The sequence below is a fragment of the Equus caballus genome, chromosome 17, assembly GCF_041296265.1.
Source record: "Equus caballus isolate H_3958 breed thoroughbred chromosome 17, TB-T2T, whole genome shotgun sequence".
Classification (NCBI taxonomy): Eukaryota; Metazoa; Chordata; class Mammalia; order Perissodactyla; family Equidae; genus Equus; species Equus caballus.
This window is the reverse complement of record NC_091700.1, coordinates 50,055,214-50,127,302: the sequence shown is the minus strand read 5'-3', so window position 1 is coordinate 50,127,302 and position 72,089 is coordinate 50,055,214. Positions and strand designations below refer to the sequence as shown.

General features: G+C 41.4%; 1 long non-coding RNA gene and 1 pseudogene across 1 annotated transcript; both read right to left on the bottom strand.

Annotated features, from left to right (window-relative positions):
* Nucleotides 1-18,978: 18,978 nt before the first annotated feature.
* LOC102150568 (uncharacterized) lies at nucleotides 18,979-47,350 on the bottom strand. Its single transcript, XR_011427976.1, has 5 exons — nucleotides 47,220-47,350; nucleotides 46,503-46,570; nucleotides 46,274-46,405; nucleotides 43,418-43,512; nucleotides 18,979-20,353 (listed from the first exon to the last, which is right to left on the bottom strand). It is a non-coding gene; the product is annotated as an uncharacterized lncRNA (long non-coding RNA).
* Nucleotides 47,351-47,692: 342 nt separating this feature from the next.
* LOC138915100 (protocadherin-8-like) lies at nucleotides 47,693-49,365 on the bottom strand (annotated as a pseudogene).
* Between the last annotated feature and the right edge of the window lie 22,724 nt (nucleotides 49,366-72,089).

The window sequence follows — 72,089 nt, the reverse complement described above, 5'->3', positions numbered from 1 at the left end:
ATTGAGAAGCGAACAAGGCAGACAGAGTCCCCTCCCTCCTACAGCTCACATTCCAGGTGGGATGGACAGACAGCAAGCACATAAGCAGGCACAAATCAATACAATCATTCCCAGTCCTCATAAAGCTCTTTGCCCAGAGCCTTGCTGCACAGCTTCTGGACGCCCTCCAATGCTGAGCTCCAAAAATCCGTGATCACAGCACAAAACCCTGATTGTTAAGAAGGCGACACACCCACACAGCAGGCCCGTCTGCCGTGTTTGTGCTGCACCTTCCCACCAAGCACTTGAAACGTGTTCAACAATCATTGCCATTCCACTGCAAGTGCATTTCTCTTTTATTTTAATCCTGTTATAGAATTTTTTGATGGCAACCTGCTGTTAGAGTACATCTAACTATGTTACAGCTCCCCAGGCCCTAAGCATGAAAGAACCTCTTCAGAACACATGCTAGGACGGGTCTACCTTGTTAGCATGGAAATGAAAATAAAAAGCAGTGCTGCTCTGGGGCAAGGAGGACGGGTGTTCTAATACCAATGCTGAGGAGGCGATGTCTCCTTGTTCTCTCCTTCATGCTTCAGGTGGTAGTGGCTTGATGGGGAGGATTTTTTTCTGTATTCTGCCTGGTGCCTGGCACTTGGTGTTCAAGCAGTGATGACTAGTAACATAACTTGCAACCTTGCAGCTAAAGGTCATCTCTGGTGCTCTTATGTTCAAGTAGCTTTTCGGTGCAAGGGAATCCATGGTCAGGATAACCTACAGCTTCACTCCCGAACTTTGGTGATATTTCATCAAGGAAATGGAAATATATATCATTTAAATATGCAAGTGAACATCTCCCTCCACCTGCAATTATGCAAATGGAGAGCAGCCCTGGCGTGGCACAGATAACAGCTTCCTAGAGAATACTGAATTTGTATTCCTTAAAGAAAGTTACATTTATGGGTTGCTACAAGAATTTGTATTTTAATTAATTATTTCAGTCTAGAAATAACAACACACAGGTAACACTTTATTGGCAGTAAAAAATAGAAAATATCCAAGGCACCTCAGCTTTCTGGGCCTCATGTATGCCCAGGAGAATATATAATGGATGCTGTAAATAAAATAATTAAGTCCACTTGAGGAAAAGATGGATAGACACATTTACTCTCGGTGGTGGTGATGGTGGAGGAGGTGACAAGCATTAGCCATCCTTCACGTGCTCTGAAAGCTCAGTTCCTGGGAAAACTGTCTATAATAATCAGGTTCTCATGTAAGAACGATGGCTTTTTAGGATCTTTTGGGCCCATGGTCCAATCTTAGGTCACAACGTATGTTCCAGAGTCAATATAAAGAGTTAGAATTATTAATATCTTCCCAACACTGTTTATGGATTCTTTTTATAGTAACAACAAAAGTTGCACGAAGGAGATAAGAGCAGATTCTTTTAAAGAGCGTTTGGCCAAATCATTTCCATATAAATGTGGGGTAGAGGGGGTGTATGTATATATGTATGTAAACCACAAGATTCCTCACTGATATGGGAGAGTGACATATAAATCATCCCCTTAAAGAACAGTCTGGAAAACCATCCTGAGTGAATCCCTCAACTCAGGGGTTATAGGTAAAATATTTAACAGCCAGACAAGCATGAGGCAATCAGAACGGGCCTGGCTTTATCAATGCATTTGTCATGAACGTAGGTCCTGCGCCAGCCGCCTCAAAGCTCTCCCACAGATGGGAGCATCTATTTATTTAATAACAAGCTCTATACTAAGTGCATTCTACGGATGTCAGGGAGCCTGGGTTAAATATTAATGATTCATAGAATAAAAAGATGTGGCCCCTGCCCTCAAGGGGCTCAGGGAACACACAAAACCATAACAGAAAGCATAAATGCTCTAAGAGGGGTATGCACAAAGAGTTGCAGGAGTTGAGAGGAAACAGCTGGAGGAAACAGGGAATGCTTCACAGAAGAGGTTGTATTTTAAATGAGGCTTGAAGAGTAGGGGGATTTACACATCGTTATGGACTGAATGTTTGTGTCCCCCCCCAAATTCATATGTTGAAGCTCTAACCCCCATTGTGATAGTATTCGGAGATGGGGCCTTTGGGAGGAAACTAAGGTTTGATGACGTCATGAGGGTGGGGCTGCCATGATGAGATTAGTGCTCTTACAAGAAAAGGAAGAGACCAGAGCTCCCTCTTTCCACCATGGGAGGACACAGCAGGAAGGCAATCATCTGCAAGGCAGGAAGAGGGCCCTCCCCAGGGAACTGTATCTGCTGGCATCTTGTTCTTGAACTTCTCGGCCTCTGGAACTGCAAGAAATAAACGCCTGTTGTTTAAGCCACCCAGTCTACGGCATTTTATTATAGGAGCCCGAGCTGACTATAACAGACATGGACAGTCAGCAGAATGAGCATCCCAGAGGAAGGAACACGAGTGCCTACACAGAGATGGGGAAGCATGGAGCACATTCAGGGAGCTGTTCAGCTTGCCTGCATCACAGGATTCATGAAGCCTGGTAATAAGAGACACAACTGAGAAGGTAGATTGGGGTCAGATCATGACAAGCCATGAATGTCAGAGTAAGGCATTTAGACCTGGTTCTGTAGCACTTAGAGCACAGTCAAAAATTATTTCAGCAGGAGAGTAACATGATCAGAGCTTCATCATCAATCAACTCAACAATATTTTAACCTCAACAGGTAATGGTGGCAGCAAGCTGGCCCCAGAATGCCAAGCTCAGCTGCATAAGGTCAGGCAGCGGGTTGCACGTGCCTCTTGCACCTGAGCCTGGAGGAATAACTGCTTATTCAGGCTGTCAGTCACCAAGTCGCTCAGAGCACCCTCTGTGCGGGGACGATGAACACTTCTCCTCCTTAGTACTTAGCAGCAGGATTTTGCCCTGCCCCACAGCTGTCATCCGGGGCCAGGACAAAGAAAAGGCTTAAGAGGATCTGAGAGAGGAGTCTGTAGGCGCTCCCATTTTTACTGTATATTTCCGTGAACTTGGCTGATGTTGCCAGTCAATGTTGATTTTTCTGCATGAAATAGAAAAGCAGAACTCTGTTGATTTTATGTTTTATGGCTGATCGATGTGGGTCAGAGCGAGGGCTTTGAGACATGCTGAGGGGGAGGAACTGCCATGCTTTCGACGGCCTCATTTGTGTTGTGTCTTCTTCTAGGAGAGAGGGAGGTCAAGGTGAATCCCTCTTTCAGATTCCGACGGCTCAGGCAACGTCCCCCCTGGGCTGAAAAGGCAATAGTGGGGGCGTTTCCAGCCAGGCCAAGCAAGAAGAGGTGACATCTAAGGGCTTTGAAGAAATGCTGCTCTTTTGGCAAAGGGACCCCAAACTGCACCTGCGTTTCTGCAGGCTCTTCACTTGCTTTTTATATCCTTGCAGGCTGTCTCTGGAATTGCTGAAAGGTGGAAAATCTGTGCGCTCCTTAGGCGTTTGGAAAGATAGCAAGGGCAGGGAAGGCAGTGGGAGAGCTCAGGAGACCCAGCTCTCCAGGAACCAGGTATGTGCTATTCCAGCTCTAACCGTGGGGCCTTCAGTCAAGCCTCATAATCTTCATTTCTGTAATGCCACCTAGGTGCCAATTGCTAAACACCCTCTGTATGAAATGCTCTACTTATATATGATTGCATTTCATCCTCGCAATAACCTCTAAGGAAGTGATCACTGTCCTAATCTTACAGAAAAAAATCCAGGCTCTGACAGGTTAGGTAGCTGGCCCAAGGTCACATAGAAACGAGCAAGAGAGCAGACTTGAACCCCAATCCCACGCTCTCAGTATGGCCAGACTGTCTCCTCTACCTTACTCTTCTCACCTGTGTTATGGGATAACTATCTTAAAAATCAAAACCAACATGAGCAATATATATGCAGACAGGCCTTGTAAACCATGGAGGGCGGGCAATATAAAACACCACTGCCATCGAGTCCACTTTGCCTCTCTTTTTTAGAGACACATAAGATTTAGATGTGAATGTGTTTTCAAAAGCCAAAAATGAGGTACCGACTGAAGTGTTACCATCAAGAACGTTTCCAAGCGTCAGTGAGTTCATTGTTACATTATACGCAGGAGTCAGAGAAGTAGAGAACCAGGAGGGCTACCCTGGGACCCAGAGGAAACATTGACTAGGTAAGAGGGTTAAATGGCCTCTTAGCAAAAGCAAGAGGAGAGAGACACACGCGGAGATACGTCTGCTCCATTCGACAGAGCAGGAGACGGACATTGTCCCTAACCCAGCATTGCCCTTCTCTCTTCCACTGATTTAAGCTTTTTTCCATTGTTCTGCCCCCACACGGTTTGCATGTAAAAGTGGCGTAGTGTGGACATCATTAAAAGTATAGTGACTAGAGGCTGAAATGAGACGCTGATCATCCTATTAAGCAACAGATTTCATAAACAAATGCAATTCATTCTGCCTGCAGCCTGCCATTGCTGTCGGAGGAGCACCGCTGAAAATAACGTTATCTGCCAGGGTTCTGCTTCAAGTTTCAGATGCTGCAGAGCCCCACTAAGTCACAAAGAATGAGATCTGCGAATGGCTTGCAGCAGCCACACAGTCGTTAATGAGCCCCCGCCCCGCACATCACCCTCCACCGTGCCCCCAGAAAGCCTCTGAGTGTCCCAGTTGCTGTTAAACTGCCATGGCTACAAAGCCACCGGTGCAGCCAACCGGAGCAATGGCCTCCCGAGAAATGACAGATTTAAAGGAAGAAATACTGTGCACTTGCTTGAGGCGAGTTATTTTAATATAATGCCGAGATGACAGCTCTCCACATTTAATCATCAGACTCCTGATTTTTTGCCACGACATTAGAATTTCTCACAATTTGGGAAAATGTTTCTTTTCCACTCATGCCTGACAGTCACATGTTTGCAAGAAATATCTGTAAACTTCTCCAATTATTTTTAATAAAATGTAAATGATTGTCTACGTAGGCCCTCTCTTTCCCAACAGTCCGGCCCACAACCAAGGGCAGCAGTTGCCCATACCTTCCAGGCAAGACCCCTGCGGCTTTGTAGTTTTCCTCGTGGTACTAACTTGCCGCTAGGAAGGCCTGCCTCTCTCCTTGTCACCTGCATTACGACCATTTCTTTTTTAACGGTGTCTGTGATCAGCAGCTGTCAGATAGACTCTGCGTTTGATTATCTATGCCTAAGTAGGCTAACGCAGCCTGGCTGGCTCCCAGTCATAAGCTCAGCCACATCTCAAGGTTTGGCAGCCATTAAAATGGACATTTGCATAAGTCTCCAGTTTGCTAATTCACACAAGGTCCCCTAAGGTAGGTCTGTACTATTCTCACACCCGTTTCTTTTTAACAGATGAGAAGCTGAAGTAGAGACATGTTATATCTTAATTAAAGATACACAGCATGATGGGACTACAGCCAGGACCCACACCCAGTGTACAAGCAACTCTGTTCATTTCTTCTTTCAGAAAAGTTTCAATGAACGTCTAACCGTCTGCGGGCCCTGAGGATGCAAAATTAAATAAGATATGGGTCCTTCTCTAAAAGAGTTAACAAGGTAATATAGAGCAGATAGACAGGTGAATAAGTAATTTGAGCACAACATGAAAGGCAACACAATCCAGGTAAGCTCAAAGTGCCATGGCAACATTTCCACAACTGAGTCTGCCTATGGGGTTGGGGAAGGACTCACAGAGATGACAACTGAGCTGGGCCCTTCGGGATGGTCAGGTAGTGAAGGGAGGAGAGCCTCTGCCTATTGACAGATAGAACCACACAAGCAAAGGCAGGAGACGTGAAAGAATGTGGAGTGTTTCAAGAACAGGGCATCTTTGGGGAGGAAGGAGTACACGCCCCTGAATGGAGGCAGCAACTGGAAATTCAGCTGGAAAGGAAGGTGGCAGTCAGAGATGGTTGACTTGAGTGGTTTTCTAACTACTGAGGGTCTAATGCCTGTCTCAAAGCAGGCTGGAATAAGTTCTTGTATGTCAGCGGTCCTCCTTCCTCTGCACCCGAGAAAGGGCAACTCAGTGTGTACGACCTCTTGGGGAGCACCACCCCACTGGATGAAGCTGTTACTACCCTGGGTGATAAACCCACCAGGGGCCACCCAGAGGACAAAGCAGCCCCAGAGACTACGGAACCACTTCTGCACCTGAGTAAACAGGAGAGAACTTTGCTTTCCTCAGAGGAGCCTACAGAAACTCAGCCTGTTCCTGGACTCCTGTCAAATAATCCTCACCTGCCCACTCACGCTCCACCCACCGTCACTCACAGTCTTCTCTACTCGGATTTGCCTAGCTGCACCTTATTAACTGGTGTGTGGGTCTGAGGGAGAAAATGAGGCCATCATTAATACCCCTTCCCTGTCACCTGCAAGAGAAGTGCTGACAGGTATTGCCTTGGAAGAGGGATGAATCCCAGCCAGGGAATCAGTGCCGGGAGCCGCCAGCTCCCCTGATCTCATTTTCACCTATCTCTGAAGTGCGAAGCTGAGACTTGAGAAGTGGTCCTCTTGATAATAACATGAGGCATTTTGCAGATCTAGGTTAGTTTCTGGATCATATTCTGGGTAAATAATTAGTGCTTCCTTCCAGCGATCTGGGCTCCAAAGCTTCACTCACCAGAGACAAACGAGGACACTGGAGTCCACCGAGGCTGTCCCTAGAGATGAGTAGCGTTCCCTGCTCCATCACCTGCTGTGTTTGACACTGGGCACCTTGCCCAGCACCACCAGCAGTGCTAAGTAATTCGTGTACACGGTCCTCTCTGAACACCTGGGCAGGCCATTGCTTTGTAAATGCAAGGTATTTTTCCTGAGAAGGCAGGCGCCTGCTTCTCAGGAACTGTGAGCTCCAGCTCTGCAGCTGCTGGCACCTGTGCTGTCTGTGCGACTTCTCTCCCTTCTCTTTCAATGTGCTCAATTGAGATACAAATGAAGCTGAAAGAGCCCAGACTCTTTTACATGCTATACACTTCAAAGGGAACAGAAAATCTCTAGAGGTGACTCTATTTATTCTACCACAGCTCAGGATAACCACCAACATGCCACCTCACCACAGGTTCCAAATGAAAAATTTTGAGGGCTATTGAACACACTGCAAGTTTTCAGAGCAGATCTGTGGAAAGTTACTTAGCACAGTTGTCTCCATAACTGTGATACATTAGAGAAGTGAGCGGTGTTCAGCGGCCCTTGGCCTCGCACTAGCCTGGGCGGTGGGACAGCCAGGGCTTAGGATCCTGCACCACAGTCCATTAACGCCAGCAGGGAGACACTGCCTGACAACTGACAATGGTGTCCAGAGCAGGGCTGTGCAGCTTAATCTTATTTGGTTTAATGGATTTATTTCCCGAATCAGGGGGTCATGAATAGAGAGAGGATAAAACTGGTGCCACCATGATGGCTTTGAACTGGCCCCATGTGCCTATCCAGTGAGCCATCTTCCTCTCACATCCACACGCCCTGAGTGCCGGACTGCAGGCTGTGTGCCTCCTCTTGGGTCCTTCTTAGTCTGGTAGCAACTAGAGTGTTTCCCTCTACCACCTGCACTGTCCCCTACCCCATGCCCCGACTCTGTGCCCTGGCCTCATGATCCAATTCATCAGCAAAGCTCCCAGGCATCCTAGGGATTTCAGACATCCTCACGCACACATTTTTTCTTTAGTTCTTCAATCAGTTATGCAGGTGTGAATGCCCTCGTGCTCCCTAATGTACTCAGAGAAGGTCAAGGCATTGAATAACAATAACAATCAAAACTTACCATAGATCCCATGCTAATTATGTGCCAGGCAGACAACAAGTACATAACTTGCAATTGTTTTTTAATCTTTATAACATCCCTGTGAGAGAGCTATGATTATTATCCCCATTCTGCAGATAAGCCAATGAGGCCAGAATGTCTATTAAGTAGACATTATTAACTGCAGGGCTATGTGTGTTATTGTAACAAGACAATAATAATGGTGCTTCTGGAGCAGAAGAAAGATCTCAAATTTCAGAATCAGACAGACCTAGATTAAAATCCCAATTCCACTACTTACTAGCTTGGCAATTTTATACCATTTTCCTAATGTATCAGAACCTCAAGATAATTGCACCTAGGATCAATTTTTGTAAGAATTGCATATGAAAAAAATATATGACAGGCTGAGCACAAAGTAGGCCCTCAGCATTCACATCGGGCCCCTCCTTTCTCTGTCCCTGTCTCAGTTCCACATCTCATGAACCATGATATTTTCTGTTGAATTGTTTGTGATAACTCAGTGTCACCTTATGGTTATCTTATGTCTCATTACGAAAATGCATAAATGAAAGCAGTGGGGCCTCCTTTGTCTCTACTCAGAAAGGGCATAAAAAAGGGAATGTATCAACAAAATGCCTAGAATGATTATTGTGCATAAAAAATATTTACAGAGGAGAGACTTAATTAACCACAACATTACAGTGGAATCGGTCACCTAGAATTTCTTCTCTCTTGACCTAAAGAGTTATGAAATAAGAACAACAAAACAAACAGTCCTAAAACAGAATGAGCTCCCATCCCATCACTGGGTATATTCAAGCAAAGGCTGGAAAATCGACTATAAGAGATGTTGTAAAGGGGATTAATGCTTAGGCCAAAGGTTTGATGAGATTAGTGATGTATAAGCTTTTTAGCAGCAGAACATAAATAAAAGTAGAGCTGCTGAGGGGAAGAGAGGTGGGAAGCCCTGATCCCTCCATGAAGGCCCTGAGGAATCCCTGTGAAGTCTTTATTTTTTTTTTTAAGGAAGATTAGCCCTGAGCTAACTACTGCCAGTCCTCCTCTTTTTGCTGAGGAAGCCTGGCCCTGAGCTAACATCGTGCCCATCTTCCTCTACTTTATACGTGGGACGCCTACCACAGCATGGTGTGCCAAGCGGTGCCATGTCCACACCCAGGATCCGAACCAGTGAACCCTGGGCCACCAAGAAGCAGAACATGCGAACTTAACCACTGTGCCACCGGGCCAGCCCCTCCCTGTGAAGTCTTAGGACTCAAGAATTAAGCCAATAAGAAAAGTCAGCACTTGCTTAATATCTTGCAGTTTACAAGGTCTTCCTGTGCATGCACATTATCTTGCAGAGTATGTTTCAGTTTGAGTTCAGACTAATATACACTGTGCCCTATGGGAATATACACTTGGTAGCTCAAATAAGTGACTAACAAATGATTAAATTGTAACCAGAGTGATATTATGAGGCGAAGGGAGAGACATGCTTGGGGGACTGGGAGCAGGAGTTAAGGATGGGATTAAAAGAAATATTAGCACACTATAACTTCTGCCTAGGAGGAGGGGTATGTTTCTAGGAACTACTCTTTGAGTCACAGAAAATACAACCTTTAAATTCTCTACCAGTTCTGAGGCCCAAATTAGGAAAATATCCCAGAAAAAAAAAGCAGAGCATAGAAGCCATTTTTTGGCAATAAGCATCCACAACTAGAACTCTGCAGTGTGTACCCTGTAGGAAAGTGACATCCTAAGGCCAAGCATTACTGACAAACCGGTGCAATAATAAAGCTGAATAGCAAAGTGGCAAGAGTTACAGCAATGTAGTTCATGGAAACTCATACTTGAAGTGAAAATTTTGTGCAACTACCAAGAGGTAAACCGAGATTTTTCTGCAATTTGTAAGTTAGCCCTTCATATATAAGGAACCTCTCATTCCTCTAAAAACAGGCCTAGGATCATGAACTGCATTGATCAAAGTTCTTAACTGCAATGACATAATCCAATAAGTATAAACAAAAGTAAATTTCGTATCTTATAGACATATGATTCACAGAATCATTGGAGGGCTGAAGAAACAGATAAACAGATGATTCTAGGCTGAGCTTTCAAGGATTATTCTCAAAAATCACAGCCCAGAACTGTGCTGCCAAGGAAGCTGCTGCCACAGTAACTCACTCCTGAACCATGACGGCTTCTCCATGATCCATGACAGCAAAATGGATCAGTTCTCAATGGCGGCATCATGCATGTGCATCTGATTAGTGGACTTGCAGCATGGGCAATGCCCTAGCTGCAAGGGAGTCTGGAAAATGTGACTGTTCATCTTCCATCCTCTTCAGGACAAGAAGGCACTTTTGGATGGAGATTGGAGCAAGTGTAGAGCAAGCCAATCCACAGTACCTTCCACTGAACCAATATGAAAAATAAAACAGGGTCTGGGCAGGATGGAAAAGATTACAATTCCCCTGGCCTCTTTTGGCTGAGTTCCACTTGTTAGGTGGTAAAAAGGGATTGGTACTCACCCAAAGCCATAGTGTATGAATTACAATCCAGTTTCTTATATTATGTGTGTTTGCCCAAATGTTGATCATAAGCTGTAAATATTTTGCTCTAGAATGTAGGTTTATCAATTCTCATCTGGTCCTTTTGTGGCCATTGTGAGATCCTGAACTGAAAGAGCCCTTCCAGATGGAGCCAGCATGGTGAGTTTGAAAACACAAGGGCTTTGGAATCAGAAAACCCAAAGTCTGAGTTCTAGCATCAGCAATTATATAACCTAAGGACAGTTTGTTACTAACTCTATAGAAAATTCTATTTCCTCTTCTGTAAAAGTGAAGATGTTGGTACCCACCTTCAAAGTCATTGTGATAATTGAGTGAGATGTGATCAATAGTTTCTTTTTTTTTTTTTTCTGCTTTATCTCCCCAAACCCCCCCGTCCATAGTTGTATATCTTAGTTGCAGGTCCTTCTAGTTGTGGGATGTGGGATGCTACCTCAACGTGGCCTGACGAGCGGTGCCATGTCCACGCCCAGGATCCGAACCCTGGGCCACTGCAGCAGAGCATGCAAACTTAACCACTCGGCCACAAAGCCGGCCCCCAATAGGTTGTAAAACAGTCTGGCACAGAGTAGGTTCTTAATAAGTGTTTGGTGTTTTCCCCCATCCTTATTTTTATTAACCAAATAATTTTGAACTAACAGTTGTACAAAAGTTCTGTAGCTACAAATAAACCAACCTGGTAAGTGCCTTTCATCATGAAATGATACCTGAATTAAGCCTCTTCCTGGTTGATTGTGTCTCTGACTGAAAAACAGTCCCTTATGTGAAAGACAAAAGGGAGAGGAAGCCGGGCAGAGCAGGGCAAGCTTTCAGTCAATGATGCTGATCTGACCCCCGAGAAAGGAAAGAAGAGAAGCAGCTGGATTGGGCAGGGAGGGCCTCAGATCATGGTGCAGTCCTGACAGTCCCACAGGAACTCCAAAACAAGGACTTCCTGGTAGAGGGACATTTCCTGGTAGAGGTGACAGGCATTCAGCAGTTAGGCCCTGGTATTCCCACCATACTCAGTCCTTGGCTGGCGGCTGCCCAGGAAGAGTTGGCCTCTCTTTTCCAAGCTGAGGAGGACCCTGATGACGCTAACAATGGAAGCCAGTCAGCTAACTGCACCCCTTGCAGCAGAAAGGCAAGTTCTTTCTTGGAGGGAGATCCAAGTGGCCCATCTCCATGAATGCCACAACTGAAAAGTAATTGAAAACTAATTATTCAAACACCACCATAGACAAACACTATCATATTCAAATATTTATCACATAAGAACCGGAGGTTTACTATCATTAGAAGTTGTTGATTTCTTCATTCAATGTATATTGTAAAGAGTGTTTACTCTGAGCCAGGCTCTATTCTGGGCACTGGGGTTACAACAGGGATTGGGAATAAGATCCTTGTTCTTGTGAAGCTTACATTTTTGTGAGTAAAAGGCAGAAACACAAACAAACAATGCTATGTACTCACAGTGACTCTGTGAATACTTTAAATTAGATAACTTTACATTGGGTGGTAAAGGAATGCCTCCTGGAGGAGGTGATAGTTGAATAATGAAAGGATGCCAACTACTCAAAGTTCTCCAGGAAGCTTATGCCAGCAGAGTTAACAGCTGGTGTGTGGAGCAGGAAGATCCAGCTACCAATCCCCAGTGAGGTTTCCCACTGCATGGAGGACAACAAAGATCATAACGATGCCAACCACCAGAAGCAGGGGCCCACAGACCTCAGCCCACTGCATCTTCTACAGGTTCTGAGTCACCAAGGAAGACTCAATATACAAGGCACTGGTTAGAACAACACTGTACTCACAGAAAGGAGAAGAGATGCAGTAAACTCAGCATCTGTAGTGTGTGTTGGTCTCCCTTGGCCAGAGGGTCCCTCCCAATGGTTTACATAGGATGATGTATGCACCCCTTTCCTGCTGCAGGCAAAGACCCAGTTCCCTTCCCATGGGGAGGAGGACTGGTCAGGTACCATATGATATGCATGCTTAAGCAATACAAGAAAGTTCACGATGGACCCACAATAGTGAGAAGATTTCTCCTAATAAGGAAGAAGAATCTGGAGCCAAATGACAACTCAGCACCCAGCATCCATATAGGGGAATGTTCCAGACCCAGGTCAATCCTGGAGAGGAGTGGCAGGTCACATGGTGGCAGATGTTAATAAGGTGAAAATAAGCATAGACAGAGGACTCTAAAGATTCCTGGATCCAAGTAGGGAGCAAGATTGAAATCTTTAAAAATAAGGATAGCATCTAGATTTTTGGCTTCTGTAACTAAGAAGATGGTGGTTTCATTATTGAGATGGGCACAACTAACAGGGTCAGTGGAGAGGGAATGAAGAATTCTATTGTGGAAATATAATAGATCAGATATCTATTAGATATTCAAAAGCATAAATGATATAAGATGTGGGAAGAGTAAGGAAAGAAATGGGTAAGAAATGGAAACTTGTTCTGACCTGATTTCTTCTTTCCTCTTTTCCTCTCTCCTTCCCTCTCTCTCTCTTTCTTTCTTTCTTTCAACCATATTTAGAAGAAGGATCTTTGGGTGGAGGATGAAACTAAGACTCCACACACCAAGTGCATCGGTGCTACAGCCAGAACTATTCCTATAGACACAGGCACTAACAGGAGACGAGCTGGATACTTAGTTGAAGACTTGACATTGCTGAGTCCTCCTACAGCGATTCCACTCTTCAGAGGTTCAGAGGGAGAACACATTGATCCCAGGGCTGCTAAACCTTAGGCACCACGTATTGTGGCAGTCACTCATCCTATGACGCCATGAGGCAAAGTTGGTAGCAGGTTCAAATATCAGCCACAACTTTGTTCTTCACAGAAAAGTGTAGTAAGTCCAGCTCAGAAGACTCAACAGCCATATCCCTTCCCACTGCTACCCATGTGTAATCAAGAAACGTGCCAAGGACTGTCTGCCCAACCCTTGAGATTATGATGCAGAGGTTCATTCACACACGTCCCTTTGACAGGCAACCCTGAACTCATCACTTGGAACATGGAAACCTGCCTGTGAATTGGCCAAGGGATATGTCTCTCTGACTAAGACAAAATCTGTCATTTTAGGTCTTTGGAGAGAGAGAGAGATTTGGAGCAGCGCAGTCTTCCCCACCTCCCCCTTCTCTTTATGCTCATGTTCATGATGTGAGCCCACATGAATAAAGAGCCCATAATAGACGCCACTGATGAATGAGATCACTGCTTCTAAGGCTCCAAGAAGCTCTGAATTAAATATACGGGAGAAAAATACTGTACTTAATCCACTCTAAGAGAATGATTTGACCAGCCCATTGAAATACATAAACCCCACTAACATGAAAGTCACGAAAACCCATCTTGGTTGTCTGTGGTCCCCTTGAAGTTATTTATAAAACCAAATCAATCCAACTGATGACCAGGCTGCTCCTTTCAACAGTAATATCTCAAGTTTCTTTTCCGCCCTTTTGCAAAACGTGAGTCTCTTAAACTCCTGTGTGCTCAGGTTATCCATGACAGAGGATTATTAATTCTGATCCCTTTACAGTTTGGAACTTCAATGAAATCTTCCCATTTGTCACCTCTTTAACCCAGCACAGATTTGACGCCTCTCGGATTAATTTTGGTGATGAATCCGATTTCAAAGAACATTCATCCAAAGTTGAACCCATGCACCTGCTAATGTATTTCAGTACTTTTACTAATAGCTTTAGAGAGCTTTTTAATTTATATTTCACTGTATATTAAGATATCCTCTTTCATCATATCTGCCTCTTCGGGAGAACATTTTTCATATTTCAGATTAGGACACCAAACACTAGAACTAAATGGATGAGATCATTTTAAATATTATACAGATACCCAAGCAGGTCAGGTATTTTAATATTTTCTCATCACTAATTTATTTCTGTACTTGTTGAATGTGGTTTCTCATATGTCCTTTTAAGTATCTTCTTAATTTTAATGACGTTTTAGAAAATTATTTGAGTATGTTTCTGTGTGTAGAAGTTTTTATGTAATAGGAAAAGGCCATGGGGGTAATGAAGTAGAAACTACTCTGGTTTGGAAATTTGAGCACAATAAGGACACATAATGCTGCTATCAGTGTGTTCACCGACCTTGGGCAAATCACTTAACCTCTGCGTAAAATGGTCAACGCCCGTCTCATCACCATCTACCCAACTCTCCCAAGACAAACCTCAGAGTCATCATCTGTTCTGTGCTCTCCCACATCTACCACATTTCATCTGTCTCCAGTTTCTCCTGTCCCCATTGTTTTTCAGTTCTGTCCCCTTCACTTCATGCCTACGGTCCCTTTCCTGGCTCAAGCCCCTATCATCCTTTATCCTGATGACTGCCACAGCTTCCTACTTGGTCTTCCTGCCACAACTCTCTTCTCCTAAAGCCCACAGCTTCCTCTAAGGCTCAGATATGATCATACCATTCACCTGCCAACAAACCCACTCTTAACAGCCTCCTTCCCTAGAGGAGGGTCGGTTTAATTCAATAGTTGTTTCTTGAACATCTCTCAAATGCCAGGAGCTCCTCAGCTAGACAATGAAAGACCTTCAAAAACTACTGGCTGGACCAAAGTTGAGAATCAGATGCACAGGCACAGGGCAGACACCCTCTGATGAAGTATCTGTTTTCATTAATTTATATGTATTCAGGTATATTTGTTTAATTGACAAAAGAGGATGAAAACAGTGCATTTATAACGATGCCTATATAAGAGTGGAAAAAATACAGTTCTCAGAGAAGAGAATAGGATGGCAAATGTCTCCCCTTTGGGCCCAGGGGATGACTTTGAGTCCTAATGAGATATAAGGTTAGGATATAAGCTGAAGCATGTTCAGGGGAGTCTGTAAGCTTCTGGTCCTGAGAAATATAGCCTCATAGACTCTCTCTCTCTCTCTCTCTGTCTCTCTCTCTCATTCTCTCCCCCCCGCCCCAAACACACACACGCACACAAACACAGGTTTACATGAAATGGAATAGAAGAGAGAGAGTCTAGACAGCCTGGTCTATCCTGACTACCCCATTCCCATTCCCAGATCAGAGGACAGATCTGGCACCTGAGAGTTGAGGGTGGCCACCAGCCAAGGTGCCCTGGCTAGGCAGAGAATGTTCTGGTGGAGGACACAGTCAGCAGTGGCAGGCTCAAGAAACCTAGGTGAAAAGAATGGAAGCAATTGATCCTGAGTGCAAACGAGACAGTGCCTTGCCGGGGGAGGAGGAGGAATGCCCAGAAATACCTAGGAGAGACTCTGGGCATGGGATACCCTGAAGAATTAGATAGCAGTGAAAAGTCATCAGAATCAAGATGGTAGTGCTAACAGGACCCCACTGTACTCACCAGCAGGTAAGGTCTAGGACATCCCCATGGCAGGCTCATCTCCCTCCACACTCCGTCCCCGTCTCTTGTGGATAACCTGCGTCCCAGATACCTGGAGCCCTGTGCTCACATGCTTCTGGGTTTTCTTTCTAGAGTACCTTTCCCTTCCTTCTCTGGGTGGTGAAATCCCACTCATCCTACAAGGTTTCCCTCATTTGTCAGCTCCTCCATTAAGCCCTTCTACCCCACATCATTGCTCCTCCCAAAGGCCCTCCAGGCAGAATCACTTACTCTCTTTACTGCGCCCCCTATCACTTGGGACATACATTGCACTTTCCAATTATATTCCTGGTCACTGTTTATGTGGCTATTCTCCCCCTAGGTTGCAAGGCAGAGGCCAGGCTTTTTCAGTTTCATATGAACAAAGGGCAACCTGGGCCTGCCACACACTGTCTCGAGTTCTCCACACTTTCTGATCCCACAGCCCTGGGTCAGATGGCCCATGCTCTCTGAAGGCTTACACTCACTAGAACACTAACCACACTTGCCCACCTCCTCCACATAACTGTCCTCAGTGCCTACACAGTGGTTGTCACATGACAAGCACTCTATGACTATTGAATGAAGGAATTCATTGAATGAATAATGATAGAACAAATAAGAAATGAAAAACAAGAATATTTGCCATATTTCTTTTTGGTATGAGTTTCTGTAAACATTCATAAATGACCAGTAAAGTTTCAAAGAAAGAAAGCTGATTTGTTAAAAATAAATCACTCTCATTCGTTCTTTCCTTTTTTTTTCTTTTTTGAGGAAGATTAGCCCTGGGCTAACTGCTGCCAATCCTCCTCTTTTTGCTGAGGAAGCCTAGCCCTGATCTAACATCCGTGCCCATCCTCCTCTACTTTATACGTGGAATGCCTGCCACAGCATGGCGTGCCAAGCAGTGCCATGTCCGTACCCAGGATCTGAACCAGCGAACCCCGGGCTGCCGAAACGGAACGTGCAAACTTAACCACTGTGCCACCAGGCCGGCCCCATCATTCCTTCTTAAACAGAAATTGAATGCCAGCTGTGTGGCTTTGTCTGTGTGATCTTAACACAAGTCGCTTTCCCTTCTGAGGCTCAGCTTCCGTATCTGTAAAGTGAGGAGACTCGATCATTGGCTAGAGCTTACTGAGCATTCACTCTGTACAAGGCACTGTGCTACCCACTCTAATTACGCCATCTCCTTCAATCCCCAATAACCCCATTAAGTCAATACTATATTTCATATTCAAGAATTTAAATAATCTGATCAAGGTCACACAGCCAGTAAAGCTCTGGGAACTGGAGCCTAGGTGTGCCTGGTGCCAAAGCCTAAACGTTCAAATTCCACCCCCACCTCCTTTAAGATGCCTTCCACTTCCAAGTTTCATAAATTCTATCATGTTAAGAACTATCTATGGCCTTGAACATCATGTGCCACATCAGTTGTGAGTCCCTTTTCTCACTCCACAGTGCTATAAGTTTGTGAAGGAAAGGTATCATATTGCATTATGTTTGTAAAATAACATGCAGTTTACTCCTTTGTAACGCTAAGGTCACATCTGGAACAGTAATGGTCCCAGCCTTATCTTGAACATGCATTTTGGAACTAACTGTGCATACCCAAAATGGCTACTTAAAAAGGGAATAGGTGGAAGCAACCCAAGTGTCCATCGACAGGTGAGTGGATAAATAAAGGTGGTCCAAACATATAACGGAATATTACTTAGCTTTAAAAAGGAAGGAAATTCTGGCACATGCTACAGTGTGGATGAACCTTGAGGACATTATGCTAAGTGAAACAAACCAGTCACAAAAAGACAAAGAATGTATGATTCCAACTCCATGAGCTACCTAGAGTAGTCAAATCCATAGAGACAGAAAGTAGAAGGGTGGTTGCCAGGGGCTGGCGGGAGGGAAAGTGGAGACTAGTTGTTTAATGGGTACAGAGTTTCAGATTTACAAGAGGCAAAGAGTTCTGGAGATGGATGCTGTTAATGGTTACACAATAATGCCAATGTACTTAACACTACTGAGCTGTACACTTACAAATGGTTAAGATGGTAAATGGGTACTTTACCGCAATTACAAATATTTTTAAAAATCAAATATACTAATTACTCAAGAAAAGAGGGAAGGGGAATGAAAACCACCTCCAAATTTCCAATCATTGTCATCTATCTAGCAGATAATTTGGCTATTACTTGACAGAGCCTTGGGGGCCTGGATGAGCAGCTGGTGAGTTTTGACGGGGATAGACCTTCACAGAATGAGTCTGGGCGGGTTGGGGCGCAGCAGGAAGGCCTCAGGAAGGAAGGACACAATTTCCTGAGTATTTTTTTTTCTCAATTCAGAATTAATCAGTTACTTTGGTACCATGTACATGCAATCTAAAAATAGTTAATTGGTTCAAGAAGTAGGTTTTCTTTCTACTTTTCTATTTTTCTCAGTAAATAACTAAATGTGTGATCCCAAGCAAGCCACTTAACCTCTCTGGATCTCCATTTCTTTATGTAAAATAGGAGAGGATAGGACCCGATGGCATCTAATTTTCCTCCCATCCATAAAATCCTGATTCTATGCCCACTTACCCAGTTCCCACTCCCCTCCCGCCACCTAACCAGCCTCACCACCACACAAAATATAATTTAACTTATCTTTCTTCCTTTCAAATTTTCAAATTTTCCTCAAGCAAATTATCCCATTAAATGGAAAATATTTTTCTACATCATGAGGGGTGTATTTTTTTTTTTTGGCCTAAGACGCATTCTTTTCATTAATCCAGCCACATACTTTGTTTCATTTTAAATGATAAAGGAAAACACTAAATTATCTCCTTGCTCAGATTCCTCTTCCTCAAAAGTCACCAACTGTTTCATTACCCTGGAGCGTTCCTTTAAGAAAAACACGAGCAGTGTGATAAGATGAAATGTTTTCTTTCTAAATTCTCTTGTAACTTGAAAGGAAATAAATTGTACTAAGAAAGCCTTTCACTTGTGGCAGTTTCTGTTTTAAACATCTTGCCACAGAAAAGCATAAAATAAAATTTTTAAGACAAAGAAAAACGTAGTCTGTTCCATGATAATATGATCTAGTAGGAGACAGACTATAGGAATAGGAGAACCGAGTTCTATCTTCTTACTTTCTTACTTTTTCTCTGTCAAATAATCTGTCGGGAGTCAGCCGCCCTGCACAGTTGCAGCCATGTCTCATTCATGGCTGGCCCCTTTTCTGGTTGATTGAGCAGCCTGTTCGGATTGATCAGGAAGCTGTTCTGATTGATTGGTACCCATGCCATACAGTCGTTAAATGTTTCATTACTGCCCCTGCCTGTAACACAACAGTAGAAATCCTATGGTTGCTGACTTGTTTATTTGGAATAAGTATGATACACGATGAGTAAAGGAAATGAAGAAAAGAAGGAAAAAGGAAGGGAGGCACAAGGGGAATTACTGCAGGCATACTTGGCTATCTTACACTCACCACGTACAGATTCCATGAACTAGATTTGGAAATTAACATGCTTTGTAAGCTACTATGCATAGGATTCTATCCCTTAGACAAATAAACTGAATTAAACAATACCCTGTTCTCATTCTGTTTACACTACAGTTTATTGTATTTGAAATAGCACAGCCTGGTTATCAAAAAACCTGAACAGAGTGCTAGGGACAGCATAAACTTTCCTTCTATCAGTGAACTGAAGTGTTTGTCCCTGGTATTTAAATACCATTTTCTAGGGCAACAGTGACTCTTTTGTCTTGGAAGAAGTAATTTATTACCTGGAAATCCAGGTTTATTCACCTCCTGTGGATGAATAGTTTGCACATGGGAAGTAGTGTAGGTCGTTCATCAAAGGATTTGACCAATGTTACCCTCGTTTTGTTTAAAAGATTTTTCATGATTATGTTAACATCAATTTTGACACGTTGGTTAACCTGTATGAAAGAGTCCCCTGTAACTGCTAAGCTTCTGTGGACTTCTCCAACTTCCAAATCGAAAAAATTATCATTATTTCTTAATTTACACGCTACCTTATTCCCAAATAGATTTTCAAAAGATTATAAAAATAAAATATAGTGAGCGAGCAAATGAGAAAGGCCATATGTGAAGCCATTCCCACCCACAAAGAAAAAATGTATCTAATAAAATCCCATATATTTGTTAGAGCAGAAATTAAAAGAAAGAACATAATCAGTTACATAGCTCATTTTGTCTGTTTGATAAAAACGCATTAGCTGATTCAAAGTAGTACTTTTCTTGGAACTGAGGCTAGAGAGAAATTCTTCTTTGGATTTTTTAAAAGATAGCACTGTGTAAGTGAACCATGTTCTCAAAAAGTATCCTCATGAAAGACTTGGACTTCTTGGACTATGATAATCAACCTTCCTACTAAGGACAATCATAAAATAGATAAAATACAAAAACATCTGTTTGTAGGCATCAAAAGCAAGTGAGGCAACCACAACAAAATCTTGGACAAAAGAGAAGTATAAGAAAGTAAGCCAGGGGCCGGCCCAGTGGCGCAGTGGTTAAGTCTGCTTCAGCGGCCCAGGGTTCACCGGTTCAGATCCCAGATGCGGATACGGCACCACTTGACAAGCCATGCTGTGGCAGGCGTCCCACATATAAAGTAGAGGAAGATGGGCACGAATGTTAGCTCACGGCCAGTCTTCCTCAGCAAAAAGAGGAGGATTGGTGGCAGATGTTAGCTCAGGGCTAATCTTCCTAAAAAAAAAGAAGAAAGAAAGTAAGCCAATATTTTAACACATTCCCTCTAAAATATTTGCTGATTTCTAAATTTCCGGTGATGAGAAGCCAAGCATACAGCAGTATTTCAATCAGGCCCAAATGTAGGTAAGGCTTGGCAAGTGCAAATCCTCACATGCAACCCCTTGTGTACAGCTCCTCTCAGCCTGAAGACCTGTGAACTAAAGACACAAATTATCTGCCCCACACACACTCAACATAAACCAGTAGTACCAGAGTATTACAACTGTGATAGACACTGTCATTCAAAAATGGGAGCCAGAGGGTCACAGCAGGGGACATAAGAGGACAAGAGTCACATAACAGTCACTAGTCCAAAGCAATTCTGAAATCCATTTAGGCAAATGTTGCCAGTTCCTTGATTAGAGCTCAGTTTGGGGAGTTGTTTTCTAAGACTCTTGGTTCCACCCTCTGAAATTTTGTCTCCTCCCTCTTGGTTATCGATTCCAAACTTTCTTTTCCACAAGAAATGGTCCATATTTACAGCTAAGTAGGTGACTCAGCTTGCTTCCTGCTGAGGGACCCGGAGGATTAGAGACCCCGAGGCACTTGTCATTTTGAACTACCTCCATCCCTTTTAGTCCAAGCTTATGATGTTTCTGTCAATATAATTCTCTTAAAGATCTTTGGTCTTCCTATGAATAGTAGTGGGATTCACTCCACTAGGCAAAAGCTCCACTCGGTAATCTTTTTGATACAGGCCTCAGTCTGCCTTGTGTCAAAACTCAGGGTGCTGAGGAACGACACCCTTGAGATTCTAAGAAAAATTTTGTCTAATTCTAATAGTCCATGAGGCACACCCTTAAATCTTTTTGAAATCTTAATGTGTCTTACAGTTGCACCCCTTAGATAATCTTTATCCTGTGATTAGGTCTTATATTGAGAGTCTTTGTAACATGTAGAGGCTGGGAATAAGATACAGTTTTACTTTTACACTTAGTAAGCCCTGGTTCCTTTATATTTTCTCTAATTTCTGCTTGAAACTGGAAAAGTTTCTCCTTAGCATCTCTCTCCCCCTTTCTCTCTCTTGTGTAATACTCTATCACATATGGCTGAAAATAACCAATTGGCACTTTCGATATTTTTTCTGGAAATCTCCTTACACAGTTTCACTATTTCATTAAGTACATTTTCTATTGGCCATCTTATATTGGGCATCAGTTATCCTAAATTTTCTGCCACTGCATAACATGGGTTGCCTTTCCTCCAGCCTCTAATAACAGCCTCTTCACTGTCCTTCCTGTTCCATCAACTGTTCCTCTGAGGATCTTCCAGCTTTCTCCTGGTCCCAAAGCTGATGCCACATGTTTTAAGGTTTTGTTTCAACCATATCCTGCTTCTAGGTATTAGCATTTGTTCCATTTATCTATTACTGTGAAACTGACCACTCTATAACTTAATGTCTTAAAATAATTTATTCTTAGTTCTCATAGTTCTGTGGCTTGACCAACTTCAACTACACAGCTCTTGCTTGGGGTGCCTCACAGCTGCAGTCAGGTAGTGGCAGGACTGTAGTCATCTGAAAGCTTGACTGGGCTAGATTTCCAAATGATTTATTCACTCTTATATCTGGCATCTCAGATATTCATATTTCCTCTCTCTCTCTCTCTCTACCTCCCTCCTTTCTCTCTCTGTCTCTCTCTCTCTGTCTCCCACCCTTTCTCTGTCTCCTGAAACTTATCTTCCAAAATGTTCCAAGGCCACTCCATGTGGCTTGATTCTCTTATAACACTGAGGTCTCAGACTAGATGCACTGCTGAACAGTGAGATTCTCAGAGGGAGCATCCCAAGAATGAGCATTCCACGAAGCCAGGTAGCCAGCAAGACTTATGCCTGAGCCTCAGAAGTCACACAGTGTCAAAGCTGATGTATTCTATTGGTCAAAGTGAGTCATGGGGCTGTCCCGGATTAAAGGGGAGGGACAATTTAAGGGCAAAAGTACTAGGAGGGATGATTCATTAAAGGGACATCGTTGGAGACTAACATAGTAAAACCACTGAAAGACAAAGACAAAGAGTAAACTCTGAAAAGCAGTCAAATAAAATGTGACGCTTTACCTTCAAAGGAACAATAGGACTAATGTTGACTTTTCAAAAATAAAATGATGGCATCCAGAAGATAATGCAATAACATTTTTAAGTGCTGAAAGAAAATAACTGCCCACCTGGAATTATACATCTACCAGAAATATCTTACCAAAATGAAAAATATAAAAAGGTATATTTTACAATAGCATCAAAGAATGTCAAATTCCTAGAATTAAACTAAAGAAATATGTGCAAGACTTCTACACTGAATAAACACTTTTTTAAAGACCTACAGATTCAGTGCAATCAAAATCAAAATTCAAGCCAATACATTTACAAAATTCACTGATTCTTCTTATGGAAATGAAAAGAGTAAAAGTAAACAGAGTAATCTAGAAGACAAAGCTGGTGTCTTATTCTGCCATATATCAACACCTATTCCAGAATCAGGATGGTAAGGATGCAAGAATAGACAAACTGACCTATGGAACACAACAGAAATGTCAGAAACAGACCCACACATACATGGTCACCTGATTAATAATAATAGCAAAGCTGCAATTCAGTAGAGAAAGATTTATCTTTGCAATAAATGCTGCTGGGTCCATTGGATACCCAGGTGGAAAAAAATGTGACTTGAGCCCTGTTATGGGCTGAATGCTTCCCCTAAAAACTCATATGTTGAAGCCCTAACCCCCGATGTAATTGTATTTGGAAGTAGTGCTGTTAAGGAGGCAATTAAAGTTAAATAAGATCATAGGGTGGGGCCCTCATCCAACAGAACTAGTGTCCTTATGATACCAACCCTGATATCAGTTTCCCTACATTAAACCCAGCATATATGAAGTTAAAACCAAAACACTCATTCCCTGCTTATTCCCTGGCTTCCTGGCTTCAGAATCCACTATCCTCCATGGAGACAGACACCACCAAAGACAAGCACCTGGATTCATTATCTCCTCCTCACAAAGAGATACAGCTGGTAGGAAAGCTGCTAACCAGCAAGGTCACGGTCTCCCTCCTCTCTGCAAGTAGTCTCAAGGCCAAAGACAGGCTGGTGGGAAAGCTCTAACCAGCAAGGCCATATGCTCCCCCTCCCCTACCTAAAACCCCAAATAAAAACCCTTCCTTTTAGCTTTTCGGGGAGTTTGGGATTTCAGCGTTAGCTGCCCTCTCTCCTTACTCAGCACTGTGCAACAGTAAAATTCCTACTTTCTTCCACTGTACCCAGTGTCAGACACTGGCTTGCTGCGCAATGGGTGAATGAATTCACTTTCAGTGTGATACCACTTAGAAGAAGAGGAAGAGACATCAAGAGTGCACATGCACAAAGAAAAGGCCATGTGAGGACACCACAAGAAGGTGGCCAACTGCAAATCAAAGAGAAAAACCTCAGAAGTAAGCAACCTGCTGGCACCTTGACTTTGGACTTCCAGCCTCCAGAACTGTGAGAAAATAAATTTCTGTTATTTAAGCTATGCAGTCTGATATTTTGTTAGGGCAGCCCTAGTAAACTAATACAGATTTTGGTGCTGTGAAGTGGGGTGCTACTGCAACAAATACCTAAGTATGTGGAAGGGGCTTTGGAACTGGGTAACAGGCAGAGGCTGGAAGAGTTTCGAGGCACATGTTAGAAAAAGCCTAGAGACTGCTGGTAGGAATGTGGAGGTTAAAGGTGATTTTGGTGAGGCCTCAGACAGAAATGAGGAACATCATATTAAACCATGAAGAAAAGGCAGTCCTTGTTATAGGGTGGCAAAGAACTTGGATGAATTGTGTTCTAGTGTTTTGTGGAAGGTGGAACTTTCGAGCATGTAATTAGATATTTAGCTGAGGTGATTTCTAAGCAAAACGTGGAAGGTGTGACCTGATTTCTCTTTATCGCTTATGGTAAAACATGAGAGGAGAGAGATAAATTAAAGGAATTGTTAAGCAAAATGGAACCAGAAATTAAAGATTTGGAAAATTCTCAGCCTATCCATAGTGCAAAAAATGAGAAAGCATGCTCTGAAGAGACCACCAAGGGTGTGGTTGGACAATCACCCTATAAAGAGATGATCCATGGATCTAAGCAACCATCTCAGTAGAAGGGAGGAACAGAGTTGGGATTATACTAGGAGAAACACTGCCGGCTTGGACCAAAGGAGACAGATGCTGGACAAAACGAGGGAAGGCTTTTGGACTTCTGGGATTCTACAGAAGGGAGAGTAGAGCTATTTGGCTGCGAACATGCATTATTCTTCAAGAAAAGGGATGAATGATCCTGAAGGTGGTTTAGAGATGGACAGGACTGCCACTGCCACCACAGGCGCAGAGGACACAGGCCCAGGGGACAAGGCTGTCTTCTCTTTGGCTTCAGAGGCCTAGGCTGCTGCTGCCGAGTGCCTCAGAGAACAGGCTGCCACCCAGAGCCTCAGAGGTGGGACCACCAGCCAAAGCCTTAGGGGCAGAGCTGCTGCCTAGGGCTGTGGAAGGGACCCTGCTGCCCCAGTGGGCCCGGAGAGCAGAGCATCAAGCAAAGAGGATTGTACCTGAGCCTTAAGATCTAATGGAATTTGCCATCCTAGGTTTAGGACTTGCTGGGGACCTGTCATCTCTTTCTTCTTCCATTTTCTCCCTTTTGGAATGGGAATGTCTATCCTATGCCTGTCCCACCATTGTACTTTGGAAGCACAAAACTTGTTTGGTTTCATAAGTTCACAGCTATGAAGGAGTTTTGCTTCTGTATCACACTTCCAGTCTCATCCATGTCTCATTTAGAGGATATTTAGACGAGACTTTGGACTTGGAGTTGATGCTCGAATGGGTTAGGGCTTTTGAAGCTGTTAGGGTGGAGTAAATATATTTTGCATGTGAGAAAGACATGGATTTTATGCTAAAATATTCATAGCTGCACTATATATAATCCACCAAAATTGGCAACTAGCCAAATGCCTATTAATAATAAAATTGATAAATGAACATTGGTATATCCACACAACAGAATACTACACAGGTTAACATCCACTCTCTATAACTATGCGACAATGTGAATGAGTCTCACAAATATGACTGGGTAAAAGAAGTCAATCACGAAAGAGCATATAACATGTGATTCCACACACTCAAAATGCAAAAACAGTCACATGGAATCTGTGATGTTAGGAGTCAGGAGAAGGGACACCCTTTGATGGGAATAGTGACTGGAGAGGAGCATGAGGGGCTCCTGAAAGGCTGGCCATGTTCTGTTTCTTGAACTGGGTACTGGTTAGCCAGGTGTATGTAGCTTGTAAAAATTCATTGAGCTGCATACCTATTATCTGTGTACTTTTCTGTACATATATTATACTTTGATAAAGTTTTTTTAAATGAAGAAGAAATAAAGATGTTTTCAGATAAATTAAACACAGAAAATTCATTGCCTGAAGGTCCAGAGTAAAAGAAACATTACTGTGAGTTCTTCAGGCAGAAGGAAATGATCCCAAATGGAAATAAAAGAAGTAAGGAGAATAACATAATATAAACATGTATGTCAAACTAAATAAATATTGACTATATAAAACAATAAGAATGTTATCTTATAAGGTACATGTAGAATTAAAATACGTGACAACAGCACAAAAGATAAGAACAGGATCAATGCAAACTGTTCTACGTTCTTAGATTTTCCTGGAAATGGTAAAAAGCACTAATTCACAGTAGATTCTTATAAGTCTAGTATGTATGTTGTAATCCCTAGGGCAAACACTAAAAGGATAAGGAAATAATTTCTAATCAAAGGCAAGTAAATAAAGGAGGAAAATGGAATAGTAGTAAGTAAAAACTTGGTTAGTTCAAAAGAAGGCATGAAAGAAGAAAAAGAAACAAAGAAAAAAATAGTAAAATATTAGACTAAGTACATGAAATAATAATTACATTATCATAAATGAACTAAATATTCTAAGATTAAAAGTGCCAGACTAGATTTGACAAACTAGAACCATGTTGCTTATAACAGATATACTTCTAATATATGGACACAAAAATACTGAAAGAAAAAAAATGAAAACAGATATCCCATATAAACACTAAACAAAAGAAAACTGCACACTGTACTGACAGCAGGCAAAATCGATTCTAAGAAATAGGATTACTAGAGCACAACAACGTGAATGTGCTAATACTATTGAACCACACGCTTAAAAATGGTTAAGATGGTCAATTTTATGTTCTGTGTTTTTTACAACAGTTAAAAATTTTTTAAATTAAAAAAAGGAAACAGTGCTAGAATAAACTGGGATTTTATAATGATAAAAGGGTCAATCCATAAGGAAGGTAAAACAATTCCAAGTTTGCATCAAAATATATAAAGCAGAAACACACAAACATCCTTATGATAAATATACAGTCATATGTCGCTTAACAGTGGAGATGCATCCTGAGAAATATGTTGTTAGGCGATTTAAGCATTGTGCAAACATCACAGAGTGTACTTACACAAACCTATATGGTATAGCCTCCTACACACCTAGGCTATCTGGTTCTAATCTTACGAGACCACTGTCATCTATGCGGTCCATCGTTGACTGAAACATCGTTATGTGGCACGTGACTGTAATTGAGTGTCATAACTCTGCCTCTTATAATGTTCTCCCCATGTTGGCCTCTGGAATAAACCCAAAGCCTAGTTCTATAAAAGCAGGTCCTTGGGAAGGCAGAGTAATTAATTTCAGGTATGCAGATCCATAATGGCTTGGCTTGATCCACAGATACATTTTAGGGTATCTAGAAAGAATACACAGCCTGCATATCCATCAGATAATCAAAATCCCCTAAAAGAAGAAAAGTAAATGTTAGAATGAATAGCATCCAGCTTGCCAGGTAGCTTGACATATAAGCTGTTGTTGTTGTTGCTGTTGTTGACACTGGACCATTTGAAACCCAACTGGCCATGATCCAAGACGAGACTTAGTCACTGGGGGTGCACTGCGTTTAATGATTTATGTGTGAAAAACTGTGCTTAGTGGCTCACAGTTTATGTGTAACTGTGCTTGGTGATATATGTGTGAAACACTTTGTTTAATGGTGCGTAGTACATTCGCTACTGTGTTTATTGATATATATCTGAAACACTACCAGATCCAAAGAGTGTGACTGTTGGCTTTATCAAAAACTCAGAAAGGCGTGGTGAAAAATGTGTGGGCTTTCAAACCAAACATACATGGATTAATACCCAAGTTTGACAATTTTATAACTTGTATCCTAGGTAAGTCACATAGCTTACTGAGTATGTTTCCTTATCTTAAAACAGGATAATAACATCTCCTTTCTGATGTCTGCAAGGATTAGAGATAAAGGACATAAACCATCAGGCCTGTGGCTGGCACACAAGAGAACATTCACAGCCCAAAGTCACTTCTCCCTGTGGAAGATGTCAAGGCTTCCAAGCCAAGTTCACCCCATCCAACTTCAAGCATATTCCTAACACAAACTCCACAGGCCTTCAGCACAAGTTTTTCTCCACAGAAATGAATTAATGCCTAGGTTTTTGCAACACAAACAACAGACTTAAAACATACTGACATTCAAAGAGTGACTTAGCTATTTATGACATCATTTAAATTTTCCTTTATCCTTTGCTGAAGAAGTAATAAAACCTGACTCTTCTTTTCACCCAGAATTAGTCAAGAAAGAAGTGTGATTTTTGCCTTCAGCATGCTCATATAGCTTTTAAAATAAAACTTAGATATAAAAGCGTGCTAAATCGATTAAATGAAATTTTCATTTACATAACACTTTCCTCTGATAAGTCATCTGATTATTTAACAAGCACTTCCTGAAAGTCTACTGGTGTCAAAGAAGATGCTCGCTAAGGCCCTATAGAGAGGGGGAAGGAAAAAGTTGCCCTGCTTTCGCTTTAGATTGGCTGCATAAAGACAAAACTTTTGATACCCCCTAACTTTACTAGATCTTAAGTGTAAAAAGAAAAGGGAGAAGGAAGTATGAGTAAAATAAGATCATAGTGTATGTTTTCCTTTTTCCAAACCACCCCAAGCCAAGCCCCTACAAAACTTAGGGTGAGAAGTTATCTCAACCATCAAGGACAACTGTCTCCACTATCAGTGCCAGTGTGAAGTCCCTCATCTTTCCGGGCTGCTGTGGACTCATGTGTTTGAGGGGATCTCACCAGGCAAAGAGCATATGGCTACAGAACAGAACCCTTCTGACAGACATCTGGCCCCCAACTGTCCCCAAGCTCAGCTGTCTCCTTCCCCTCAGTGCACAGCAGGCATGTAGGAAGAAGGAAAGCTCTATAAACAGGGCTCCAATCAGATGTGGACAAGCTTTAGGGATGATAGAACATATATTTTTACGACCTTTTTCTCATAAAGTAATCCTAGTAACTAAAATTACTAGCCCTCAGTCTATGAAACATTTTTTCATTAAATCCCTTCTCTTGTCTGCTTTAGAAAGCATGGGTTCTAGCTAAGATAGCTGTTTCAAAAACAACAAAAACTCATGGCATAAAACTGGATTCTTTCAATTTTCTGTATACTTATGGCTAAATGAAGTCGATAAATGTGACTTTTCTAGTCACTAATCTTGAAGCTTTTTAAAAACACAAAGTTGGATATCTAGATCAGTCATTTCCCTAGTTTTACCTTAGTCTTTCTGAGGGAATGTGGGCAATTGGTTGCATGGTATTATAAGTATGACAGTGCGAGATCCCAGAAAAAAAATTAGATTAGCCATAAGGGAAGAAGTCCACATTAGGAGCAGAAAGGCAAAACTCCTATCTATTCCCTACCCCAGTTTACTCCTGGTCTCCAGAAAAAATATTAGTAGAAACTGCAGCTCCAAACTTTGTACTGGTTGCTTAATTTATTTGACCACTTTTCTAAAACACTGGTTTGGTGAAATTGCAAAGAAGTCAAATATTTTATATGTTTGACTTTCCTCACTCTCCTATGCAGAAAAGTGCTAATGAGTAGGAAAAAAATGAAGAACATTTAGGTGGCAAAAAAAAAAGAGAGAGAAATAGAGAAGGAAAAGATTCCGATAATCCACAAAGCTGAAATAAATCCCAGAATTAATGAATATAAATTATGTATACATTGAGCTAGGTGAAGACTAGGGCACTAAGATATATATACAAATAAGGGCATGTTATCATTGGAGGCGTTAGGAAGCTGCTCAGGTGTATAATGTGCTGTCTTAACATTAGTTATTGTGCACTGAGCATTTTCAAAATGCATTTTCATAGTTTCTTAGTTTACAGAAGGTTTTGTTACCTTTAGGGGGCATTATAAAAACAAGTCAAATGGCATTACCGTAACCAGAGAGAGGAGGGCAAAAGAAAGTTAAATACCTTGGGCACTTTATATTTTAAAAAATAGTTTTCTCCTACATAAAAAGCTAGAAGTTTGTGGATTACAGAAGAGGAAAATAGGCTGCAAAAGGGTTAAAGTCACCTCAAAGAATCATTGAATTGCAAGCATAACCCCTGACCAGGCCACTAACTGTTTTCCAGTGTTTTATGTAAAACTCAAAATTGAATTTGCCAACAGACATGGAAAATTAAATTCCCTTGAGAAAGTTGCAAGAGCCTACATTTTGCTACAGGAGAAATAGGACATTAATGGAAGTTGCACAATATCTGTCTTTTTTAATCAAAATCTCAACAGGGCCCTGAACAGTAGCATGCCTCAAAGGAAGCACCACTGAGAGAGGAAGAAAAGCTCTCCTTTGTGTGAGACCTGCCATGTCTATTAGGAGCATGCATGATGGATGAGCAACGCTCAGCCAGAGAACAGAACAGATGCCATCTTTGAGTGGTTGAACATGCATTTAGACTGTTCAGATGCTCCTGGTGATTCGAGGGAAAAAAACTACCAAAATGGGTTATTAAGTACTTTGATTTCTAGACCCATAGACCTAATAAAATGAAGAACAAACAAGCTAAAGGAAAGACAGTAAGGCAAGGTGGAACATGCATTGAACCCAGAAGATGTGGTCTGGCATTGAAGCTCTACCACTCACTAGTTCCGCGACTTGTGTAAGTAATTTAACCTCAATTTTCTTAGGTGTAGAAGAAAGATAACGTTACCTACTTCACAGGATTGCAGTGAGTATCACTGTACATGTGAAGAGCTAGGTTGCTATGAGTTATTACATCATCATGGGTGATGTAGACATTTAATGAGGAAACACTGTGGTATGTCCAATGCAGGCATCATGGTGGCACATTGCCTGGGGAGGCCTCAGGAACTTGCATTCACTATCTTTATCAATTTATCATAATACAGGGTCCAGCCCTTAGATAGGCAGACTCAAATCCCTGATTTTTCGGCACTATGAAACTAGATCCTTTTCTGAATAGCAGAATCACTTCAACCAACCTCATGGTACTGGTGTATACAAGCAAAATGGCAATTTAATTAATTTACAGTGAAAATTCTAATTTGCACAAGAACAGAATGCATGTTTCTATAAGCCCAGCCCATTCTCTCCCTGAAAACAGACGTACATGGGTAACCAAGTCATAGGCAGAAGGAGGAAGGTTGCTGGGGACAAGGACTCAGGTGAGTAGGTAATCGGCACATTGCAGCCATCCATCTCTCTGAAGGCCCTCAGGTGTACTCTGGCCTCAGGGCTACATGAGACGTGGGCTTGCCTCCTGGGATCCTGACTTGGGCTTATTGTCTATGTGCCTGTCTCATCGCCTTTTTAGGGGAGGCTGACCGTTGAGACTGGGGCAGGGGATTCAAGCAGTAAGGTATCAGAAGATAAAACTGAAAAGTAAGCATAGGCTAGAACATAGGCCTTTTATAAAAAATGTCTACCAAAATATCTATGAATGTCTGTGAAAGCCTTCTGGGCCTCAAGTGGAAGAAGTTCTATAGGTTTTCCTGGCTTCAGGTTAAAAGGAAAATGCCTTTCAGGTTGCATCCTTTCTGGAAGACTTGCTCCCATTATTTAGAAATGGCTCTCTGTCGATCACCTCCCCAGCTACAGCGGCCTGAGCTAGAGCCTGATCCTTTACCATTTCATTATTTCCCACTTCACGCCTCTTGCAGGGTGTTACAACAGCTGCCTGGGCTAACAGGCGTCCATGGGGTGCAGAACAGGTGGCCTACAGGCTCAATTAAAAGGCACATTAACATTCGCCAAAGCACGTAAAAGTGAGATACTAAGTTTCTGTGAGTTTTCCAAAGTATTCTTGAACTAAAGAACCAGTACATTTATTATGACTGGACTCTGACCTTTCCATTTAAATATCCTCACGTGCCTGTTAAGTTCACTGCTGGCTTGAAAGATAGCCAAAAGACAAAATGACCAAGTTTCTAACTTTACAGCAACCACTGTTTCTACTAAATGTCTCTACTAAAGGTTTTTTTTTTTTTATTGAGTTCATAAGAGTTTACATCACTATGAAGTTTCAATCATACATTATTTCTTGTTCATTCCCATATAAGTGCTCCCCTTCACCCCCTGTGCCCACTCCCCACCCCCCTGCGCCTGGTAACCACTGAACTGTTCTCTTTGTCCATGTGTTTGTTTATCTTCTATATATGAGTGAAGTCATATGGTGTCTCTCTTTCTCAGTCTGGCTTACCTCACTTAACGTAACAACCTCCAGGTCCATCCATGTTGTTGCAAATGGGATGATTTTGTCTTTTTCTGGCTGAGCAGTATTCCATTTTATATACATACCACATCTTCTTTATCCAAGAGTCAGTTGATGGGTGCTTGGATTGTTTCCATGTCTTGGCTATTGTGAATAGTGCTGCAATGAACACAGGGGTACACAGCTCACTTTGTATTGTTGATTTCAAGGTGTTTGGGTAGATAACCAGTAGTGGGATAGCTGGGTCATATGGTAGTTCTATTTTTAGTTTTTTGAGGAATCTCCATACTCCACACACCAGCAGTGTGTGATGGCTCCCTTTTTTCCACACCCTCTTCACCATTTTTTATTTTTAGTCTTAGTGATTATAGCCATTTTAACAGGTGTAAGGTGGTTTCTTAGTGTAATTTTGATTTGCATTTCCCTGGTGATTAGTGATGTTGAACATCTTTTCATGTGCTTATTGGCCATCTGTATATCTTCTTTAGAAAACTGTCTGTTCATATCCTCCGCCCATTTTTTGATCAGGCTGTTTGTTTTTTTGTTGTTCAGTTGTGTGAGTTCTTTATATATTATGGAGATTAACCCCTTGTCGGATATACGATTTGCAAATATTTTTTCCCAATTGGTGGGTTGTCTTTCTGTTTTGATCCTAGTTTCTTTTGCTTTGCAGACGCTCTTTAGTCTGATGAAGTCCCACTTCTTTATTTTTTTCTTTTGTTTCCCTTGTCTGAGAAGACATGGTATTAGAAAAGATCCTTTTAAGTTGGATGTCACAGAGTGTGCTACCTCTATTTTCTTCCAGAAGTTTTACAGTTTCAGGACTTATCTTCAAATCTTTGATCCATTTTGAGTTTATTTTTGTGTGTGGCATGAGATAATGGTCTGCTTTAATTCTTTTGCAAGTGGTTGTCCAGATTTCCCAACACCATTTGTTGAAGAGACTGTCTTTTCTCCATTGTATGTTGTTAGCACCTTTGTCGAAGACTGGTGTCTATAGATGTGCAGTTTTATTTCTGGGCTTTCAGTTCTGTTCCATTGGTCTGTGTGCCTGTTTTTGTACCGGTACCATGCTGTTTTGATCACTATGACTTTATAGTACATTTTGAAGTCAAGCATGCCTCCAACTTTGTTCTTTTTTCTCAAGATTGCTTTAGTAATTGAGGGTCTTTGGCTGCCCCATATGAATTTTAGGATTCTTTGTTCTATTTCTGTAAAGAATGTCGTTGGGATTCTGATTGGGATTGCATTGAATCTGTAGATTGCTTTGGGTAGTATGGACATTTTAACTATGTTTATTCTTCCAATCCATGTGCACAAAATCTCTTTCCATCTTTTTATGTCATCATCTATTTCTTTCAAAAATGTCTCATAGTTTTCATTGTATAAGTCCTTCACGTCCTTGGATAAATCTATTCCTAGATATTTTATTCTTTTTGTCGGCATTGTAAATGGAATTGTATTTTTGAGTTCTCTTTCTGTAAGTTTGTTATTGGAGTATAGAAATGCAACTGATTTTTGTAAGTTGATTTTGTACCCTGCAACTTTACTGTAGTTGTTGATTATTTCTAATAGTTTTTCAATGGATTCTTTAGGGTTTTCTATATATAAGATCATGTCATCTGCAAACAGCAAGAGTTTCACTTCTTCATTTCCTATTTGGATTCCTTTTATTCGTTTCTCTTGGCTAATTGCTCTGGCCAAAACCTCCAGTACTATGTTGAATAAGAGTGGTGATAGTGGGTACCCTTGTCTTGTTCCAGTTCTCAGAGGGATGGTGTTCAGTTTTTCTCCACTGTGTATGATGTTGGCTGTGGGTTTGTCATACATGGCCTTTATTATGCTGAGGTAATTTCCTTCTGTCCCCATTTTGTTAAGACTTTTTTTTATCATAAATGGCTGTTGGATCTTGTCAAATGCTTTCTCTGCATCTATTGAGATGGTCATGTGGTTTTTATTTCTCATTTTGTTAATGTGGTGTATCACATTGATTGATTTGTGCATGTTGAACCATCCTTGTGTCCCTGGTATAAATCCCACTTGATCATGATACATGATCTTTTTGATATGTTGTTGTATTAGGATTGCCAATATTTTATGAGGATTTTTGCATCTATGTTCATCAGTGATATTTGCCTATAGTTTTCCTTTTTTGTGCTGTCCTTGTCAAGCTTTGGTATCAGAGTGATGTTGGCCTCATAGAACGTGTTAGGAAGTGTTCCATCTTCCCTAATTTTTTGGAATGGCTTGAGAAGGATAAGTATTAAATCTTCTTTGAAAGTGTGGTAGAATTCTCCAGGGAAGCCGTCTCATCCTGGGCTTTCATTTTTGGGGATGTTTTCGATTACTGTTTCAATCTCTTTACTTGTGATTGGTCTATTCAGATTGTCTATTTCTTCTTGATTCAGCTTTGGGAGGTTGTAAGAGTCTAAGAGCTTATCCATTTATTCTAGATTGTCCATTTTGTTGGCATATAGTTTTTCGTAGTATTCTCTTATAATCGTTTGTATTTCTGTGGTATCCATTGTAATTTCTCCTCTTTAATTTCTAATTTTATTTATCTGAGCTTTCTCTCTTTTTTCTTTGTAAGTCTGGTTGGGGTTTGTCAATTTTGTCATCCTTCTCAAAGAACCAACTCTTTGTTTCATTGATCATTTCTACTGGCTTTTTTTTCAGTAGCATTTATTTCTGCACTGATTTTTATTATTTCTCTCCTTCTGCTGATTTTGGGCTTCGTTTGTTCTTTTTCTAATTCAATTATGTGTAGTTTGAGATTACTTATTTGGGATTTTTTCTTATTTGTTAAAGTGAGCCTGTATCACAATGAATTACCCTCTTTGTACCACTTTTGCTGCATCTTATAGGAGTTGGTATGGTATGTTTTCATTTTTATTTGTCTCCTGATATTTTCTGATTCCTCCTTTAGTTTCTTCAATGATCCATTAGTTGTTCAATAGTATGTAGTTTAGTCTCCACATCTTTGTCCCTTTCTCAGCTTTTTTCTTGTAATTTTAGCTTCATAGCATTGTGATCAGAAAAGATGCTTGTTATTATTTCAATCTACTTAAATTTATTGAGGCTTGCCTTGTCTCTCAACATATGTCTATCCTTGAGAATGTTCCATGTGCACCTGAGAAGAATGTGTATTCTGCTGGTTTTGGATGGAGTGTTCTATATGTACCTATTAAGTGCACTGGTCTAGCTTTTCATTTAATTCCACTATTTCCTTCTTGACTTTCTGTCTAGATGACCTATTCACTGATGAGAGTGGAGTGTTGAGGTTCCCTACTATTATTGTGTTATAATTAATATCTTCTTTTAGGTTTGTTAAATAGTTGCTTTATGTGCTTTGGTGTTCATGTTGGGTGCATGGACATTTATAAGCATTATGTCTTCTTGATGGAGTGTCCCTTTGATCATTATGTACTTCCCCTTTTTGTCTCTCATTACCTGCTTTATCTTGAACTCTACTTTGTCTAATATAAGTATTGCAACACCTGCTTTCTTTTGTTTGCCATTAGCTTGGAGTACCATCTTCCATCCCTTCACTCTGAGCCTGTGTTTGTTGTTGGAGCTGAGATGTATTTCCTGGAGGCAGCATGTTGTTGGGTCTCATTCTTTAACCCATCTTGCCACTGTGTCTTTTTGTTGGAGAATTCAGTCCATTTACATCTAGGGTGATTATTGATACATGAGGGCTTAATGCTGCCATTTTATCACTCGTTTTCCGGTTCTCCTACATTTCCTTTGTTTCTCGTCCCAAGTGTTTCAGTCTACAAATTGAGTTATGTAGTTTTTATGTTGGGATTCTTTATTTTCTCCTTATTTATTAATTGTGTCTCTGTTCTGCTTTTTTGTTTAGTGGTTATCATGAGGTTTATATGCAAAATCTCGTAGATAAGATAGTCCCTTTTCTGATGGCCTCTTATTTCCTTAGACTAAACCGATTCAGTGCCCCTCCTCTTCTCCACCTATGCTGTTTTTGTCACATCTTACTCGATCTAGTATTATGAGTTTGTGGTTAAAATGACCAGATTATCTTTGTTTTTGGTGTTTTCCTTCCCTTTATCCTTAATGTTACACTTGAGTATTTGCTAACCTGTTCTGATGCATAGCTACAATTTTCTGATTTTGTCTACCTATTTATCTACTTACTCCAGGCTTTGTAACCCCTTTCTCTCTTTTTTTTTCAGGTATGAAGGCCTTCTTGAGGATTTCCTGTAGGGTGGGTCTTGTGGCTACGAACTCCCTTAGATTTTGTTTATCTAGGTAAGCTTTTATTTCCCCATTATATCTGAAGGATATTTTTGCTAGATAGAGTATTCTTGGCTGAAAGTTTCTGTCCTTCAATGATTTGAATATGTCATTCCAGTCTCTCCTAGCCTGTAAGTTTTCTGCAGAGAAATCTGCTGAAAGCTTGATAGGGGTCCCTTTGTAGGTTACTTTCTTCTACCTTGCTGCCCTTGGTATTTTTTCTTTGTCATTCATTTTTGCCAGTTTCACTACTATATGCCCTGCAGTAGGTCTTTTTACATTGACATATTTAGGAGATCTGATAGTCTTTTTCATGTGGATTTCCATCTCCTTTCCCAGGTTTGGGAAGGTCTCTGCTATTATTTCTTTGAACAAGCTTTCTGTTCCATTCTCCTTCTCTTCTCCCTCTTGAATACCTATAATTTTTATGTTGCATTTCCTGATTGAGTCAGATATTTCTCAGAGACTTTCTTCATTTCTTTTTAGTCTTAGTTCTCTCTCCTCCTCTCTCTGGAGCATTTCAATATGTCTAACTTCAATTATGCTGATTACCTCCTTGATGATATTCACTTGAGCATTCAGGGAATCCATATTTTGTTTTCTCTCATCCATTGTGTCTTTCATCTCCAAAATTTCTGATTGCTTCTTCTTTATAGTTTCAATCTCTTTTGTGAAGTAGCTCCTGAGCTCATTGAATAGTTCCTCTACATTCTATTTCAACTCATTGAGTTATTTGATGATAGCTAGTTTGAATTCTCTGTCATCTAGTTTACATATTTCCATGTCTTCAGGACTTATTTCTGGGTAGTTGTCATTTTCCTTCTGGTCTGGAGATTTAATATAATTTTTGATACTGCTAGAAGGTGTGGCTCTGTTTTTGCACATCGTGGTATTATTGGTCAGAGTTACCACCTATCACCACTGGGTGGCATTCAAGAGCTGCATATTCTGAGCCTTCTGCGTTCCACTGGGATCCCAGGTGCTGGAACCAGCGCTGGGTGGGTGTAGGAAGGGGCACTTTCTTCTGCATGCTCTTGGAGTTTTCTCGCTCTGTCCTTACTATCTGCTTTCCTGGGGTGTTGGCTTGATGAAATCATCCCCCTCAATAGCGTTCACCCAGGAGGGGGCTTTCCCCTAGGCTGTGAGGGACCTTGAGGAGCTTTGATATTCCCACAAATGGGCACCTCCTCCATCCTTCCTTCCCTCTCAAAGGCCACGGGCAATCCCTGGGTCTCAGTCTTTGGGGAGGGAGCAATGCTTTTCCTTACCCCATTCCACTTCCTCCAAGGGGAGCTCCAGCACCTCCACCTTCTTATGTATGGCTGCATGGGTCTCTCAGATGACTTCTGTGTTGTGCGGTGTTCTCTGTTCGAATATGAATGTCTTTTTTATTGTATTGTGGAGAGGAGGGATCACCAGGAGAGCTCACTTCTCCATGATGCTGACATCATTCTCTTCAACTTCACTTTGCTCCCCTCCTGCAGTTCCAGTTCTGTGGTCTCTCCATCAGCAGATTCTTCTACTGCCTCTGTTTTCTTTTTTTTAGTCAGAGGCTCATACCACTGTCAAAAATATTATAATGCCCAGGGGACTTTAACCATTATTCTCCACCTATGTGAAAAGTTAGTTTAAAAATAATAATAATAGCTAACCAAAAGAGATGGAAAAAATACTAATTGCACCAAACAGAAATAAAGAGAAAAATGTAGGAATATTTGGAATAAGAAACTACATCAATTTAAACAACTCCAGGAGAGAATGAAAAATGTCTCTGATGGTAATAATAAGCATTTATTAAGTGATCACTAAAATGCAAAGCATTGCTCTATGCATTTTATATGTACTCTCATTTAGCTATCTTGACAAAATCCCTATGAAGCAGGTACTATTATCCCCATTTTGGTGAAGCAATCAAAAACAAAGAGGTTACAGTACTTCTTCTGAGAAAGAAGACATTATTTTCACTGTTACTTGAGGCCACTTTTTACATGAATTGCAGTATTTGAGTGCAGTGCAAGATTGCACATTCTGTGTAAGGCCAGGTCAGAAGGCATCATAACTTGTCAAATAGTAAACAAATCCTGTATGACCAAGGCAGCATGGATTACTCTTTAAGAAAATCTGGTACACTGTGGAAACTGTTCTGTAATGCACAGGTCAAGTCATTCCCTTAAAATGTAATGCTGTGTTGTCAAGAATTCAAGAAAGCTTCCAAGAATTCAGTTAGCCTATAAAGTCAGTTTTAGCCCAATCTTCCAACACCACATTACAAAAGGGCTCCTCTGTACAACACCCAACAATAAGAATCAATGGACATTAAATTAAGATGAGTAAGAGTCTGAAAGTGGGTGATAGAACAGACAGCTGGCTGAGGTCTTTCCTCCCACTACAGTTAAATGTTTCATCTTCCACAAGCAAGTGAATGACTAGCCCACACCTAATTAAACTGCACAGTGATTGTGCTACCTGTAAAGAATGACAGACATATGGCCTCACCAGCAGTAAGCCACAGAAATCAATAGCTGACATTTACTCGATGAAATACAAATTGAGATTAGCTAGCTTCACTTTTTATTCGGCAAATTCGAGTCTGCAATCAATTCCTGAGCAAGTGTAGACTATGGAAATTGGTTTTAAATTGATTTGTTTCTTCCTTAGCTAATTACCGTATATGAGTAAATGAACAGTCAATTGCTAACTGTACTCTTACTGTATACACTTCAATGAGTAAAAGAAGTCTGTCAAAGATGGATATTATTGTGGTCTTTTCAAAGAGAAGCTACTAAGTGTTCCACACACATTGTAATACATCAGCTACTTAATGATAATTTAAAAGACTGCCTTATTTGTTGAACAAATATAAAACTCCCCCTGCTGTTATTAGTTAAGCTTATAGAAAGTTCTCAATTATATCAAGAACCTGCTTAGAAAAATAGAGCTTAGCAGAGTGTCTAGCCCATACAGAGCCCTTAGTCAATGTTAGCTGTTATTGATGTAGTGGGTGTTGCACAATTGGTAACAGTAGAGTCAGAAAATTCAAGGATCAAATTCTAGATCCATCACCATTTGACCCAGCAACTCTACTTTTGGGTATACAGCTGACAGTAATGAGGGTTTATGCCCACCAAAAAATGTGTAAACGAATTCACTATTCACAAGAGCCAAAAACTTACAATCACCCCAATGTCTATCAAGGGTAAAACGAATAAACAAATTGTGGCAAATTCATAAATGAAATACTACCCAGCAGCAAGAAAGGACGAACTGCTAGTACACAGCATGGATGAAGCTCATAGACACAATGTTGAGTCAGGCACCCAAGAGGATACACTGTGCGATCCTATTTAAATGAAGTTCAGGTATAGGAAAAAGTAATAGATGGTGAAAGAGGTCTGAATAGTGGTTACTTGGGGAAGAGTTATTGCCTAGGAAGGTGCATGCAGAAGCCTTCTAGGGAGCTGGAAATGTTCTATACCTTAATCTGGGTGATGGTTACCTGGGTGCGTATGTATAAAATTTTGTCCAGCTGTAAACCTAAAGTTCATGCACTTTAATATCCTATCACAATTCCTTGACTTATTGTATGAACTCAGACAAATTATCCTCTCTAAACCTCCATTTCCTCATCCATAGAATGGAGATGATAATATAACTACCTCCTAGGATGGTTGCGAGGCATAAATACAATAATTCATCTAAAACATTTGGCACAGAGCCTTTATACCTTGAGTGTTTGATAAATATTGCCCATTATTATTTCTCACTGAGAATTCAGTCATAAAAAGGCAGGATTCAGGAGTTACAAACTGCTTGAGAAATCATAATTAAAGTAGAAGCTAACATCAAAAATACACGTGCACCTGGTTTTAAGAAAAACAAATACATCTAATCCTACATTCATAAATTTGAGGGAAAGTTTTAATTTCTTGGGTTCTAAATAATGTTTTCCACAGAATTCAATGACATAACAAATTACTCTAATGAAGTTGAAATACTATTCAATGTGACCCAAAAGATAGGTGTGCGTCTTACTTTTAAGGTATGTCTTATGTATAGCTAGGTACGTTCATATTTGCTGCAGCCTCTCTGAGGCCTAGACCACCTGTTCTGAAGAGTTGACACTTGGGACAGCATCTTGACTCTAAAGGTACTACAGGGGTCTGGAAACCAATTTCTACAGCAGTGATTTTTCTATAGGAGGCCAGCGGCCAAAGGAGTCAGAAGTACACCTGCTTGCCTGAGCATGGCTAGAGAATGATTACTGCTGAATTATTTCTCGGGAGAGTTTAGGAGTAAGAGTAAGTTGGTTTTATCATGACAGTTGCTGCAAAATCTCTAAGGTTATAGGACTGAATATGAGGACTACAAATTTAAGATGCTAGCTAGAAGAGCAGAAGAGCCTTTAGAAATTCCCCAGGCCTGCAGAAAAACTTGTACTATTGGGAATTCTTGTCTTTAGACACTTTTCAAATATTTCATAATAAATAATATAATGTGTCAATCCATTTTGAAATACTTGTATAAACCAATAAAAGACTAACTGTCATGAACCAGGGAAACGTGGAGAACAGATAAGAACACACAGTCCCCCATATATATGCTGAGCAAGGATGGTGGGTCACTGATTGTACTAAACACCCCCAACCCAAGGGGGTGGTCCTCGAGACTGCCCCTTCTAGATCGGTGCTATCTCATTAGAACTATGAGGATGGAAATGTCTTATAGCTGTTCTGTCCAATACCATAGGTACTAACCATGTGTGGCAACTGAGCAACTAAAATTTGGCTAATGTGATCAAGGAACTGAATTTTTCATCATATTGAATTTTAATTCATTTAACTTTTGGCAGCCACATGCAGCTAGTGGTTATTGTATTGGGTGGACCATTCTTGCCCGTCAGATCACAATGACACCAGACTCTTTCAGTTTGGGAGACTCTAGTGTCCTGCATTTGCAGACTCAATTCTACCCACAGTTTGAACCAATCTTGAAAAAAACAAGACACAATGCAGATGCTTCTATCCCATCACCCAGGCTTGCTGCCCCCAGATCTGACTAGCCACAGATGAAGTCCAGCAGCTCACGTACTCTGCAAGTCACCACATTTTGGGTCCAACCCTTTTTCTGCCCAGTCTTCTGCCTCAGTTTCCACCTAGCCTCCTGCTCACAGCTAGGAGAGGAGTCCTGCTGGGAATCTAACCTGGACAACTGAAGCCTTATGACTCTCTCTAGCTCATGCCACTCCCGCAACCCAGCCTCTGACTGAGCTGCTGCTGTGAATGGGCTGAGTGCCCAAAACCACATCACCAGCCACCTCCATTTGACTTTCACCCATTGCCAGAATCTGCTGCTGCTTTACCATTAAGCACCCAGAAACTCTCTCAGATGTCAAGCTAGAGAAATGATTTGAGTTCCCCCACCCCAGTGGTGCTTGTCCACAGCTTCCTCTTTCTCCCCACTGGGCCTGTGGTTACAGATGGGGCCCAGATTCTTAATCCAGCCTAAAATTATTCAAACTTAAATTATGTTCCCAGTAGAACTGCAAACACTCAAACATAAACAAACAGCCAGATTGACTATTTTACTTACATTCATAAATGATGCTAGAACATAAAATATATGTTCGCTTAATATATTTGGGGCAATAAAGGCTAAAGCTAAGACTCTTTGGCAAAATATCCTGGATTATATAAAATTATCATGTGCTGTGACATTGACTGGTGACATAATTTAGGGAGATGTCTATCAAAACTACGAGGCTTGTGTACGCAACTTGGCTTATAAATACTTGACAGAAACATAAATGTGTATATTCCCCAAACATAACTGTCTATATGAGTTGCAGCATTTCCAAATGAAGTGGCTCTTTCTGAGGTGTGTGAAGGTGATCCATGCACTGAAGGATGATTTAATTCATTACTCTGTCTGAGAAGGGGGGGAGGCAGCATTGGTGGCCTGCAGCTTTGAACTCTGTCATCTACCCTTGGCAGCCCTTCAGTTTGGGAGGCATAGACTTGAAAATAACATCCTTTGAGTTCTGAGTGTTCTGGTTGGAAATTCATATTTCTCAGCTGGGAAACGTGAGGGCAAAGGGTGCTTGAAGAAAGTGCGATCCTGTAGCTATTTTCCTGATGTGATGAAAGATCCTGGCTGCTCTGAGATTCCTGGATTAATCTTTCAAGATCCTTAAATGGTTTTTGTTCTGAATAATCTGAAACAACGTGGAAATAAAATGCAATAGTTTAAAATATTAAAAACTGTTCGACTTCTACGTAGCTATATACTTAAAAATGCGAGGAACATTCAGTTGTTCAGGGACTGGTTTTCTAGCCGTTTCTTTCTTTCTTTCTTCTTCCTCTGGATTTTCTACCAATGACTTGTACCTCCACCTGCTGGTGCACTGAGGAAATGAAGTGGAAATAAAATTCAAGCAAGTAAATTAAACGATTTGCTGGACTCTCCGATACAGGTTTGGTGGGAGGAATGGTTAAAATTAGAATCTAAAGTGAAGTTTCTGAAGATTATCGATGTATTTATTAATGCATTCACTCTGTGTGTTAACTATTAATAGTGAGATGCAAAAATAATAAAAATGCCTTCACTAAACTTCTCATTTCCAGCTGTCAACATCTAATTCAATCATCTTGCCATCGCTCGTGTCATCCTTTCAATAATCCTACTAAAAGTTTTACAAGAAAATGCAGCAGAAAGTTGGAGTATAAACCAAACCATAAATCAGACCATTTCATTCAAAGTCAAAGACAGAAACACCCTCAGGAATGTAAATCGGTCCTAAATCTTTAGAAGACCCATAAAATAAGTGTTTAAAACCTACTGAAAATACACCACAGCAGAACACTAAAAGCATAGACACCAGAGCTAGACTCCTGGAGGCGGAAACCCAGCTCTACCATTACAGCTGATGGTCTTGATCAAATTACTCTGAGAACTCTATGCCTCAGTTTCCCCATTTGTGAAATGGGGTTAAATGACAGTACCTACCTACTAGCATTATTAGGAGGACTTAGTGAGTTAATATTCGTAAAACACCTAGAACAGTTCCTGGCACATAGTAAGTGCTGGGTAAATGTTTAATAATTAAACATAATGTAGCTGTTGACTATAGGTAGGAGGAAATGTTGTCAATGTCATTACCAAGAAACTCCATCCTCTCAGGTTGAATGCACTGTCTTGATCAGTATTGTTTGTCCCGGCAGTACCTTGAGCTATCACGTATTCAGAGAGCCTGCCTGTTAAGAGGAAGAGGAAATTGAGTTAAGGCAAGAAGAAGCTGGTTCTTCTCTGACTACAGAATCAACAGGAGGAGTCCCACGAATTTGATTTTTTTGAAAAAGCTAATTTAACATTAAATGATCCATAAAGATAAATTTACCGTAAAATCAACTGCTAAGATGACAGCCAAATTTTCCAAAAAGTAAAGCGGCACAATGGAACTTCTAAAAACACCAACCCAATTTTACCCTAATGTAAAATGCAATATTATCATAACACATAGTCATGGAGTTGCAATGTATCTGCTGGTTAGACCACATCATCATTCATCCTTTCAGTAAACTTTTTAATATACATTTGATGCTGGTGATTCACCCTAGAACAGGGAAAAAATAATACACAGATATAAAACCCTATCAGGCAATGACAAATGCTATGAAGGAAAATAAAGCAGGATGGAGAGTGACAGAGGGAGAGGCAATCTGAGGTATGGAAGACCTCTTTGAGCAGATGGACATTTGAGCCAAGGCCTAAATGAAAGCAGGAAGGAAACAACACAGATGTCTCAAGAAAGAGTTTACCAGGCTGAGGGAGCTGCAAGACCCTGAGATCTGAGATGGAGCTATGCTTGATGTATTCAAAATCAAGAAAGCCAATAAAAGGACCTACGTTATCAAGGGGAAGAGTGGTAAGAACTCAGGTGGGAGAAGCAGCCCGGGGCCAGATAATGTAGGATTTTATGGGCCTTGTCTGGCTGGTTTACAAACATGGCCCCAAAATTCTTTAATAATTTTCCACTGTAGAGGTAGGGTCCTTGTCCCCTCCCTTTGAATCTGGGTGGGCTTAAGACTGTTTGGACCAGAAATGACTGGGTCATAAAAGAGCATATGATTTCTCTCTTGTTTGGTAGAACATTCATGTTTGCAACCTGGAGCACGTGACTTTCCAGAGGCTGCCATGCTGTGAGAAAATCGAGCCACGTGTAAAGGACACAGGTAGCCTCCCTTCCCACCCCCAAGCCAGCAGTGCTAGACTTGGAGTCATCCTAGTCCACATGCCAGACATGTGACTGAATAAGCCTTCAGATGATTCCAGCCTGCAGCCATCACAGCTTCTCAGCGAAGGCCTCAGACACTGAGGCAGAAACAAGCCATCCCTGCTCTGTCCTGTCAAATTGACCCATCGAATCTGTAAGCATAACAAAATGGTTGTTTTAAGCTGCCACATTTTGGGCTAGTTCCTTACACAGCGGTAGTGGCTGGGATACCATGATACGGATTTTGGATTTCATTTTAAGTGAGAAATCTTTGGAGAGTTGAGTAATGTGGCCTGACTTCTGAAGCGAGAGGATCATTCCAGTTCCTGTATGGAGAGTAGATGGCAAGACAGCAAGAGCAGGAGCAAAGAGGCCAGTTCTGAGGCCACTGCAGTGGGCTGAGCAAGAGAGGACAGTGCCTGGGGCAGGGTAGCAGCCACAAAGGCAGTTAATTGATTAACTGAGAATTAATTGAGAATCAATGGATTGTCTCTTTGGATTTTGAAGTAAATCCAAATTGATGATGGATTGGAATTTGTATGTGGGAAAATAAAATCAAGAATGACGTGAAAGATTTGGGCCAGAGCAAGCAATAAGTGAAACAGATGTGTCATTTACTGAGATACAAATACTAGAGGACGAACAGGTTTGGAGAATAGAAATCAAGAGTTCAGTTTTGAACAGGTGGCATGTCCAGTAAACACCCAAATGGAAATGCTGAATAGGCGAATGGATATATGAATTTGGAGGTCATGAGAGAGACTGGTTCTGTAGTACTGTATTTGCCTCTAAGTGCCTCATTTTAGGAAAGATATTTACAAACTAGAGAATATTCAGAAGAAGAGGACCAGGATGCAGATGTTTCTAGAGTCATCTCATTTAAAAAAGAAAAAGTTGAAGGAACTAAACATAGATGGGACAAAAATATCCATTATGGTGCAGAGGCACTTGAATCAGTAGGACATACCATTGGGGCTCATCTTTGAGAGTAAGGTGTTTTCTTTGAGGGACTCAAGATCCGGTGCCCACTTTCATGGAGTCTAACACAAAAATACCTCATAATTGACTATGCCTTTCCCCACAGGAGATACCCCTCCAGAACCAAACACCATTATAGAGATTTTGGCCTAAAACAAAATCCCCAGACACTACAGGAGATGGACTGAATAGTATGAGGTAGTGTTGGTGCCAGATTCTCCAAACAAAGAGAGCCAAACAAAACCACATATTCATACGTTCCCAGCAAACGGAGTCCTGGCCTATTCAAAATTTACCTATTCATAGTCTGTTGCCTTCCATAATCTCCACATTTGGGAAGTTACCTTTATTGCTTGTGGCACAAAATTATTTTAGTGCTAATAACCACAATATTCTGATTTTTCAGTGTTTTAATCTTTTTGCATTAACAGAGGGAGCTTAGCAGGGAGATTAAGAGCAGGAAATCTAGAGCAAGAAATCCTGGGTAAGATCTCAACTGGAACACTCTGTGCCTTAGTTTCCTACCTCACTGGATTTATTATGGGGAGTAAATAAGTCCACAACTGTAAAGTATCTAAAATACATAGAACCAACTAAATAATCGGTGGTCCAAAAACACTAGCTTTACTCAGCAGCAAGCAGCATACTCTCCTCTATGAATGCACAGCTGAGATAACTCATTTAGTTTTCTTTCGTGCATTCAGGCATAAAGTATTATGGTGACTTTGAGAGGAAGAGCTTCAAAGTCACAGGTTTGAACTCACCCTCTTGCTTTGCAATCATTCAACAAGATGCTTTCTTGAAGCTCTCTCTGCTGATATCAGAACTGCTGTCCTTCAATTTACTTCTCCTTTTCCACTATCTTGCAGAATAATTCATCTGGATTTAAATGTGTACTGGAAGTGAAAAGGAAAGAATTACTCTGTTATCCATAAAAATGTACAAAACGTCAAACACATTGCTTAAAGATAATGATGAATACTCTGAAATTACCTTAAACTTGCAGCAGATTTATCCTCTCCACACAGGCATGGGGAATGAAAAGGACCCGAGACTGAACCCTATTTCAAAAGAGGGGTGAGAGCAGCAGTTAATATTTGACCCTTAGATACCAAAGCTGACAGCGCAGGCACAGCATGCCGCATCTGGAATGCTTCCGGAACCCAGCATTTAAGCCCTGAATCGTACTGGGATGAAGGTATTCAAACTGGACCCAGAAGGAAGTTACCAGAGGCAGAAACAGGCATAGGCCTATATGAACACGTGACCGTCTGGCCTCCTTCCACCCTCATCTGTGACGAATATTTCTTCTCAAATAAAAAATAAATCCCGAAAAATTAGCCATTTGAAATCCCAAACCTGATCAGGCACTGAATTTTCATAACGCTCCAGGCATGAAGATATACTAAACGTTAATGAGGACACTAAGAGAGCTGGAGGTGCTCTACCTGAGCCTACAGGATCCCGCTCCCCTCCCGAGGCGAGAGCACAAGACATCCCACTGTCCCCAGACTGGGAAATCTCCGCAGACTAGCGCTCCTGAGCTTCTGCAGAAAGGGAAAAGGGGCGGGGTCTCCACGAAGAACCTCAGATCCGAAGCCCCCAGAGTCAGCTCCTGATGCTCTGCAACTTGGGCCAGCCAGGCCACTCCTCGAGCAGCACTCGCTCTGGCTGTGCTCATAAGGCTTCTCCTCTGCGTCCTAGCCTCACCTGGGCGGGAGCGAGTCACGGTGACGATGGCCACCAGAAGAAGGCCGAAGCCACTGATCCATCAGGACCACGGAGAGGTGAGGGCCGCTGGGAACCATCTCGCGGGTTCCCCTTCCCTCTCCCCCTCTTCCCCAACCCCACCCCCGTCTCCTCCGCCCCGCCTTGTTTGGCGGTCCAGGCGGCAGTGACACCAGCACCACTTCTTCGCCAGGTGGCGCCGAGTCCGCGGGCACTAGCAGCAATGTGGCCGTGCAAGACAGGGCCGGCTGGCCTCCGTCCAGCACCACGACGACTGCCGTCAGCAGGCGGGCAGACCGCGGGGACAGGCAGCGCTGCAGGGACAGCTCACCTGTGGCCGGGTGTAGCGCTAGAGCCCCGGGGCTACCGTCGCTGCGGAGGAGGGTGTGAAGTCAGCTCGTTGTTGGGGCCTTCGTCCACGTCCCTTGCCTGCAGTCGAGTCAGCAAGTTGCCCGGGAGCGCACCTGAGGGCAGAGGCAGCTGGGCTGAGCAACTGAAGAGTGGCGTGGTCGCCAGCTGAGGTGCGTGGTCGTTCTACTCCTCCACAGCCTGGACCCAGCCGTCGAGCAACCTTCAGCCCCAGCTGCAGCTCTGCCAGTTCCTCCTATCGTGTGCCCAGCTCCCCAGTGGAGGTATCCATCGAGACGTAAGTGGACAGGACGTCCCCAGTGAGATCCACCTGGCCGCCAGCAGTCGGTAGGTGACCTAGTCGTTGCGGTCCAAGTCAGGGTCCCGGGCGGCCACCGTGGCCAAATAGGCGCCCGGGGGGTGGGGGGTGTTGTTCCCTCGCGCAGACACTTCCTCGACCGGTCGCGTGAAGAGCCGCGCGTTGTCGTTTTCGTCGCTCAAGAGCACTATGTAGGGGCGCACGGTGCGTAGCGGGGACGCGCCGCGGTCCTCGGCCACCAGCGTCAATTTGTACTCAGCGACGCGCTCATGGTCTAGGGACGCCTCGGTCACAACCAGGTAGCTGCCGGCTTAAGCCGGCTGCAGCCGGAAGTGATCGTGCCAGTAGAGGGCGCAGCGCACCTGCCCATTGGCGCCCGAGTCCCTGTCCGAGGTGCTGACCAGCGCCACCAGGCTCGCGCGCGCCCCCCTTTCTGGCATCACTGAGGTGGCGCTGACGTCTGGCGTCTCCGTCCGCTCGACAAAGTCTCGTCCCTCGCCCCCAGAACGCCCACTCCCTCTGAGAGCAGAGGCGGTGGAGAAAGGTGAGGCAGCAGGCGGACTCGTGGTGGCCAGCGGGGTGATGGAGATGTCCGGCGCGTTTGACGTCGCGGACCCGCACGATGACCTTGCAGGTGGCGGCGCGAGGCCCGAGGCTGCGGTCCTGCCCCCGCACGTCCAGCTCGCAGGTGTCCTGGCGCTCGTAGTCCACGGGTCCAGCCAGGGTCAGGCGGCCCGAGTGCCGGTCGAGGCGGAAGAGGCGGCGCGCCTCGGGCGGGGTGCGGGCTGCGAAGGCGAACACCACGTCGCCGTTGGGGCCCTCGTCGGGGTCGGATGCGTCCAGGTCCAGCAGCAGCGAGCCGACGGGCGCGTCCTCCGCCAGCTCCACCTTGGCCACAGCGCCCTGCGGGAAGGCAGGGCTGTGGTCGTTGGCGTCCAGCACGCGCACGCTGAGGGCGGCCGTGGCAGAGCGCGGCGGGCGGGCCACCAGCTCCAGGCTGTAGGCGGCCTGGCTCTCGCGGTCCAGCTCCTGCAGCAGCACCAGGTCAGCGCACTGGACGCCGTCCGTGCGCTTCTGCAGCTGCACGCGGAAGGGGCTGTGCGGCTCGGAGAGGCACACGCTCTGCAGCCCTTTGGCGCCCACGTCCTCATCCACCGGCACCTTCAGGGACATCCGCTTGCCCACCGCTGAGCCCTTGGACACCTCCGCCGGGACCTGGGCCCGGGGAAAGCATGACGCGTGGTTGTTGATGTCCTTCACCTCCACCTCCACGTGCACGAGCCGGAACGCTCTTGCAAGAAGGTGGCCACTTCGAAGGCCAGCACGTACTGTGGGGCCTGGCCACACAGCCGCTCGCGGTCCAGGCCCTTGTCCTTGATGATCAGCTGACCATCGCCCTTATGCACGTGGAGGGGTAAGCTGTTGAACTCCTTCATCAGGTGGAATGGGCCTAGCCTCTCGTGCTGAGAATTAAACAGGATGTGGTCAGACAGAACACTGAAGGGGCTTCTTCCTCATAGGTGAGGAAATTGACAGTTTCGGTGCAAGACACTGACTGACACCAGCAGTAGCCACAGAAACAGCAAGGACTCTAGTCCAGCCCTGAGTAAAGTGTCAGCGGCAAATCTAAGCCTCCAGCGAGATATCTTTGTTCCCCAAAGAGAAAAAAGCCAGTAGGAGGCTCTGCACTCAGACTTCCAGCCCTCTCAAGCACTCCTGGACGTACAGCCAGGAGACTCCTGCCCTCTTAAATACATCTGATCACTAAACCTTCTCTGCTGTGTAATCGCTTTTCTCGGCCCCAGGCCTAAGTGTACCTCTTCTGAACCCTACGGGGGAGATTATACAGAGAAGAATATGCAAATACGTATCCATCCGGGCCAATCCGCAGAGTCTCCAGGCCTCTCGGTCACGTTGTTCCTCTAAAAGAGCTCACAGAAGGGCCTGGAGAGCTGAACTGTGGCCAAGGCAGTGCAGGGAGTCATTAAGACTCTTATAGAAGTTTGCACTATAAAAATGCATCCGCTTGCTTTTCCAGTGTGCTCGATTCTCACTTTGATAGGACGAGCAGGGGAACTGCAGCCTCTTTATTCCTTCCTAAGCACGCTTACATATTCCTCAGACAGAGAGACAATTGCTCTTCTATAGCAATTTGCAACAAACGCATACATGCATTTTTTTTACCACCCACAGTAATCTATCTACTTTGGGTTATCATTTTCTGTATTGAAAGATTCTGGGGGAACAGCTTCTCCAGAGTCTGGCAGTGTTTAATCAGGGACGAACTGTTTTCCCAAGTAATCATTACCGAATAGATTTTCCATGGCAAAGAAACCATTAATGATGAAATTTCAGCCCCTTCATCTCCTTTTCTGTCGGTAATTATTTATGCGAGAGGAATCCGTGTCGGTCAGGGTGGTTTGTCAACCACAAACCTGTGTAAGGGATAGTTAAGGGTAAGAAAAAGATTTAGGAAAATATATTGCAGCCAGTCTTGTTGGAAAATTGCTATAGACCAATTATTTTTTAAAAGCCCTCGGCTGAAGAAAACCACGGGTGGCCTGATAGGCTGAAGGCTAAAGAAGCATTAAGCCATCTGTCTAAAGCACAATAAATAGTCCTGTGTTAAGTTCCTTTTATGTGTGAAGTGTTCTAAATGCTAAACAGTCCCTCATGTTAATGATGACACTGTTCCTCGTCACAGACTCATCATCAGTGCAGAGTGTTCTTTAACCACTCATCTCAAATAAAATCAGTGAACAGGCTGAGTTATTAATATACTCAGGCTATTCTTGGCTCCTACATGATCTGTAATGTTACTGATTCCTGCAGAGACATGTCAGTAAATGACCATTTTTTTCTTTCACTCTTTAGGAGTGGCATTTCTTTTAGCTCCAGGACATATGAATCCAATTCTGAAACGGAGTCACCTTTGATGAGATCATTAATTTGCAAGGGTTTTAATTTAGTGGAGCATTTGGCAATGACTCTAATCATGAGTACCAATAACCAATATCACAGAAGTGCAGTGGGAAGCGTGTGTTGGTTTTGGTCAGGTACTCAAAGATCCAAAATGGAGAAAGTGCTTCATTTCGTTTACTTTAGATTTTTAATTTTGCCTGATGAGGCATCAGTCTGAGGAAATGAACAACTCTACTTCAGTTTAGTGAGACCAGATTTCCTGTTGAGCCAGTATCCTCAATGGCAGAAAGTTTACTTTCTTTCTTAGAACTGGGTAGCCCAAGGAAGCACCTGGTTGTTGTGCCTCTGGGTCTCAGGGAAGACAAGAGGATGTGATCCTTCTGCTCAACTTCTTGATTCCTAGATGCCCCTCAACTGAAATCTGAAAACTGATGCAGCAGATGCCTTTAAAAAGGCAGATGCTTCCATACGTGGTAGCCAGGAGAGGGACCCATTTAACCACAGTCTGAGTCTCATCTCTTCCTCTTCTCCTCCTTCATTTCACACAATCCCTGCCAGGCCTGGCTTTGCCAGTCTTCAGCATTATTGTTGCCATTCACGATCCAAAAATCTGCTCAGCATACTAAAAATGAAGAATAGTCCGTGACTCTTTCTACAGAATATCAAAAGATCCAGATAAAATATGAAAAAGGCAAGCAATCAAACACATTACCTCCACAATGCTAAACATCTGGACACTTATGTTTGGAAACATCCAGCCTTGATGTTTAAATGCTTGATTGCATTTTTCCCCACTTTTCCTCCAGCTGTTTGGCAGCAAGTAGACCATCTACGAAAAGGAATAAGCTATATCGTTAGTGATTCATTATTACCATTAGCATTGTTTCCTAGTAAACAACCACCTTATTAAAACACTGCTTTATGAATGAAGGACAGCTGGAGTTTCGGAAAAGAGACATTTTCCGAGGCAAAAATCAGTTCTGTGCCAGTAGAGTGACAAGCTGAATAATATAGAAGCTGTATGATCTGTCCCCCTAGGGATATGTCATCAGGAAGCTGTGTTTACAGCCCTGAGCTGCTGGTGTGCTCATGTTCCATTCTGTTGACTCTGTTAGATAAAAATCTGCCTCAATATTAAAAGCACTGTGGCAGAAATTTGCTTTATATTGCTTGTTTTCCCATTTGCCAGCATATTGCCAAACTATAAGTTCATAAGATGTAGTTTTGATCTCTGTTGGAGTCAAACATAAAGCAAAGCAAACAACCGGAACAGGGGGACTGCTGCCACCCTAGCAAGACCAAAATGGGAAGAAAGCAGCAATTTGGTCCTCTTGCTCAGTTTGGTTTCAGAAGGGGTGAGGAGAGAGGATTTTGGTGAACTCCCTACAGTGTTTACTTTTGTTCCTAAAACAAAAGCATTAAACATGCTAGTGTTTGCCCCAAATGCCAGGAAACCAGATCTGCAAAACAGATTTGCATTCCAGTCATTGCAACAAAGGATTTTCTGTTTTGTTGAACCCATAACACCAGACTGTCCCTTTACACAGTAAAGCACACTCTACATAAACTGAAGCAAATTTCACCATAAATGGGGGTGGGGGGAATGATCCCCTAATTCAGAACAGTGCCTGTGCCTTTGCATATTTCCTCTTCCCTGTGACATATAGCTAATAACATATGTTTGGGGTAAAAATGAAGCCACAGGAAAGTTTCCAGCGTGCAGATTTGGCTGGATTATGGTGTCCACGTGGCAGAGTAAGCATCAACTTTATAGGAACTTGAACTAACACTTCCCTGGCCCAGAAACAGTTTTTGTGCCGTTTAGAACAAATCACTCTATGTACCATACTGAGACCCATTTTCATTTCTCAACTGAACAAACATTCTGAAGACGAATGAGCAAAATATCACCAAGTGTAATGTTGCTGTCTTCAAGGAGTAAGTTCTAGAAATTGAAGCCATTAAGACTGTTTGAAAGAAAACAAATCAACCTAACGGCTGTTTTTTTTTTTTCTTTTTTAAAGTCATACCTTGAAAAAGCTAAAGTCAATCTTTAGTAGTGTGAGTCCCCAAAACAGAGACATTGTTTTAAGTTACCTCATAAGAAGTATCATTATCTCACATTCCTGTCACCCCATTGCATAATCAATTTGTTGTTAGGTCTTGACTGCGCAGTCATTTAAAAGAAAAGTTATCAGCAAATTGCTGGTCTTTTTTCGTAAAATGATTTCAGGGAAAATAATTCAGCCCTGAAGTGAGCCAAAATACCATTTACAAGAATAGCATAGAAACAAATGATATTTTATCAACTACATAAGTGCTTTAACCTAGACAACATCACAGAGAACCACTAATCACAAATTCTCCTTAACATAAAACAAGGATTTAAATGATATAATCTGGGGTCGGCCCCGTGGCGCGGTGGTGAATTTCACATGTTCTGCTTCAGGGGCCCAGGGTTGGCCGGTTCAGATCCCAGGGGCAGACATGGCACCCTTTGGCAAGCCATGCAGAGGCAGGCATCTCATATATTAAGTAGAGGAAGATGGGCCCGGATGTTAGCTCAGGGCCAGTCTGCCTCAACAAAAAGAGGAGGATTGGCAGCAGATGTTAGCTCAGGGCTAATCTTCCTCAAAAAGAAAAAAATTTTTTTAAAAAATGATATAATCTTCACTTAGAAAAAATTTTCCCATAGGATCATTATGTTAATAAAGATAATATCAAAATCATGTAATCTTAAAATACTACATAAAACTATTCTTTAAACTGCTGATTTTATTAGTCTAACTGTATGAAGGAAATTAAATTAAATCAATGAATAGTGAAAAATATTTTACTTTTTTGGTTCAGGGATGCCTCAAACCCCAAGTGAGACAGTGAAATTGCTTTTGGTACTTGGCTTCAATCTTGGCTCAGGGATCAGACTTTGTATTCCTACCACCCTGTAGGGAGGAAAACTGCCCCCCACCAGAGAATGTAGCAAAGCAAGAGGAGAGTAAATGAATAGAGAATGAAAAGCAGCTTTTCATCTGTACCTTATTTTATCTTCACCTCTCTTCCTCCTAGCTGAACCTCTCTATTCCTACTCTGCAAAAAAGCTCATGTCTGCCAGTGACCAGAGCACTTTCAGGCTCTTTATCATTCGATATTTGATCAAGGATTGGTGCTACCATAAAGCTCGGAGAAGAAAACACATTTAAAAAAGTAAAATCATCAGAAATCAGGGAAGGTCACAAATGCCAAATGATATGGAGAAAGTTCTATCAAGTGCAGACAAGAAGTGATCTTAGAGTTTACAGGTAAAATCACAATCACCCAGAACTGCAAGGGGTGGAGAGAACCTGGGGGTGACGTGAACAAGCTATGGAGAAGGACAGGCACAGAGCCTTTCACGGGGACCATGTAGATCAGTTGGTTGGAGTGGATGGTTTAAGGAGGACACTATGGGGACAAGTTTGCGTCGGTGGCACAAAGAAGACCTTGATGCTAAGCTAAAGAGTTCAGACATTTTTAAGGCAGCAGTGAGAAAGCACTGAAGTTTGTGGAACAAGGGGTTGTTGATGTGTACTCTGTTATGAGAAATAATGTAGGCAATTGCCTTCCCTGAACATTAGTGAAATCCTCAAGGAGATTGTGCTTTATTTTAAGTTTTAGAGCATGATCCAGCACAATGACTGGCTTTTCATAAATATTTGTCAAATAAATGATCAAGGCAGTATTGTATGGTATAAGACTTCTGCCTACCTCCAAACCCACCTGGTAGCAGAACGAATTAAAGACAGTCTGGAAGCAAGAAGAAGACAAGTTGAGATGCCCCTGCAATCTGGGCATAAGATGTTAAAGGCCTGAACAATGGGTTGGAAGAAATATAGGGGAAAACCTGAGGAGCTTGGCAAAGAAAGAATTGATAGGACTTCATGACAGATAAGCTGTAGAGGACGGAGAAGATGGAACAAATAAATGATTCTAAAGCTATTGGATGGCTTAAAGATGTGTTATGCTTTCTCAGTATTCCAAAATACTGAGAAATGCAATATTACCAACTAGAATTCCCAACGGCTCCTGCTGTTTATCAGCTGAATGACCAAATACAGAAGACTTTATCTCTGTGAACCTCAATGTCTTTATGGAAGAAAGCCTACCTTGAGGGCTTGCCTTGAGATTTAAGTGAGAAAATGTGGGGAGAGCAAAAAGCCCACATTGTGGGGTCTCAAAAGACAACTGTATCCTTATTAAGGCATTTGCATGTAATATTGTGATCACTTTATTTAAAGGCATATTTCTTACCCCCATTATGAATCCTTCCAGGTATTAACCATGTCTTAATTAAGTTTGTATCCCAGTGTTCAGTACGTTGCTACCACATGAAAGGGGCTCGTTAGTATTTGTGGAATAGTTGTGAGGGCCCCACCACCCTATGCCACTTCTGTGTAATTCTTACCACATTACATCATCTGAATACCAAACTAGAAAACTGGGTGAAAGATCATAAGTTTAGTATATGGAACTTCTATTTATGTGAGACTTCTGCAATAAGTGAGACTTACTGAATAATCTGCAAGAGTTGGTGCAGCCACATGTAGCAAAACTGGTTTCTTAAGTCAGTTTCAACACTGACCTATGAGGGCACATAGGACATTTGTTGAGAAACCACCTCTTCACCAAATCAGTTCATGTGAGCAGGCTGTGATGGACGCTCCCACCCTTGATGCGGATGGCCACATGACCCAGGCTTAACCAAACTAAAATATTCCATCTCCCACCTACAGTGGTCGGTCATGGAGGTTCATGCTTCCCAACCCAGGCCAATGAGGGCCATCAGCTGCAGGATTATTGCTGCAACTACTGAAAAAGGGATGTTTCTCCCTCTGGAGTTGCTGAGCTAAGGAAGATGCAAGCTGGGACGTGAACCACCAGGTTGGGAGAGCTTGTCTCAGTATAGAACTAACATTTTTCAAAGAAAAGCTGAGATGGCACTGAACACTTAGATCTATCTAACCATGCCTGATCTCTCACTGAACTTTTCATTTAAGTGTAACAGCAAGTTCTACTTTTATGTTCAAGATAACTAGCGGTTGAATCTCTGTTATTTGTCCCCCAAACAATCTTAATGAATTCCAAAATTGAGAAAGGAATTGTAAGTCACAGACTCTAAAATGTGTAATTAGCTGAGGGGATGCAGGCAAGGAGGTCCATGGAGGACCTATCTATAAAAAATGAAAAGGTTGACTTACATTCTTGTTATGTGTTTGCACAGCTGCTGGTAAACCATTACTCATATTTTGGGACTCAGATTATGTGTCTATTAAAGCTGGAGAATAGGGGGTCAGGAGGTGGAAGGGCTTTACTACATTTATGAGAAAAGGATAGTCTCCAATTGAAAATTGTCTGAGAGCAGAAAGGGAAGAAAATATATCATTAAAACAGTCCCTTTCTGGCTGAGGTCAATAATCCAAAAAGGCTGAAAGTTGGCAATCTTGGCAAATTTTAAGGGTAGAAAAAGCAAAGTTGTCTCCACCAAACTAAAGTCGTGCAAAAAAAAAAAACAAGGGTAAAAAATAATCAAGAACATTGACGTCTCACAGAACCTTGAGCCCCCCGTCCCTCTCAAACTCCCCTTCAGGCTGGAATATTCAAGTTAAGAAAATGACAACCACTCCACAGCAAAAGCCATCCCTTGGGGTGTAACCTGGGAGCAAAGGGGTTTACATTAGCTGTCACGCCCACCCCAAGAAATTGTTCCCAATCGCCCTGGAGAGGCCCAGGTGGAAGTTCTTGAAGCTGAGGGCTAAGAACGTGAACAGAGCATCTTGGGCTGTTGCTAGGAGATGGAAATCCCTGGGCTGGCAGTAAATTTGAGCACTGTCTCCAGCTTTGATTGCAGAGTTGATCAAATGCAAATCAACACTGAACTATCACCTGGCAAACAAGGGACTGAAATTCCTGAATATCCAATAAAAAATGGCCTGTTACCTCAGCAAAGCCCCTGGAATATCATCCCCATGACCAGCTCAGATGTGGGCACAAAGGACAAAGGCAATGAAAGATCATCCTTGTGACCAGAATCTGGGGAGGCCAGCTTGGCTGATCTAGGATTACACACCTCCTAGAGAGGGCAGAGAGTCCTTGCATCTTCTGGCCAACAGCATATGCTTATGTGCTATGGACAATGGCCGTTGCATGTGGGTTTCCCCTTTTCCAGGTGGGGTTTTCTAATTGCAGCTATTTGTCATTAGATGTGTTGGGGAATGTTAAGTGTATCAGATAGGTTGTCAGATCATAAGCAGTTATACTCAACCCCAACTGAGAGCAATGCATATCTTCCCAGGATCTGACTTGTTACAGGACCCAGCAATTATATCTTATATCAGTCTTCGAGCTTCCTAAAGGGGACTGATTAAGTCACCAACCGGTGGGAACAAAGAATGTCCTAGTTAGCAAGGCTCAAGGTACAGGAGCAGAAAGTTGGACCACATATCTTTCCCGTTTTCCCTCTAGCTCACCCTCCCTGATAAACGCTGCCATCCCAATACGAAACATCCTGTGTCCAGCTGTACTCCTCTCTCCCTTGTCTTTGTCTCTCAAGCAGCCATTGGATGTCTTTGTTGACTCATTTTGTCTCCATAACACTGCTGTCAGCCTGCAGATGAGGATTCCATTCAGTTGATTCACACGCCCTTCCAACATCCTCTCTCTTCTTCTTTTAGTCCAAGGCAGACAAGCTCCCCCTCATTCCTGAGAAGTCACCTCTTATCTGTTTCTCTTGTTCCTGGCTGCTTTATCTATTTCTCTTATTCATGACAGCTGACAGCTTTACAAAATAGCTTCTGTCTCTCACAAAACCTCATCAAAGGAGCCTAGGGGAAGGAATTTGAGGTCCCTTCTCAGAGTGAGAGCAAAGGAGGGCCTGACCAATGCAAAAGACAGTGGGACAATACTTCATCTGCTTGCTCCATCTATTCCTGAAGGACAAGGTTGTGTAGGCTTTTAAATCTTCTAGGTCAATTTAATCCAATCCTTAGCAGTGAATGGGTGACGGGAGTAGAATTCTCAAGTGATCCTATTTACCTTCAGGATTTACTCCATTCTCTTTTAACAACCTCCATAAACGTAATACCTATTAATAATAGATTTATTTGGTAGTGTAAAGATGAAAGGAAATATGTAAAGGAATGACATATTACGCAAAGGTTACGCTCTAAATTTATCACAAAGCTTAAATACTTTATCAATTTAAAGGAGCTATTAAATAAAAATGATCATTACGTCATTTCCTGATCAAAAACTTTATTCCCGCTGCCTCAGGAACAAGATACAGCTCCTAGACCCTCCATGAATTCAGCCCTATCTATCTCCCCACTACTCACCGTCTTCCACTCCACAGCTTTTGCTATGGCCCAACCAGATATGAGATTTCCCTGGAGCTGCTTTATTCATCCCCACTGCTGTGCCTTTGCTCATGCTATTCCCTGTGCCTACAGTGCTGTTCCCTCTGTGTGTGCTGTTGAAATGCTATGCCTTCTTTCAAGCAGTGCTTTTCAGACGTTAGTGTGCCTGCACATCACCTGAGGATCTTGTTAAGAGGCAGGTTCTCTGTAGTAAGTCTAGGGGAGGGCCTGAGATTCTGCATTTCTAACAAGCTCCCAGGGGATGCCTTTGCTGTACCCCCATGGCTGGTCTTTGAGAAGCAAGGCTTGAGAGCTTGTTCAAAGGTGCGCTCTTTGGGGAAGCATCTTCTGACTGCCTCAACTGTGATGCATCTCTCCCAGAGCACACTTCCCAGCACTCAGTAGACTTACCCCACTGTCGCCATTCTGCCTTCCGTTGGAGCTAGACTCTCAAAAAAGCTTATGATCTGGCAGAGTTTTTTGGTAAGCTTAGTTGTATACTTTTATGTCATAAGAAGGGCCCTTCCTATTTTATAAATTGCAATAGTATTATGCTCAAAGTGGTTGTTGTTTAATAAGCATGGCTGATTGAGACTAGACTGGATAAGCTAGCGTTGCTGCAGGTGTCTCTCTTAAAGGGGACGTTTATGATAGACCCAGCCAGGTATCATGGGCAACCCCCTGGACACAGCAGAGGGCAGTGGGCAAGAGTGAGCAGCTGACTTCGGTTTGAATCCTGGCACCACCATGTCCTAACAACATGCCTTTGGACAACTCACCTTAACTCCCTAAGTCTCAGATTTGTCCTCTTTTATAAAATAGCAATGATAATACTACTTTGCGGGGCTATTTTAAGGTTTAAGTCAGAGCACAGATGTAAACGAGATAGGGTTTATAAAGCATTAAGCACTGTGCTTGTTGCATTGTAAGTGCTCGGTAATAAACGTGAACTTTTATTATTAGCTGGAGTGACAGCTCTGTAAGGTTGCCATGAAAATTCTAACAGGTTTTAGATTCCTTTAATCATAATTTTAGAGCCGTTCTTCAACACCTCCACTGTAACTCCACTACTCTCTTTAAAGCTGAATGGCAATAGCAAATGCAGCCTGTAAGGGTTAATAACCATGAATTGCTGCCTCCTTCTAGCATGTCAAAGCTAAGAGTATGCCAATTCCAACTCTAGAAATTGAAATAAAAGATTACTAAAACGTAGCCCATAAGGTTACCACAGCAACCGCTAGATGTCATCTCTAGAATGTCCCTCTGCTTCACATCCTATTTGCTTAGGAGCCATAAAGTATATACATTCACCCATCTACTAAATAATTGGCTCACATACAGTTTTAAAGAGTCATCATAACCATTCATAGATCAACATAACAAGATATGCAACAGCAGCACATATTTTAAACTGCACACTGTAAAGGGACAAGACTTCCTGAATATTTAATTTCTTCTTTTATTTATCTGTTGCTATAGACTCTTTCTTAAAAATTAGTGAATCACAGTTAAGTTTGCTTTATTTGGGGAAAAGATTATTTTATTTTGACAGGTATTCCTCTCTTATAACCATATAGTTCATGCCTAATGTGAAAACACAGAAAACGTCACATTAAAAAAAAAATCTGCAGGGTCTGGCCCAGTGGCCAAGTGGTTAAGTTCGCACGCTCCGCTGCAGGCGGCCCAGTGTTTCATTGGTTTGAATCCTGGGCGGGGACATGGCACTGCTCGTCAAACCACGCTGAGGCAGCGTCCCACGTGCCACAACTAGAAGGACCTACAACAAAGAATATACAACTATGTACCTGGGGGCTTTGGGGAGAAAAAGGAAAAAAATAAAATCCTTAAAAAAAAATCTGCAATTCTACTATTCAAACATAATAGCTGTCAACATTTATATATATAATATATAATGTATATTATATTCTCTCTCTATATATGCACACATATATATGTATATATATAACAAAAATTGTATTTGCAAATATTATCTATATCCTGCTTTTGAATGTGGCCTGTTCTTTTCCTCTTATCCCTTTATTAAGAAAACTTTTTCATGCTAATAAAGAGTCTTGTATGATGTCATTTTAACAGTTGCTTGATGTTATACCCTATGCATATACCATAATTTAACCATCCCTTTGCTCTTAAACATTGTGTTTGTTAAGATTACGTTTGGCTATTTGCGATAGGAAAATTGAAATCCATGCTTTAAACCAGATTGGAATTTATTTTCTTTCATGCCAAATAAGTCTCATGGCTCACATGGTGATTCCCACAGTGCCAGGACCAGACTCCTGTCTTGCTATTCCTTCATCCTTAGAGTGTTGCCCCATATTCCAAACTGTGTGCTTCAAATCCAACTGTTACAGCCACAGTCCAGTAAGCCAGAAGGGAAAAGGTCAAAGAAAAGTGTACTCGTTTAAGGAGACTTCTTAGAAATCGTATACACTTCCAATGGCCACAAAGTAGCCGTACGGGAGAGCAGAAGTATGTAACGCTTTACTGGGTGGCTATGTGCCCGTCTACAAACCAAGGCTCTTATTGCTAAGGAAGAAGAGACGTGACAATGGGAGAAAAACAGTAGTCTCTGACACAGACATTTGGCTTGTTTGCAATATTCTGCTATTGTTAATACTGCTGTGATGAACAACCTTGCACATATATCCACACACATCTCTGATAATTTCCTTGGGATAAATTCCCAGAAGAGTAATTGCTCAGTCCAAGGATATGGCAGATTTTAAGAGTTTTGATACCTATTGCCAAATTACTCTCTAGAAATATAGTACCAATTTCTACTCTCATCAGCAATGCAGGTTGGGGAGAGAAAATGCTATTATAAAATTCAATATAATTTGACTGTTCAAAGATTCCATCCCTCCTGTAGGGAAGATAAAGATCCCCACATCTCTGGAAAGCTGGCGATTGAGAAGATTTCAGGAAAAACTCAGTGCCAACTGAAAATGCCTTTTTCTACCTAATAACATCAAAGGAAATGTAATTTAAGGCCTAGCGATGGGAAGGACATTGTTAGCTTTGGCTATTGAAAATATTTTAAAGGGATGCATGAGAAGACAAACAGCATAGTAGAGTGGAAAAAGCATTGGACTTAGTGCCAAAATATGTGAATCTGAATCCCAGCTTCCACGTTACTATGATTCTAGGCAAGCTATTTAACCTCTCGGAGGCTCATTTTCTCTAATATAAAAATGAGACAATTAATGTCTTTCTCTCTTGCTTTTGTAAAGTTTGAGTTTGTTAATGCGAAAAGGTTTAATTATAGTTGTCTTTGAATTGAAACTTGCACTCTCCTTAAATTTTATGATGTTGCAATTCACTATTTTATATCCTCCATAACTGGATGGAGGTGAGTAATAAATTATTTGTCTTCAATAAAAAGGACCATTCAACAAGACGTTCCTCAAGCCTTTTTGCTGTTGTTGCTATTGTTGTTGTGGTGTTATTTTTATCATTAAAGGATTTTAGTTTTTTAAAATTTCTGTTAAAGCATTATTTACATACAATAAAATGCATTCATTTTAAGTGTACCGCTCAATGAGTTTTCACAGGTGTATACACCATGAAATCACCACCTCAATGAAGTTGTAGAATATTTCCATCAGCCCTAGAAAGTTCCCTCAGTGCCACTTTGCAGTCAGTTCCACTTCAGGCAACATCTCATCTGAATTGTATCACTATATATTAGTTTTACCTGTTTTCAAATTTAACGTAAATAGAATCTTACAATACATAGTCTTTTGCGTCTGTCTTCTTTCACTTAGCGTAATATTTTTGAGATACATCCGTGTTGTTCCACGTATTTCTCTTTTGTTTGTTTTATTGCTGAGTATTATTCTATTGTATGAATGTACTACCCTTGTTTATCATTCACCTGGGTGAACATTCAAAAATTGAACATTCAATTTCTTGCTCTTATGAGTAAAGCCACTTTGAACATTAATATGCAAGTCCTTTAGTGGACATGTTTTTTTGTTTTGAAGGAATGAGGGATAAGTACCTACATATGCAATCGCTAAAGCGTATAGTAAATGAATGTTTAATTTTATAAGAAACTGACAAACCATTTTCCATAATGGTTGTGCCATTTGGCATTCCACCAGCAGTGTATGAGACTTCCAGTTGCTCCACATCCTCACCTGCATTTCACACTCATCGTCTTTTTAAATATTTACTTTCAGGTATATGTGAAGTAGGATCTCACTGTGGTTTTAATTTGCATTTCCCTGATGAATAATGATATTGAGCATCTTTTCATATCCTTATGGTCGTTTCTATATTTTTTGGTGCAGTGTTTGTTCAAGTCGTTCTCCTGTTTTAAGGGATTGCCTTCCTTATTATTAAAGTTTATACGTTCTTTGTATATTTTATTTTGTGGAGTGTTAAGTCTTTTTCCCATTTTTAATGGGTTGTTTGCATTCTTATTGTTGAGTTGTAAGAGTTATTTCGTATATTCTGATTACAAGTTCTCTGTCAGATATATGTTTCATGATTATTTTTCCCAGCCTATAGATTACTTTTTCATTTTCTTAATGGTATAATTTAAAGAAGTTTTTTATTTTGATGGAATTCAAATTATCATCTTTAAACTTGATACTTAGTGCTTTTTGTCCCCTATCTAGGAAAATTTTGCCTATTGTAAGATTACACAGATTTTTTTCCACCTTATCTTCTAGAAGTTTTATAGTTTTAGCTTTGACATTTAGATCTGTGATTTATTTTGAATTAATTTCTCTCTATGATATAGACTGGAGGCCAACGTTTGCTTCTCCTCACATGGTATCCAGTTGGTCCAGTATCATTTGTCGAAAAAACTATCCTTTCCCCCATTGAATTATTTTGTTGGTTTTGTCAAGATGAATTGATCATAGACATGTAGATCTTCTGAATTCTCTATTTTGTTCCATTGATTATATGTCTACCCTCCTGACAATTCCATATTACTTTGATTACTGTAGCATTTATAAAAGGTCATGAAACAAGGTAGTATAAGTCATCCAACTTTGTTTTTCTTTTTCAAAATTGTTTTGGCTGTTCTAGCTCTTTTTCATTTCTGTATAAATGTTAGAATCAGCTTCTCAATTTCTACAAAAATTACTTCTGTGATTTTGGTTGGGATTGCATTGTATCTATGTTTCAATTTGGGGGAAATGAACATCTTAGCAATTTTGAGTCTGCCAATCCATAAATATGGTATATCTCTTTATTTTGAATGTTAAAAATTTCTCTCAGGAATCTTTATTGTTTTCATTATATAAGTCTGTTATGTCTCTTTAAACTTTTATTTTAAAATATTTTATATTTTTTGATACTGTCCTAAATGATTTCTGTGTGTGTGTGTGAGGAAGATTGGCCCTGAGCTAACATCTGTACCAATCCTCCTCTATTTTTTTGCATATAGAATGCTGCCACAGCATGGCTTGATGAGTGATGTGTAAGTCTGTGCCCAGGATTTGAACCCCACGACCCCGGGCTACCAAAGCACAGCAGGCAAACTTAACCACTCCACCACCAGACTGGCCCCTCCTAAATGATTTTTTAATATTTATCTTGTAGTTGTTTGTAGCTAACATATAGAAATACAGTTGATTTTCTTACTTGGATGTATCCTGAAACATTACTAAATTCATTCATTAATTCTAGTTGTTTCTTGTTTATTTGTTTTTTATAGACTCCTTAGGTTTTTATATCATGTAATTTGTAAATAGAGACAGTCTTGCGTCTTCCTTCTCAATCTTTATGCCTTTTTTTCCTTTATCTTGCTTTATTTCACTGGCTAGGTCCTCCCATACAATATTGAATAGAAGAGATGAGAGCAGACATCCTTGCCATATTGTCAGTCTTAGAGAACAGCATTTAGTGTTTCACGGGTACCTATGATATTTGTTATAAATATGTTTAATATGCTGTTTATCGATTTTGGAAACTTCCCTTCCTTTCCTAATTTGCTGAGAGATTTTATCATATGTGGGCATTGAATTTTGTCAAATGTTTTTTCTATATCTATTCATGTTATCATATGCCTTTTCTCCTTTATTTTGTTGGGGTGGTGAATTACATATATTAGTTTTCGAATCTTGAACCAGTCTTATATTCCTAGGGTCAACCCCACATGGTCATGATGTAATACCTTTTTCTAGCTATTGCTGGATTTGATTTGCTAAATTTTTTTGCATCTGTGTTAATGAGGGATATTAGTTTATAATTTTCTCTTCTTGTGATGTCTTTAACAGGCAAATTAATTACTGACTAGTAAATTTGAACTTGTAAGCCTGGGTTTTAGGCCGTGGAAAGCCCCACTTGTTTCTCATTCCCCCTAATTTAGTGGGCTCAACTTCCAAACTTGTCTCCCCAGTGGATCTTGCCAAATCTTAGATTTGTAAGCCCTAATAGAGTGGGTCTAGAGTAGGCCTGACTATAAGGCATGGTCCTTGCTTCTAAAGTATGACCTTTCTGGTGTCTCAGATGAATGCCTGGGGTGTTAACAAGAATGCTCTCCTCAGGCTGGGTCAGAACTCCAACATCTTCCAGCAATGTGCAACCTCTGGTATCTCTGTTCTACTCTCAGCCCTGAAATAGTAAGCCTTGGCCCTGCCCCTATGCATCCCAGTCCTCAGATTCATGGGAACTCCTAGATAGACTTCTCTCTCCCTGTCTCTCCATCCAGCACAGCCCCGCTCTTCCCCAGTGCCCCGATATGCAGCTTCCACCCACTTGAGTAGCCCAAACTCTCATCTCTACCTCTTCAAGTCAACTGGACCACCATGCTCTGCATGGACTCCAGCTTCCCATGCCACAGTTGGAACCTTGGACAGAGACCTGGATGAGCATGAGGAGAGAGGTTCCCCTCTCTTGGGAATTGTGCTATTTGTCATTCAATACCTGCAAATAGTTGCCTCAAATGTTTTTCCAGCTTTTGAGTCATTTATGACAAAAAGAAGAAGTCCTAAGGGCTTTGTTTTATATAAACTCTTTGACTTGTGGCTGCCAGAGGGAGGATATCAGAAACTTTAGGATAATAAAAAGGTAGATTTTTTATTGTCTCAAAGTAGTGCTGAAAGCAAGATGGTTGCAGGTTGTAAATGAACATTTGGAAGCTATCATTGCTTCTCAGTCATTTTTAAACTTTATCTTCTCACCTCTTTACCAAGAACTTTTTTCATTCTCGTAATATTGTATAAAACCTCTTGCTGGCAGCCACCTACTGAATCAATGAGAAAAAGGCCAGGTCAAATGATCCTTGCTACATTCCAAAAGGGAAATTTGTGACTAAGGGAAGTACAAGAGGGAAAATCTACCCATATGCTTCAGTAAGAGGAATTAGGAAAAATCAGCTATGTTTTTCCTGAAACCAAGTGTGCTTGATCAGAAAGACAGGTAAGAAGGAACTTCTTGTCCTACCTAGGAAGCAAGGATCTGTATATAGGGATTAGACACAAATCCTTGATCCCAGCTTCAAGGAAGAAAATGGTAGAGACCTCAACTCTCTTCCCTCCTACCAATACCCCATGAAACTTTCCTCCCCTTCCCCCAACTTGAAGATCCTTTTCCTGTTGTATCAAGTATCTTTTGCTACATATCAATCCAATATTTAATGGCTTAAATATCTATCATTTTATTTGCTCTGATTCTGTGGGTCAGCAATTTGGGCTGAGCTCAGCTGGGAGGTTCCTTTTCTAGTCTGACCTGGGGTCACTCATGTTTCTATAGTTATCCATCAGCTGCAATGGGGCTGGTTAGTCTAAGCATCATTCACACGTCTGATGAATGTTGCTGGCTGTCAGCTGGGCCGTCTGTTGCCAGCAGGTCAGGAGACTTCTTCACATAGTGGCTGTATTCCAAAAGCAGCAAGAGATGGGGCCCTGATGAGAAAGTATTTGTCATGCCTCTGCTTGGGTCACATTTGTTAATGCCCTGTTCCCAAAGCAAGTCACACAGCCAAGGCCAGAGTCAATGTGGAAGAGAAATAATAGAGGGTGTAGATAGAGGGAAATATGATTCAGCAGCGCCATTACTGTAACATTCAACCACATTTATTGAGTTATCCAGTTGTGTACCTAAACCCTTGTGCGTTTGTGTCATCTTCTTGCAGCAATTCTTCAATATCACAATGAGCTGCTCCTAACGGAGGATGCAACAACCTATAAAATCAGGAATAAAGACGGGTGATTCCTAAGGTCTTTTCTGCTTTGGTGATTTGACACAAATAGCCAGGGCTGCATTCGTGTAAGTGTCGTTGACATTTAGCTAGCATGCATAGGTGCTGTGCTACTGGTTGTTTACATCAAGCCTTCATTTTGGTTAGTGAGCACTTACGCTGAAGGGCTGGTAAATATTTAGAATATCAACCCTGCCCATATATGTCAGTTACTTGCAGCACACTAATCCAAATCTGATAAGTACCCTAGGCATAATTCATGGACTCATGGGCTCCTTAACATTTGTCCAAACCCTTCAGGTTACACTTGAAGAAACTGAGGCCCAGCGAGATCAAGTGACTTGCTTGAATTAGGTCACACCACAAGTGGATGTGGATAGGAGAGCTAAGCTTGGAATCCAGGTCTTTGCATTGTTATACCACTGTGCTCTTTAATTAGCAGTATCCCAACTGATTTTCATGTGATTTAGTCCTGCCTTTATGGACTTCAGTCTCTTAAACTGTTGCCTTACTTTATATATTTAAGATCTGTAGTCCAGTCACAGATTTGAAATGTAAACTTTCCTAAACGGTAAAGAGAAGACAGGAGATATTTGGAATTTCCTGGTTTTTACTCTCTGTAGAGTTTAATAGGAACACATTTCATTACTGCAATTCCATCTTATGGTTTAGCAGCGGGTGGGAATAAGGAAGGATTGTTATTAGAAGTATAGATGCAAAAACCTGTTTCTGAATTCTCACTCACCCAGTATTTCAGCAAAAGCATCCCTAAGCCCTGATTCCACCAGTCAATCCCGACACCAAAGAATTTCTGCACCTCCGTTATTGTTTTAACAGGCAGCCATTCTCAGAAATGTTCTTTCTGATTTAGTTACCTATTAATATATGTCCCAGAACCACTTCTCTTTCAGCACTTTAGGATCTGGGATGTTTTTCTCCCAAAAGCAATCATCTAAAGCAGGTGCGAACTGTCCTCTGGAAGAAGAATCAAATTGTGCTCCATTATAGGCTAAAGGGCACGACACTGAAAATAGAACTATCTTTTGCATCTTATAAAATCTAAGCGAGTCTTTCAGAACAAACAAAGGAGCGCAGAACAGGAAAAGGTCAAAAACCTGGGGCCATTTGGGGCTACCAGACTTCCAGAACCTTATGATTTCATGTGATCTAACCTAACCACAAATTTTACAGTTTGAGAACTCGACACAACTACAAATCACTAATAAGACTGTACAAGGAGACGTTGAAAATCCAAATTCATCTTTCCCAAGTGAAGGGTGCGCTAACAGGAGGAAATATAAACAGCTCATGGAGAGAGATACATAAGAAAGGTACTAACACACCAATTCAAACTCTTGTCAGATGTCTCTTTAGAGTTCCTGTCAGCAGGAAGCCAATTACTTGGGAAAGAATGAAGTTTGTTTTACGAGCACAATATTACAAATGCAGCCCCTTCATCCTAACATCAAGGCAGAATTTTGCATTTCCGATAGAAACCAGCAGTGTTTTGCAGCTGATGGGCTGGTGGTTTGCCTTCGAGGTTAAAGCTATGGGAGGGCGATGGGAGGAATCAACAAGCTCCTTAACTCCCTAAATTTAGCTCTGGTGATTAATCTATGACACTTAATTTGTGATAATCTGGTAGGGAAGATTAAGGCCTCTAAGCACAGTAACCTAATGCCCCAGCATAACTTTTGGCCTCATGGGCTTCTAAACATCTCTAATGTGACAATCCTTTAATGCCTTTGGCATTGGAAGCCTATGATCTTCATCAGAGGGATAGAAAGAGAAACCTAGAGCATCGTCTTCCATTTCATAATATACGGACATTATTATTATTATTTAATAATGTAATATTCCCTAAGAAGAAACAACCTTTTGAAAGTTTGCACATCAAAAATGTTTTCACTAAAAGACCATCTTTGCCCTTATTCTGAACACAAAAACATCTAATTTGTCTCATTTTGTTTACATATCCCTTTCCTTCATATTAGAGCAAACAGATAGCAGGAATCTTAATTACTTCGCACAGTATGCTTGGTTAAATAATGGTGTGAAGTGTTTTGCTGTGCTCCTAAACATCTGCCAGATTTTTTCCAGGGAAGAGTAGCATTTTACATAAATGAGAAAAGGAAAGGACTCAGGCCATTCGACAGATCTTTTGGATGACAAAAATATCACTTTTACACCTGGGCACAGTGTCAATGTTTCTGATATTGTTATCATTGTTGTTTCAGAAAGCCATGCTGAGTTGACCATTTGACCTATAAGATTAATACACCAAACTACAAAACTAACACTTAAAAAGACTTACTACGGTATTTCCATGTCACAGATACAAAATTCCTTGAAATTTTGACAGAAGGAGAATGAAAAGCAAAGAATCTATTCAGTTTCCTTGGGCTAGATGCTTGACTGCTGCAATTACGATTTTAGCACAAGGATATTAGTTCTTCTTCTAAAGCCCAAATAACTTCTAATTTCCATTTTGATTCTTTCTTTGACCCATGGTTTATTTAGAAGCATACGGCTTAATTTCCTTATATTTGGGGATTTTCCACTTATATTTTCATGGTTGAGTTTTAGCTTAATTCTGTTGTGGTCAGAGAACATACTCTGTGTGAATTTAATATTTGGGAATTTGCTGAGACATTTTAGGTTGTATTGCCGTTGTTCAATGCAGTGTTCTATGCGCGTCTGTTGAGTCAAGTGTGTTAAACATGTTCAAGTCTTCTATATCCTACTAATTATCTTCTTCCGCTTGTTCTATGAGTCACTGAAAGAGGTATATTAGAATTACCTAAAACTATTGTGGATTTACCTTTTTCTTGTTTTGCTTCTATCAGTTTTAACTTTAGAAATATTGAAACTTTGTTGTTATACCCATGAAATTTGTCAGTGTTACCTTCTGGCAGATTAGCCATTCTATCACCGTGGAATATCCCTCCAGTAATTCTTCTTGCCTTATTGTCTACTTGGCCTGTTATTAGTTTAGCAAAACAGCTTTCTTTGTTCAATGTTAATGAGGAATAGCTTTGTGATTTTTTACTGTCAACTTTTTTGCATCTTCATTTTTAAGTTGTTTACTGTAAGTGGCATAAATGTTTTCTTTTAAATCCAGTTTGACAATATCTGTCTTTTAATTGGAGTATTTAGTCTTTCATATAACATACTTACAGACATATAAGGTTTAAATCTATCATCTGCCTTTACATTTTTTCTTTTTCTCATATGTTCCGTGTTCCTTTTGCTCTCATGTCTTGCCTTATTTTGTTTTAATGAAATATTTTTATTATTCCATTTTCCTTCTTATTATCTTGTTTATTATACTTTTACTATCCTTTTAAGGGCTATCCTAGAATAAAGCATGCATGCTTGACTTTTACCACAGCATAATGCAAGGATCTTAGAACAATATAACTTTATTTATTCTCTCTCCAACCTTTTGTTCTGTATTCGTCATATGTCTATCCCATAGATAGTTAAACCTCACAAAACAATATTATTATTATTATTCTATACTTCCACTATTCATCTAGAGCTACCCATTTTTTACCCTTTACATTGCTTTCACTCTGTCTTATATCTCTTTGCTTCTGTCTGGAATCATCTTTCAGAAGAACTCACTCTAGTATTTACTATAATGTAGGTCAGCTAGTGATAAAATCATCTCAGTTTTTTTGTTGAAAATTATTTATTTTGATTTATTTTTTTGAAAGACATTTTTACTGGGATAGAATTCTAGGATAACTTATTTTTTCAAACTTTTGAGTAAGTAATTGAAAGCAATTTTCAAAACTGAAGAAATAATTTCATTGTCTGATAGCTTCCATTGTTTCTTTGGAAAAGTTATATGACAATTTTATTTTGGCTTCTGTCTGCTTTTAAGACTCTCTCTTTTTCTTTGATGTGCAGCAGTTTTACTATGACATGCCTAAGTATGGTATTTTTCATATTTATCCTACTAGGGATTTGTAGTACTCCCTGACTCTTGGTATCTTTCATTATTTTTGGAGAATTCTTGGCCATCATCCATTCAAATGTGGCTTCTGTTCCAATCTCTCTCTGCTTTCATTGAAGGGTTCTAAATGTACCCCTGAATGGAAAATATGTTCAAAATATATTTGATCTATTTACTAGGTCCCATATTTCTCTTATGTTGAAATTTTCTTCTGGCTTATCTTTCACTTCATTAATTCTCTCTTAAGCAGTTTTTAAATCTGCTATTAAACATATCTATTGAGTCATTAATTTCAGTTGTTATTTTTCACTTCTAGACTTTCCATTTATTTTTAAAAGTTATTATCTGCTTAAATTCTCCAAATCATCTTTTATTTTCATCATGTTTATTAAATTTATGTCAGCTAACTTCCATATCTGGACCTCCTCCAAGTCGTTTTGATCGTGCTTTTTATCCTGGTTTTCAGAAGCATATGCTTATCTCCTGGCATTGCCTAGTAATTTTTTATTGAATTCTAGATATCATAAATGAAAATTTGAAGAAATAGTTTGAGACTCTGGATAATGCCAACTTCTTCAAGACAGCATTTACTTTTGCTTCTGACAGAATAGAGAAAAAGCGTCTTAATATGATCAGAGAATAAGCTGATTTAAATCTAGGCTCTGCTTTGTGGGGCTAGTCTATTTCTGGCCCATCCTGACTCCTAGGGCATGGGCCATCTAGGAGTCTAGTTAAACCTCTGAAGAGTTTGCAAAGGTCTCCCTCCTTGAGCTGGTTCTGAATTCCAGTTTTTGTCCCCTAGCCTGTGAGACCATCAGAAGCTCAATTTGGCTTCTTGATCTTTCAGCCATCAATTTCTGCTCAATTTCTCGGCCTCTTTGCTGCTTCTTTGGAATTGGCAATGCTTTGAAGGGAAAAGCTGCTCTGAAAATCAAATTTACCTCTCTGCACTTTTCTCTCCAAGATCTTGGCCCCTCGAGTTATAGTTGCTTTAGTAGCTCTCCAATGCTTCAAATAGACTTTTTATAGAATACATTTTGTCTAGATTTTTTTAGTCTACTAACACAAGGAATAGATATCCCCTCAAAATACTTCTAACATTTTTAACATCCAATCCCTGCGGCAGGAGAAATTTGACCATTCCTATAAAATACTAGGTGTCTTAGGTTTAGCTAAGGGGAGATTCATAGCTTCCAGGGCAAGGTGGCTCCTTTTTGGCCAAAGGCAAGTCTCAGCAGCACACAGCAGCTGTGAGCTATTAGCAGCCATCACTCACAGCACCTGGCAGATTGATACCTTAGGTACAAAAGAGATCAAGGAGGGCATCAGTAGCATTGAGTGCAATAGATATCCCGATAATTTCAGTAATGCAGATTTTTTTACTTTTCCAGTTCTTATCTAAGTCTTCCTTATTCCCCTGCCTGCCCCATTGCTAACATTTTTTTTTGGCCCTCAAAAATTAGGGTGGGGGGGCTGAGAATGGGATCAGGGGAAAAGAACCCACCCCAAAACACACACACACACACACACACACACACACATGGTACCAACACCATTCCTAGACCACTCACCTCACTGCCGCCCCAGTGGCATACCTCACTCAGGCTCTTTACTGAGGACACATTGCCCTAACAAGCAGACCTCTTAGGCAAAGTCCTTTCAAGATTCCTCTGAACTTGCTACTTCACCAAATGTCCAATTAACTCATGAGAAAGCTTGCACCTCTGTCTTTTCC